Source organism: Medicago truncatula, chromosome 7, assembly GCF_003473485.1.
Source record: "Medicago truncatula cultivar Jemalong A17 chromosome 7, MtrunA17r5.0-ANR, whole genome shotgun sequence".
Lineage (NCBI taxonomy): Eukaryota > Viridiplantae > Streptophyta > Magnoliopsida > Fabales > Fabaceae > Medicago > Medicago truncatula.
The window spans coordinates 46,844,220-46,903,756 of NC_053048.1; the positions used below are offsets into that span (position 1 = coordinate 46,844,220).

The 59,537-nt window shown below is 32.0% G+C and overlaps 2 protein-coding genes and 1 pseudogene across 2 annotated transcripts; 2 read left to right on the plus strand and 1 right to left on the minus strand.

The window, feature by feature from the left end:
• Window positions 1-322: 322 nt before the first annotated feature.
• Window positions 323-5,179, plus strand: LOC11437957 (uncharacterized). Its single transcript, XM_003625442.3, has 3 exons — window positions 323-908; window positions 3,004-3,171; window positions 3,289-5,179. The coding sequence occupies exons 1-3, from the start codon at window positions 354-356 to the stop codon at window positions 5,005-5,007; spliced, it is 2,442 nt and encodes an 813-aa protein (XP_003625490.1). The 5' UTR covers window positions 323-353; the 3' UTR covers window positions 5,008-5,179.
• Window positions 5,180-5,892: 713 nt separating this feature from the next.
• LOC11419486 (dolichyl-diphosphooligosaccharide--protein glycosyltransferase subunit 4A) lies at window positions 5,893-7,272 on the minus strand. The gene is made up of 2 exons (XM_024769653.2): window positions 7,129-7,272; window positions 5,893-6,141 (listed from the first exon to the last, which is right to left on the minus strand). Exon 2 carries the CDS (start codon window positions 6,139-6,141, stop codon window positions 6,028-6,030), a length of 114 nt encoding a protein of 37 aa, XP_024625421.1. The 5' UTR covers window positions 7,129-7,272; the 3' UTR covers window positions 5,893-6,027.
• Window positions 7,273-21,302: 14,030 nt separating this feature from the next.
• On the plus strand, window positions 21,303-29,738 carry LOC11446479 (cation/H(+) antiporter 20-like; annotated as a pseudogene).
• Window positions 29,739-59,537: the final 29,799 nt, after the last annotated feature.

The following is a 59,537-nucleotide window of genomic DNA, read 5'->3' on the forward strand; positions in this document are numbered from 1 at the left end:
ATGCTTGGACTCAATGACTATTGGCCAATCTCGGGCACTTTTTTTTTTAATTCTTTTGCAACATAAGTATCAGTAGTAGTACTTTTCTACTAAGAATTATTTTTTTTCCCACTAGATAACTATGTCTAACCTACCATGCCCTAAAGTAACCTCACAAGGCCGGACTCATAAAATGTTTTTTTAAGGGGAATATTGAAAAAATGTTAAATGATAATTGTTGCTGTCTATCATTTATTAGAAAAATACAAAAATAAAACAATAAACACAAACAGTTACTAATATCTATATATAGCTCCAAACTTGAAGTCATAATTATTAATTCTGTTGTGCCTAAAATCACCACCTTCTTTAAAATGTCAGGAACAACAACAATTGCAAAAACAAGGACAGAGTTGTTTCGAACTCGTCTTGGTTCTGCTCTAAGAACAACCTTAGCATGCAGCATAGTTGGTTGCACTGCCCTATATAGCCCTCAACCTATAAAGGGTTACATTAAATTTCCATCTATTTCTTATGTGACAACAATTCTCATAGTGTTGTCTGATGGAACACTTGGTGACGCCGTTAGAGGTTGTTGGCATGTTCTATTGGCAACCATTCAGGTTATGATTTTTTCTCTACTTAGCTTGCAAGTTATAAGACCCGATAACTTCAGCAACTGTATGGCTGCGCTAGCCGTGGCTACCGGTGCATTTGTGGTGGCGCTGCCCAAATCGACACACTTGTTGACTAAAAGGATTGCATATGGACAGCTTGTGATAGTATATGTGAGCACAGTTATACATGGTGCTCAAGAAGGAGTGGCTACGCATTCAATTCATGTGGCTTGTTCCACTGCACTTGGAGCTATAGCTTCTGTTCTGGCCATGTTGCTGCCCCTGCCCTATCCTCGGTTTGCTTACAATGAGGTAATTTAAACTTTTTTTAAAATATTACAATCATGCTAAATTTTTTTTTTTTTTTTTTTTGTTAAAAAGTTGCTTCTTTTGTTTTCAAATATGATGAATAATGCTTCACAATTCAGAATAAACAGGATATTCATTTCTCTTTAGAAAAGCAGTGCAGATGCAAATTAAGTGATTTTAGGCTTATTTGTTACAATTTTTTCGTAAAAAAAATATTATTTTTAACAAAATAATCACTTTAAAAAAATTTCATCTGTTTGTACAAACTATTTAAATGAGAAGCTATTTATAGTAACTTTTTCATACGATCATTTTTTTATTCAATAAACAAACACAAAATAACTTCAATTATTTTTTAAATTATTGAGTATCAAAACTTTTTTTTTTTTTTGTGTTTTGAAATTGTTAGAAGTACAAGGGATTTACAAAAACAATTAACACAAATAATGAATACGCAATAATTCTTGTTAAAAACAATAAATACTCGATAATTTTTTTTTGAAGGAAATAAAAACTCGATAATTGTTTACAAAGTTCAGCTAAATGTCTCTTTAGCGAAACAACTCTTTTTTTTTTTTTTGACGTGATTTCGGGAAACAAGTCTACCTGCATGTTGGTAACTATGAGCCGTACCCAATCGAAATAATTGATAGTCAGATTTAACAATTAAATATTTTTCAAATTATTGCTATTGTTATGATATATATATATATATATATATATATATGTCTACCAAATAATTTATATATATAATTAATATTTTTTATTTTGACGATATATAATTAATCTTTATGGCACTTTCAAAATGTGGGTATAATACCTTTAAAAGAAAAGTGGGAATAATAATATATTTGGTATAATATAGTTCCAAACCTCCAGGAATCGATTGGGGATCCAATCAACATCTTTATGATTGAGAAGAGAATACACGATGAAAGTTGCAAGCTGTATAGTGTTCTGATGTCACTATGCATTTGTCACTTGGCTCAATTTAACGTACATATACACCTTCAATAATTTTTGTAAAATATAAAATTAACCAATTTAATCATTAAAATGAATGTCTGAATACATATAATCATTAACAAAATACATAATCCAACGTTTGAATTGACATATTTTATAAAAAAATAAAATAAAATATATATTTAAAAACGGTAAATCTGGAATTTGGATGGATCCAGTCCAAACTCATATGTCTGCGTAACCAATAAAGCATTTTCATTTTCATAAGATAGACAGCGCAAGCCAATCTGTCTCCAAGTGTTTGTGTATATTTGCATGAAGAGAAAGACATTTGGTTCATTCTCCCATCATTTAGCATAATAATTCGTAATAAGAAACAAAAAATTCATGAACGGATGAAACCAACTAATGTCAATTTGTTTCTCTGATCTCATCGATGCACCATGTATAATTTGATGCAAGTAAGAAAAATCTTTGTTTTTTTGACTGGAAAGTAAGAAAAAATCTTAACATGTTACTATCACAACCAAATTATTATATTTGGCATTGACACTTGACAAGTGAATTTTTTCTTAATATAATTTCTGATATTTGTAAATAATCACATATATTACAGAAGTTCTCTTTCAACAATAATATTTTAAGCATATTTCAATAAAATAAAATAAAAACTATTTTAAGCAACTTTCCAAAATCATGACTTTATCATATTTCATTTATGGATTTAATTTGAGAAAATAGGATACATCTTAAAATAATTGTACGTTGTCATCCAATAACAAACAACTATGTATTGCATCCCTCTCAAAACAAAAAGACTATGCATTGCGTCAAATTACCTCACTACCCCTCACTTCAATGATATGACGTGGAAAAAAATAGTTGATTCTTATTGAATGTTAGTGTTGTAACAATTGTGTTTTGCGTGAAATTAGTTTACACTTGCAAAACATATCCATTAAACTCATTTAATTTATATTCAATGTTAGTGTAAAGTTTAACATATGCATTCAATAACGTGTTCTTACGTCGTTTAATTTGTTCAAACACATGGATTGTCATAATTATTAATTGATTTGAAAACTAAAGCGAAGATATTAAAAACACACTTTGCACATTGTTTTGCTTTCAGGCAAGGAAGTTCAACCAACTATACATTGAGAATACATCTGAGAGATTAAATTGCAATATAGAGGCCATCTCAGCCTCAGACAACTCAACTGCTGTTGGTTTTATAACTAAAGCCAAGTACCTCTCCACAACAGGAGCCAAGCTTCTCCATAGTATCACAACTACACTGGTAACTTAAACAAAGCCTAAATCATTGCATTCAAGTTCAACATTGAAGTAGCTTCAGTATTAAATTTCCTAGCAGTTGCAAATAAACTAATAAATTATGTTTTTTTTAAACAAACAGGATGGCATGCATTGGGAGAGACCTCAGACACTAATTTCCAACTCTTGTTGCATTGACCCGGAAGAGAAACTGCAAGATTTGGAAATACCAATAAGAGGGATGGACATTGCTCTATCGAGCGGCATGTCTTTTCCTGTTGGTGTTATTGATGAGGAGCTAAGAGGTGTTCTGCTCAATTGCAGAGAACAAATCAGCCAAAAATTAGACCAGCAAGCGAAATGCTTTGTTCCTTTTGATACAACCACAACTCAAGAAATGAAACAAGACATTTTCAACAAAAACCCTTCCATAGCCTACAAAAATCTCCCAACATCATTCTTTTTATACTGTGTGCAACTACTCCGAGATGACTTGTCTATTTCAAAGAAAACTGACCATGTGCAGAAAAAAGCTCAGAAAAATGATGATTCCCAATGTAGCTCCAACAAGCTCAGAGAGCGTTTGATGAACTTGATTCCCAGCAACCAAAGCTTGATCTTTGCATTTAAGTCCTCTCTGTCATTAGGCTTTGCTGTGTTCTTTGGTTTGATATATGATAGGGATAATGCATATTGGTCAGGACTCACAATTGCAATTAGTTTCGTGACTGGACGACAACCAACATTCTCAGTTGCAAATGCGAGAGGTACAGGAACAGCTATGGGATCAATCTACGGGATCATATGTAGCTTCATTTTCCAAAGATTTGTGGACTTAAGGTTCTTAGCTCTCATACCATGGGTCATTTTCTCTTCTTTTCTTCGGCAAAGTAGAATGTATGGCGAATCTGGGGCAATTTCGACAGTTATAGGGGCCTTGTTGATCCTTGGTAGGAAGAACTATAGTACCCCGACTCAATTTGGTGTTGCTAGAATGGCAGAGGCTACAATAGGACTCACTTGCTTCATCATCATGGAGATTATATTAAGCCCGTCAAGAGCTGCAACCCTAGCAAAATCAGAACTTTCTCAAACCTTGAGAACGCTTCAAGATTGCATTAAGCAGATTGCCATGATTACCCCTAACGAAAGAGATACGTCGCCTTCAAGTTATCAAGCACTGAGAGAAGAGCAAAAGAAGCTTAAGTCTCTTGTGTGTCGATTAAGAGAATTTACAGCAGAAGCTGAAATGGAGCCAAATTTCTGGTTCGTACCATTTCATACTACCTGCTACAGCAATATGCTGGGTTCTCTATCAAGGATGGTAGATCTCTTGCTTTTTGTGGCATACTCAATGGAGCATGTTTCACAATTGACACAAAAAGATGGAGTAATTTGGATGGACATTCAAGGTCAAGGGAATGAGAATGTGAAGATTTTTAAGAACAGAGTTGCCCCAATATTGAAAAGCTTGGAAGAAATAACAAGGACGAAGTCTATTAAGAAACTTGAAAATGAGTTGGAGAGCAAAAATGTTCCTCGCGATCTCGAGTCACAAGAATATCTCAATGCAGATGCATTTGGGATCTTGAACAGAGATGAAGAGGTTGATAGCATTACAAACTCTTTCCTCCAACATCTAGAGGAAATTGCTGACAAAACTCTTACCAACAAAGATGAGGAGATGCTTAAGATTCAGATTCTTTTTCATTACAGCTGCTTCGGATTCTGCACCGGTAGCTTGATGAGAGAAATAACCAAGATTGAGGGTGAAATAAAAGAACTGCTTATATGGGAGAACCCCGCAAGTCAAACAAACTTCAAAGAAATTCACTCTAAGATCAACGCTCTGCATTCATAGTAAATCTAGCACTAGACTCAAAAATGACCGAAACAAGTGGCTTAGATTTACGAGTTGACCAATTACATGTACATTGTATCTTATAATTTTTTTTTTATCAGAGGTAGTATCGTATATAAAATCATCCAATTGAAAAGACAAAGTGATCCAATTCCAAAAACTAACTTTTGAAGCATCCAAAAATGAAATTACCTTATTCTTCAATGCACGTCAAGTAGCATCCATGGCAAAGGCAAACGTATTAATGATATCTTAGTCTGAACTCACAAAGAAAAAAGACACTACAATACTATATTGCTCACATCATGATTGCACCAAGATATTATAACACTTCATCTAGTAAACTTACTAACCTTGATTCATTCTTTACATTAGCTTATTTATGAAAGTTCCATGACCACAAGTCTTATCTCACGCATACAACAAAAACAACAACAACAACAACCAAGTCTTATCTCATTAAGTGAGGTCAGCTACATGGATCAAACAACGACATAATGTTCTATCATATATCATGTCTCTATCCAACTCATTAATCTATAAATTTCTCTTGTAGTGTTTTTAAGTCTTCCTCTACCTCTAATGATTTAACTATCCTCCATCTAATCTACTCTCCTTTCAACAAAATCAATAGGTTTATCTCTACATGCCCAAACCACCTAATCCGAGTTTCCACCATCTTTTCTTTGATAGGTGTTTATCCCCAACTCTCTCTAATGTTGTCATTTCTAATTCTTTTTTGTCTAGTTTTACCACACATCCTACGCAACATCTTCATCTCCGCTACACCTATTCTTTACCGCCTAATAATTCATTTCATACAACATCGCCGGTCTTAAGCACACATAAGCATAACAAAAATAAAAATGTTGTGCTCTTTTGATGTTAATAAAAGTTTTAGTACCAAGCTAAAATTAATATTCCCAAAATGAGGTTCATAATTATATCACTTAAAATTCCATTTGTAAAGCATATCAGTCTACAACATAAAAAAATTACATCTTGAACTTCAAAACTCTCCTAGTTTCCTTCATACTTTGGGTCAGCCACGACATAGTGATATGCTATCACCAGGACGAAGATGAAGACGCCGAGAAAATTGGCAAAGAAACCCAGATCATTATCATCAATCATCTGTAACATCACAGTAAATAAAACATTCGTGAGTAACCTGGTTTGTGAAATCACAAAATGGATTTATATCATGAAAATCAATCTAATTTTTTTTAACCATACCATCAAGACCACAAATTCAGATGAGCAACAAAAAGGTTAAAGAAACCAACTAGCTAAACCTCTAATCATAATCTAAAATTGTAGTTCCTGATCGCAATTGTGATAGTAATATAGGCCCTGTTTGAATAAACAACTTAATTTTCAGCTTACACATAAGTACTTATCATGATTAGCGCTTATGTATAAGCTGTTTTTATAACAAAAGACAAAATAAAGTTAAATTGTTTTTCCATAATCTATAAGTTGTTTCTATGAACTACCTTAGAGAGTTTCTGAAAGTAAGATGAAAACAGCTTATAAACATCTTGATCTCATAAGCTATTTTCATAAATTCTACCAAACAGTTTCACAAGTGCTTATGCAGCAAATAGCAAATTACTCAAACACGTCAATCCAATCAGGCTCACAATGTATTAAAGGATTTTAAAATCTCTGCGACCAAATCAGGATTGCATTTACAGTTGCATATCCATTTGTCCACAATTTTTAACCTGGCTTACCAATTGTAACATTTATTTTCTCACAATCATATATACAAAAGTTCTTTTTCCTAATCAAATCTTAAATCCTTTACAACTCAAAATCAGAACAGATCGTTAAGAAGAATAATCAAAATCATCAATTTCATTACGATCCCAATTATCTGAAAAATTAAGGAATTAATATATAAAAAACACACAGTAGAAACGAAAATCCCCGATCTGAAAACTCATAAACCATATCAAGTAAAAAAAGTGTCGCATCTGTAAGAATAAGAGTCGGCATAGTGAATTTGACATGTAGAACAAAGCGATAGCGATAACTGAAAACGGAAATTGAGGAACGATCTGGTACGTGAGAGAAAGGTAAGCATCAGAATCAAAAATCGAGAAGAAGCGACTATACCTTGAAAACGCGGTGGAAATCGGTGTTTCTTCTCCGGTGAATGTTGCTGTTATGTTTCGTTCTGTATAACTTACAAAACTCTGATGCAAATAACTAAGCACAAGAGTCTAGTCTTCATTTCGTTTGACCATTTTACCCATCACAAATTCATAATTTCCAAACACATGGAAATATTTAACGAATTGACAAATTGATCCCTTAAATTGTAAACATCCTTAGATTTGACAACAAAACTCTTACCCGCCCGAACCAATTCGATCTAACGGGTTTTCTTTTCATTAATTAGGTTAGGGTATAGGTTTTCTTCAATTTTAAAATATGAGTACATGGTGGGTAACAAAGATATATGTACACATCTTAAATTCGTTATGAATGTAAAAAATTATTAATATACAACATACAAACCTTTAAATATCATCCATAATTTTTTAGATATTTTTGAATTTTTAGTTAATGTGAATATTTCTTTGGTTTATAATTGATAAATACACATGATGTTAGGTGTTTTCTTACCCGAACGAATTAGATTAATAAAAAAATGGTGGAAATTGTTTTATGACAATATATTCAGTTTTGAGAAAGCATTTGGGTTTGAGATAAATTCAGATTTGAGGTTGAAAGAAGTTATTTACTTTAATTAAAAAATGATTTAACTATTGAGATGAAGATGAGACATAGATACCCAAATTCATCGAAGATGGGGATGAAATTCTATTTCTCATCCCCGTCGAAAATCTGATAGAATAACAAATAAATATATGGTATTCAACGATGATGACATATAAGTTTGACCTTATTATTAACCAACAAATTTCACTTTTCCCATAAAAAATAACTTACCACCGTTAAATATGGTAAAAGTTATAAAAGTTACCATATATCATCATATACTTAAGGTGAAATACTTACCTTCCCCCACCCCAAAATATAATATACTCCTCCTGTTCTTTTTATAAGCGACAAAAGGAGTCCTCGTTTTGGTCCTTTTTTTTTATTATAAGAAATGATCTTCAAATTTCAAATCCAATTCCATTTATACCCTTTTAAGTACTTCCTCTGTCTGAAATTATATGATGTTTTAGTTATTTCACATGTATTAAAAAATGTAATTAATTTTATATGAGAAAATATATTAGAAGTTGTTTTAGAAAATTGTCCTTAATAAATGGTACGAGAATGACAAATTAAAGAATTTGAAAGAAGATAGTAATAAATATTTAAAGATATAATAGAAAAAGTTACATTAATACTTCAATGGTATTGTAAAACGACATATAATTTGAGACAATTTTTTTCTCTAAAATGACATATAATTTAAGACGGAGGAAATATAAATTTATTAAAACAAGATTAATTATAAGTTGACACTCTTTTTTTTTTTTCTACCATCCATGTACACTCCCATATGACACTAGGAAGAAGAGAGAGTGTGTGTGGAGACCACGTCCCTAAGTATCACTTTTGTATGTGGAGGTACAAGATATGTACGCCACATGAGGTGGTCAACTTATCATTGCTCTTAAAACAACAAATACCCACTTCGAACACATGTTCTCTATCAACATGCTATTAATTACTGGAGTAGTTGTCCATGTGACCTTAACTTAGTTGAAAAGGGATAATACATATTATATGCAGGGGTCGAGGTTCGAACCCCGAACATCCCACTTATTTACTTTTAAAGTGAATTTCTCTATCCCTTAGACCACTTGACAAAAAAAAATTACCGAATTAATTCAATTCACAATTAATGATGAAAGGGTGGTTTCGAAAAATGTTCAATTCACAATTAATGAAAGGGTCGTTTCGAAAAAAAAAAAAAAAGAAGTAAATTTTTAGAATCATTAATACAAAAAACTGATTTCTTTTTGGTAGATAGACGAAATGGCAAAGCCATTATAAACTCACACACACAAGTGGAGGTACCGGGGTTCGAACCCCGGTCATGGCACCCCGGTCTTTGTAATTTTTTACATTTGTATTTTATGAAAAGGACGGGAGGGATTACTCATCTTTACCGTCGAATATGCTATTATTAAATCATTTCTAAGCTTGCAAATTTTAAAAGTTTTCGTATCAAAAATATTAACCAAACATATAAATTTATACATAAAAATATGTATATTTTTTTTTATGGAGCAAAATATATGGATAAATTTTATACTTAGAAACATTGGAAATTTTATAACAAACATTGGAATGCATACTTCTACGTATAATTTTTTCAAACTTATAACAAACACTTGAATATTTCTACCATTTTATTCTAAAAAATATAGAAACATAACTTGAAACAAAACACCCTCAAAACTTTCCACCAATAATCGACGATGGTGATAATTTTCTTTTTTTGGTGAAAAAAAACTAGTGTATTTTTTTAATGCATGTATCAATTATGTGTAAGGAATTTTTCTAAATTGAATTATTCAACCAAGTTGATAATAAGTAACAATGCATATCCTCTAAATAAAATGTAAAAATGCTTATATAATTCAATTATTGTACTTGTTTACATTTTGTCAATGAACGAGAGTGGGACTTAAACTTTGGATGATGAAATATATACACACATTCACTTGTTTACATTTTGTCTATGAACGAGAGTGGGAGTAATATACAAGAGGAGTTTCTTTCTACGGTACATTGATACATTGATTAGTTTTCGTACATTCACTTTATATCCACGATTATTTTTATGAATCAAAGAGTTGATAGTCAACTTTTGTATTTTATGAAATATAATTTCATAAGAATATAATTTCATATTTGTTATACTTATAAACAATATACTAATTTTTTTATCATAAAAATATTTAATATTCACTTTTACGAGAAATAAAAATTCAGAAAAAAACTACAAGAATTACTAAAAAATAGTTTGTTTTCTTGTATTTTAAACTCTTGTTTTTTTTCCTTACATTCTACCTCTTATGTTTAGATGACTTTATAATATATTCCTTTGGTTTCTTTAAGAATAAAATAAAAAAATTTAGCTCTTAATTTAATATGATTTAAGAACATTTAGAAGAGATGGTAAAGAATCTCTTCCAACTTGATCAAGGGATCCTGGATTCAAACTTAACTCAAAAATTGATTTTCACAGTTGCACATATCATATCCGATTTGCAAAATAAAGTAATTAATATCCAGAAGTCCTAGCTCAACTGACAAAAATGCCGAAATTGTTAGGCCGGATGCCATGACCGAGGTTCGAACCCCGGTACCTCCACTTGTGTGTGTGAGTTTATAATGGCTTTGCCATTTCGTCTATCTACAAAAAAAAAAAAGTAATTAATATAGGGTAACACTTGAGTGACATAACATTTGATGACATTGACTAAATATAATGTCATAAGTGGTTTTCTTCTCTCTCTCACAAGTTTTATTTTTGTTTTTTGTACACATGTAACATTATAGTTGACCAATGTCACCAAATGCAATGTCACCAAGTGTTACCCTGCCATTAATATACATGTTGAATTATTACCTGGAGCTATAAATTTGATTTTTTCTAGATTACCCTCTCTTATTTAGAGGGTATTTTACTCTCTCATGATATCAACCAATCAAAATGTAATATATATTGACAACATTAAATGTCATAAATGAGTCAATTTTTTTTTTCTAAAAAAAGAATCAATTATAATCATAAGGTAACTTTTAATACTTTTAATTTTTATTTAATTATAGACATGATTACATTAGATATTCATTATCTTATTTATTTGTTACACTTGGGTCCTTTATCTTTATTTTTTTCCGCTCAGGTCTTTTATCTCTTATAAAAGCACATATACATCTTTTTTCTCATTTTTTTATTAAAAAAATGCATAATTTTATTTTTTAAAATATCTTTTTATTAAAAATGAAACAAATCCAGAAATATGATGAAGATGTTCATCCTCTTCATCTTCTTCCTTTAAATCTTCATCATCTTCATTGAATCAAAAAAATTTCTACACAAATATATCTCCAAATATCATGAATTAATGTTATATTCACCTCAAATCTTCTTTTAAACACAAAAATCAAACCCCTATATAGAAAGAGATTTAGTTTCATCACAAAAAAAAAAAAAAAATAGTTATATAAATTGTCACATTGTATATTATTATTATTATTATTTTCTAACTCAATATTCAAGCCCGACATAAAAATAACTCAAAAATTGATAGCAACTTTGCATATCAATTTTGTTGTTTCCAGAACAATCTTAACTTTCGTAAAGCCTAACCCTTCCGTCAGTGACTAAGCCTCCATCATCCGCCTTGCAACATTTGTGAAATTAAGGTTTTGATTTTTGTGTTTAAAATAAGATTTGAGGTGAATATAACATTAATTCACGATATTTTGAGATATATTTTAGTAGAATTTTTTTTTATTTAAAGAAAATGATGAAGATTCAAAGGAAGAAGATGAAGATGATGAACATCTTCATCATATTTTTGGATTTTTTTTTCAGTTTTAATAAAAATATTTTTCAAAAATAAAATTATGTATTTTTTAATTAAAAAAATGCGAAAAAGATGTATATGTGTTTTTAAGAGAGATAAAGGACCTAAACAGAAAAAAATAAAGACAAAGGACCAAAGTGTTACAAATAAATAAGATAAAAGACTCATAATGTAATATTGCCTTAATTATATTTAGGTGTTCAATCTTAATTAATTTACACTACAGGACTGGCTTAGAACAATTAAAATTTCACATCAAATTTCTTTCATCTGAATGTCCTTAAATTTATCAGTTATATTCATAAAATTTATTTCTCTCATTTTGATTGTTCAATTTTGTCGTTCCCAACTGCCGCATTTTTCAATTTTCGTGAGAATCGTCATGATTTCAAATATCGTGAGAATTGTTGTTATTTCCAGTACAACGTCGAGTATAATGACTTGATTTTTCTTTTTGATTTGATTTTTCTTGGTTGTGAGGTAGTTAATTATAACAATTGAGTAAATCATCCGTTGTACTTTGAGGGCTGCTAGCAGATGTTGCCGTTGTGATGTTGTGGGAGTTTGCTAGCATTTTTTTGGTTGTTGCTGAAATGGTTATGTGATGAGGCTTTTGTTCTTTTATTTGGACTTAAAGACTTTTGTTGATAGTGAGACAGGTCTATGCGTGTTAACAGATTTTATTAGGTTGGCTGCTTAAATAAATAAAAAAAGTCACGATACTTGACGCGGTTCTAGAAACAACGACAATTCTCACGATAATTGGAAATTGCAGCAATTTGGAACGACAAAATTGAACAATCAAAATGGAAAGAAGAATGAAAAAGAAACAAAAATTGATCAATATAGAAGAATAAAGAAGAAGAAATTTGAAAGAAGGAGATGTTTTTGTTCTCACGTTTAGGGTTCTGGAATGGAAGAAATTTTATGAATGTAAATGATAAATTTAAGGACATCCAGATGAAAGAAATTTGATGTAAAATTTTATTTGTTATAAGTCTTGTAGTGTAAATTAATTAAGATTGAGCACCTTAATATAAAAAAAATTAAATCATTTGTTGTTTCAAAAAAAAATTAAATAAAAATTAAAAGTATTAAAAGTTACCTTATGATTAAGATTAACTCTCCTTAAAAAAAAAATTAAGATTAACTCTTTTATTTTTAGAAAAAATCTACTCATTTATTTGACATTTAATGTTACCTATATATATTACATTTTGATTGATTGATATCATGAGAGGGTAAATTACCCTCTAAACAAAAGAAGGTAACCTAGGCTTCACCTATAAATTTTCATATTATCTCCTTTTTTATATAATTTTTTTATCTACCTAAAATGTACGATACATCTCCGTATGACGAAAGCATTATTATCGTTGGTTGGTCTTTCGCGTCATCTTCACGTAAGTGAGGTAGGTTATCGTCACACAATTGGGTGTGAAATTGAATTATTTTGGAAAATGAGTTATATAACTAGGGTGTTGTTTGTGAGTGAATTTGGACTTTTTTACTTTGAAAAATGTTAACGAGTGTCTCAGACACATTTTATACATTTTAAATAGTATATTATTTGATCATTATCATAAGCAAAATTTTACTTTTTAAACTTATTCATTAAATAATGTATGTGATCTATTAAATAAAAACATGTTGAGACATGCTTCACTTTTCGACCATAGAAGACATCTATTTTCCGTCCATGTCTTATTTAGGTTTGCTTATATGATTGACCTAAGAGGAAGTGAAACTTTTAAACTTTCTTAGTTCTCTCATTCATAATGTGCTCTACTAAAATAATAAAATACCCAGCAACCGTAAAAAAAAAAAAAAAGGGTATTTTCCCGCAACATTGGTTAGCAACACCCAAAATGCTAACCGGAATTTCAAGAGCACCGCTTAGCATTTTCTAAAAACTATCTATGCATGCATCATAAAAAACTGATCTATTATTTTCGTTTAGTAATTTGTTTTTGACAAAATTAAATGATTTTGTTTATTTTAAATTGATAAAGTATATCGATATAATACAAATTCAAAGTTGTTAAAGAAAAATGATGAATCTGCGAATAAACTCACAATTCCCATGTTAATAGTATAAAACGGCAGCGTAGCAATATGAATATATTCAAGTCTCAAGAATACTCATGTATCCAAATTTACAACGTTGACGACATCATTGATTGAATATGCATTTGTTCAAAACTAATATTTCAACTTAATCAAATAAACATCACAATATGACGGAGAATTAAAAATGTACAAAAAAACAAAATAAATAGAGTCATGCAAAGACGACAAAATCACGAAAACAAAAAACCAAAATTACTGCTCCCTTCGATCCTTATTTTAAGAAGAAAAACAAAAAAACATACAAATCAATGCAATCATTAATTACTGTAACTTTTTGAAGCAATAACTACACTTTAAAAGTTGTTATATTTTCTTATAATTAAGACTATTTATTTTTGAAATTTTTATTCTATATAGGAGGGTACTTTTTTTTTTTAAAAAAAAAAAAATCAAAATGAAATTATATACCATACTAAGCAGCAGTTCCCAAGCACAAGCTGCGCCAAGGGTACCACTAAAAGTTACAAGAGTTCAGTATCACAACAAACAGAGATTACACAAGTTAGTCAATGCCCAAACACTCTAAAGAGCTTGACCACCACCTCTGCGTACCATAAACAAACACATATAATACTTACTTTATGAGTTTATCCCAAAGTTAAATTCATGAATTGTTCTGTTGACGTGTGGGAACAAAACAGTTAGAACATTGACATTATTCAACAAGAAAAAAGAGCATTCGCAATTAAAGTACAAAATGCAGTTGGTAAAAGATGGGTGCAAAATCGTTAAAAAAAAAGAAGTGGTGTAAAATCACACAATTAATAAAAGATAGGGGGAAAAGTACAATTAAACCAAAAACATATCCAGATTTTTAATTGGGAGCGCTCATTTGAATATTACTAGTATGGGTATTTTAATACTAGTATTTGTTCTTAGTAAGTTCTCTTTATTCCAACTATTTTTGGAGGATCAACATTCCAACTTAACATCTCAAAATAATTTATTATATGAAATCCACCAATAATTTATTTACCATTCATTATATTTTAACAATACTCAGTCATTTTAAACAAATTTATCATGTAACAAAGAAATTATTCAACAAGAGAAAAAGAGCATTCACAATTAAAGTACATCTATCTAGATCTTTCAGTGGGAGCTCTCATTTGAATATTACTACCACCGTTTTTTAATATTTGTTCTTAGAAAGTTCTCTTTATTCCAACTATTTTTCGAGAGGATCCTTAAAAGTTTGTTGGTGGGTGTGAATGTAGCTGATTCATGGTTAGCGGAAGTAACAAGTGTTTGAATTATAAAAAAGGGCGATTACCTTTCTTGTATTTGGATTTGCCTATTGGTGATAATGCACGTCAGTTGAACTTTTAGGCTCATTTGCTGGATTGTTTGAAGGCTAGATTGTCAAGTTGAAAGAGCATAATTTTATCTTTGGGGGACCATTTAATTCTTGTGGAGTCTATCTTCTTCTCTCTACCGGTCTACTTTCTTTACTTCTTCAAGGCTCCCAAATGTATAATTTCCTCGGTTGAATTTATTTTAAAATGTTTTTTTTTGGATGGGGATGTGAGAAAAATCTTTTGAGTTGACTGGAACTCTATTTGTTTGGATAAATATGTTGGAGGTTTGGGGTTAGGAGGATGAAGGGATTTAATTTTGCTTTATTAAGAAAATGATGTTGGAGGATGTTAGTAGATAAGGAAGGGTTGCGGTATAGAGTGTTGTTAGCAATTTATGGGGAGGAGGGAAGGAGATTAAAGGAGAGTGTTAGGGATGGATTTGATTGATGGAAGGAGGTGGTGAAGATTTGAGATGGAGTCAGTTCAGATGTAGGAAGCGGGTTTGAAGATAATATTGGCAAGGAGGTTAGGAATGGGGTCTCTACATTTTTTTGGACGGACCATTGGTTAGGTGGGGTGGTGTTTAAGAATAGGTTTAGGAGGTTGTTTTATTTGGCGTTAAATCATACGATATTAGTACCATATGTGTTGAGTTTGGAGCGGGGGAGAAGGTGGTGAGACGTGGAAGTGGCGAAGGAGGTTGTTTGCCTGGGAGAATGAGATGGTGGAACAGTGTTGGGTGTTACTTGTGGATATTTTTGTGTAGGGTAATTTGCCAGATCAGAGGATTTGGAGGTTGGATCTGGTTGATGGCTATTCCGTTCGTGGTGTGTATCAACATTTGACATCTGCCGAAGATATTGTGCGTCCTATTGTTTCTGATTTTCTTTGACAAAAGCGGTTCCTTTGAAGGTATCTTTGTTGGCTTGGCGTCTTTTTCGTAATCGGCGTTCAACAAAATATAATTTCATTAGAAGAGGCATCAGTCAACTTAACTCTTAGTCTTGTATGCTTGGTTGCGGTCAACTTGAATCAGCTTACCATCTATTTTTTGGCTATAACTTTTCTGGTTTGTTGTGGAATTTAGTTCAACCGTGGATCGATTTTGAGTTTAAAGCTCCCTCTCAAGTTTGGAATCATTTCATTCAGTTTGGTCACGCAGTAGACTTTTCTAAAGTGCGGCGTTCTTTTTTGTTCTTAGTTTGGTTTGTTGTTACTTGAGTTATATGAAAAGAGAGAAATGACATGATATTTAATAAGAAGGAGGAATTGATTCACCAACATCTTGATAGTGTTAAGCGTCTTTTCTACTTGCGTTTTTTTTTTTTTTTTTTTATTGAAAATAATTTTTTGACCTTTAAAAAGCTAAATACTCATTTTTTCACAATTTTCAACACAATCTTTTTAATTTGGTTACGATTCCCTACTATTTTTATTTAGGGGCTTGTTAACCAATGTCTTAAATGCAATGGTTAAGGATTCCATTAATAAAAACTTTGTCTTGGAAATACAAGTCTTTACTTTTTTCTTAGCAATAATACATCACTTTTCAATGCAAACTTATTTATTTTAATACTTTAACCAATGCCCCAAAGGCGAGTCAAGATCCTCTCCTTTACAATTGTCTCAATTTCCTCCATTTGGAGAGATAAAAACACAAAAAATCTTGAAAAAAGTATAAAGTAATTAATGATGGTGGGACTCATTTAGTTAAAATATCAACTATTTCTTTTTGGGTAGTGTTAACTTGTGCCTTTATGGCACATGTTAAGAAACCTAAAAGAAGAAGCATTCTCTAAACTTTTGTGTATTTAAATGATTAAAAAGTTAAATATTAAATGCAATGCACACATTTCAATAAGTTTTTTCTATATTTGATCATTAACTTGTGCTTTTGAGGGCACAAGTTAACATTTACTTTTTTTTATGTGCCTATCTTTCTTTAATTTGTTTTGACAAATGAAGAAGATCTTAACTCTCCAAACTAATGGTTAGCATTCTCCTTTTATTTATAATCCACAATGAGATGAATAGGACCTGAATTATGAATTTTTGGTAATAGTTGACTTTTTTCAAGTAGGGGATCATGGCGTCCTTTAAAAAAAAGTAGGGATCATGACATTGCGTGTAATTGCAATTTTTTTTATATTAGTGTCACATTTAAAAGATTTTCAAAAGTCATAGTCTGATCATATCATGGCATAGTTGCAATTTTTTTTATTAAAGTTCAATTTTTACGGAGGATTATATTTTTCTTAATAAAATGCCTAAAAAATAATATTTAAATGCGTAAAATTAATACTCCTTCCGTCTCAAATTGTATGTCGCTTTAGGAGAAAAAATTTGTCCCAAATTATATCTCGTTTTACAATACCCATGCAACATTAATGTTACTTTTCCAATTATAACCTTAATTAATTATTACTCCCTCTTCTTTTAATCCTTCATTTATCTTTCCCATATTATTTATTAAGGACAATTTTGTAAAACAACTCATAATATCTATTTTCTACACAATATTAATTGCATTTCTTAATATGTGCGAAATGCCCAAAACGTCATACAATTTGAGACGGAGGGAGTATGTTTAAAATACAACCTAAAAATGTTGTAAAATTTTGAAAACTAATTTGAATACTATTTTCTTCAAAAATATTTTGGAATATGAATAGAATCCGTACTGAATATTCTGATTTGAATATTTTTTTCTTCGAAAACATTTTGGAATCTGAATAGAATCCTAATGAATATTTAATTATGTTAATTTATTTACTCCCCTCTCACAAATCAATTAATTGGGTTAGAATTAGGGTGTTCAGAACCGAACCGATCCAAAAAAAAAACCGTCAACTGATTCAAAAAAAATCAAAAAACGCAAAAAACTGATTTTTTTTGGATGTGTTTAGGCCATATAGATAAAAATCCGACTGGTTCGGTTCGGTTTATAACTTAATGACCAAACCGAACCGAACCACACTTATTATAATGTTACTAGACTCTTCTAGTTCTCTAGACCGGTCCATTACAATTTGTTAACTTAAACTCTTCAATAACTCATCAAATTACCAACGCAACTAGCCAACTACCAAGCAGGCAAGCCTTTTTTTCATTCATATTTCTACTTTGATGTCAATAGCAGGGTCTCGTCTGTTCTTTACAGGGTTCGTATATTTTGTATTACAACTCTGATTCTAATCAGGTGTTTTACCACTAATTCATGTTCATCATAAGCATAAAAAATAGTCAACATTGTGCCGAAAAAAATAATCAGATTTTCAATCATTGTATCTTGATTGAAAGTTTCAGTGCCTCATTTAATTTTGTTGGTTACATATTTGGCTTCGACGAAGACTTTTGATTTTGATTAGTTTACTAAGACGTGAGTGAGAATTAAGGAATTGTAAAAGGAACGAGTGGTACCTATTAAGTGAACAAGCAAATTTGAGGTGTTTAATTCATTCAGTCACCAACTTTTGCTGTTTAATTCATGGCTAAAATATGCATTTCATCCCTGTAAATATAGGTCATTTGAAATTTCATCCATAAACTTGCTAATTCTTCTATTTTGCCACTGCAAATATTAAACATTTGAAAATTCGTCCTAATCTCGTTTGATTACTGACGTGGCATGTCATTAGTGACATAGAAGTGACGTGGCATAAGCTGATTGGTAGAAGACCATGATTAGTCAACAAATAACACTTGAATTGACCTTTTTACCCTTAATGAACAAAGACAAAATTGAAATGTCAAAATTACCAATGCCTTCTTCCCTCATTCTCCTTCTCTTCTTCTTCCTCTCCCTCTCCTTCCATTTTGATCTGCACCTCCCTCTCTCTCTCTCTGAAGACCGTACTCATCTTCTTCCTCTCCCTCTCCTTTCATTTCGATCCACATCTCTCTTTCCATCTCTCCATGTTCGATCTACACCTCCCCCTCTCTCTCTGTTGCACTATTTCCTTGAATCTCTCTCTGTTTGAACTGTTCCTCAAATCTGGAAACGTAATTCATTTGCGTAATAACAATCAATTTGTACAAAAAAATTGTTCCACAACAATCGATTTGTGCAAATACCCAGATGCAAAAAAATTGTTCCATACAAATCGTAATTCAGTTTGGAAGTAGGGAGGATTAACACATTGAAAATATCCAGATGCAAAGTTTGAAACTTTTGGGAAAATTAAAATGAAAGAGAAAGAGGGAAATTGGAATTGTGAAGCTTAAAGTGAGGATTTTTGAGAAATTGAATTATGGGAGAAAGGTTTACGATGTGGAAATAGGAATCTGATAGCTTTGCAGGCTTGTTGAATCTCCGACGCGGCCGTGGGATAAACGGAGGGAGAAGGAGTGCGTGGGTGGTGGTTGTTAAACAGAATGAGAGTGAGAGGGAGGGGGGAGCGGGAAGAAGAAGAGAAGGAGAATGAGGGTAGAAGATAGGGGTAAGTTGGTAATTTTGCATGATATTTGATGACACATCCACTAATGACATGCCACGTAAGTAATCAAACGAGATAAGGACGAATTCTCAAATGCTTAATATTTGCAGTGACAAAATGGAAGGATTAGTAAGATCAGGGATGAAATTTCAAATGACTATATTTGCAGGGATGAAATACATATTTTAGCCTTAATTCATTCACGCGTGTTTAAGAATTAGATAGTTCATTTCTTAATCTGCCAACACTCCAAACACTAGTCAAAAATTTCTTTAATAGTTGCAATTTGTTTTTATTATTACAGGTTACAAAAGTTTCTTTATAATTACATGATATTTGCTTAATCAATTGCTATAGGCTATACAATTATATGAAAGAAAAAGTTGTTGCATATGTATACCAAATGTTTGCAGCAACTTATATATACACAATGTGTAATATATGAAAAAAAATCCCACAACTTATAGGATTAGGAAATAATTTTCTACAACCTAATATATGAAAGAAAAAAGAAATTACTATAAATCGTACTTATACTTTATATGTGTACAGCAGAGGAAAAAGCTTCTCTCAAAATTTATTTTTAATAAGAGCATTGCTATCACTTGTTTACAATTTGGATAACCGAAAACCGATTCAAATTAAACCGTGTTAAATTGGATCCGATCGGTTCGGATATATTTTTTAGCACCAACCGAACCGTACATATTTTATTTTTTTTGGATCGGTTCAATTTTTGCCTCATAATCGAGCCGAACCGCACCGCGAAGACCCCCAGTTAGAATCCTCTCTATTTGAAAAAATAAAACGAGTATACAATTTGGAGAAAGATAGACATATAAAATAGTTAATGGATCTTACCATTAAGTGGGTCCCACCACCATTAATTATTTTTTCTTTTTTCATTTTTTTTTGAGTTTATATCTCTCTAAATGGAAGAAATGAAGAGGGTACAAAATGGAAAGGATCTTGACTCAAATTAATTACCATGCTTGGTCATTTCCGAGGACTCCTTAGGAAAATTGTATAAATGAAATAGAAAATATTATTTTTACTAAAATACCCTTATCAATTATTGATGTACTTATAATCATCATAAATATTATGTAAAATATGTTGAGAGTGATAAAAGTGATATTACGATAAAATTGAAAAAAAAGTAACTAATGTTATATTGAAGCTTGAAAAGTTGAATTATTTAGGACAATTTCCCTCCATCCCACTTTAAGTGAGCTTTTTGTTAATTTCACATGTATTAAGAAAAAATATATAATTGAAAAAGAGAGAAAAATTGTTTTGAGTGTCTTGTCAAATATTAGAGCATTTCTCCTTACCATAAATGCAAAGTAAAATATATTGAATTATGAATGATGAAATTACTATTAATTAGAGTTATAATTAAAAAAAGTAATTAATATTGTATTGAAAAGTGAAATGAGTCAATTTTTTTTTTTTTTTTTGCAAATGACTCACTTATCATGGACAGAGGGAGTAGTTTTTCTAGAGACAGAGGGAAAATATTTTTGGTGTGAACGTAATATATATCACCTTAGCGTAATTGTAGAAACTAATCATTCGAGTGATCGGGCCGAATAAAATCCTATCCGATGACTATACATTTCTAATGATTGTCATGACTTGTTTAACTAGAAGAGATCTTTTTAATATTCATTAAATGTTTGAGTTAAAGATTTTAGTAATTTATCAAGAGTTTTGCTAACTAGTGCTCTAAGGACAATGATTAAGGAATGCAATAGTATAAATTATGTTTTGCAAATGCAAGTTTTTACTTTTATTTTAGCAATAATTACACAACTTTTTATTGCAAAGTTACTTATGTTAGTACTTTTTTTTTTGTGGTGGCCGGGGTTCAAACGCTGGACTTTGCATATTTTATGTATTGTCCTTACAAACTAAGCTAAACTCAGGAGGACTTATGTTAGTACTTTAACCAATGCACCAAGGGCATTATTTAACATTCTCCATTTATTAATAATAAAAAATCAGTAATTAAGCGGAGCCAAAGGCGCATTTATTAATTCCAAAAGCAGCACCCAAGTCAAAGCCTCGTCTTTGTCTCTCGACTATAAATAAGCCTCATGCATCATTCATTCGTTCAAAAGCCCCGCGAGCTCCATTAAATTGAGATCCAACATCATCTTCTTGCACTTTTCCATGTGAGTGTGACTTCCCCCAGCAAAAACTAAACATCTCGCACCAAAACCATGCCGGTTAACATAACCTCAATCAAAACTTCCTCCGATGGAATCTGGCAAGGCGATAATCCCCTCAATTTTGCTTTTCCCCTCCTCATTATTCAAACCACCTTAGTCCTCGTCGTTAGCCGCTCCCTTGCTTTCCTCTTCAAACCTCTCCGCCAACCTAAAGTCATAGCCGAGATCGTTGTATGTACATCTGCATTCATTTAATCACATTAAAAGTTATACTAACAAATGTCTACAAAATATCCCTTAAGATTTCATAGAAAAAAACTTTATCTTAAAAATAGAAGTTGATAACTAATCAAAGTTGTAAATTCATACATCATGTTCTAACGGTTGAAAATGCTAACAAATGTCATTTCCTTAAATTAATTATGCATGTAGAGTTATTTATAATCCATACTCCCTTTGTTTTTCACTTTCCCCTTGTTCCTTAATATAAGACCCTACCTCTTGCAATTATGTATTTTTTGCATTACTCCCTCTGTTTTTTATTTATACATATCAAACAATAGCTATGAATAATTTTGACAAAACAATATTTATTACTGAAATTAAACTTTTAAAACGACAATTGAAAATGAAGACTTTTAATATCGTGATTTTTTTTTGGATTAGATAGTCTAGTGGTGAGGAATTCATTTTTAAAGTGAATAAGTGGGGAGTCTGAGTTCGAACCCAACCCTTGTTCCTATCAATTGAGTTATGCTCACGGGTACTACCGTGATTTTATTATAGGTTGAGAGTGATTTTTTTTTTTTTGTTTTCTTTTTGAACTGCACGTTTGTAGGGTGGAATTCTTTTAGGACCATCAGCTCTAGGAAGAAACAAAGATTACCTGCAACGTATTTTCCCTCGATGGAGCATGCCAACGCTGGAATCCGTCGCAAGCATAGGTCTTCTATTCTTTCTCTTCCTTGTTGGACTCGAGTTAGATCTAAACTCAATTCGCCGCAGCGGTAAAAGAGCATTCAGCATAGCAGCTTGTGGAATCTCACTTCCTTTCGTATCCGGCATTGGCGTCGCCATTGTTTTCCGCAAAACCATAGACGGAGCAGACAAAGCTGGATTCAGCACATTCCTAGTTTTCATGGGAGTAGCGCTTTCAATAACAGCATTCCCCGTCTTAGGACGAATCCTCGCTGAACTCAAACTTCTCACAACACGCGTAGGCGAAACTGCAATGGCGGCAGCAGCATTCGACGACTTAACCGCGTGGATTCTTCTCGCTTTAGCAATAGCGTTAGCGGGAAAAGAATCCGATGACGGAGACGGTAAAAGCCCTCTCGTTGCCGTTTGGGTACTTCTCTGCGGCGCCGGTTTCGTTGCTTTCATGATGATTTTTATATATAAGTCCTGTGATGAAGCGTGTAGCTCAAAGATGCTCAGTGGAAAATGAAGCCGTAAACGAAGTTTATATTTCTTTAACCCTAGCGGGTGTAATGGTGTCAGGATTCATAATTGATTTCATTGGGATCCATGCGATTTTTGGTGCGTTTGTTTTTGGATTGACAATTCCAAAAAATGGTAATTTTTCGAAGAAGTTGATAGAGAGAATTGAGGATTTTGTAATGGGTTTGCTTCTTCCACTTTATTTTGCTTCGAGTGGGTTGAAAACTGATGTGACTAAGATTAGTGGTGGAAAAGCTTGGGGGCTATTGGTTTTAGTGATTTCAGTTGCCTGTGCTGGGAAGATTATAGGGATTTTTGTTGTTGCTTTGATGTGGAGGATTCCAGCTAGAGAATCAATTACACTTGGAGTACTCATGAACACCAAAGGACTCGTTGAACTCATTCTACTCAACATTGGAAAAGAGAAAAAGGTCAGCTGCTTCTTGAATCTTTTCCCCCTCTTTTTTGTTTTCAACTAAGCATAATTCATTTTAGCATCATACTAACAAGTGTCTGATGTATTTTAAGTAGTCTTGTCTATACAAAGTTTTTTCTTTTGATTTCATAAACTGCTCTAAAGACATTTCATATCATTTTCCTTCATTTTATTAGTTTCGTTTCATGAGTTATTAGGGTCAAGATAGGTACTAAGTTAACGTTAAGACAAGCGTTAACGTATCGATCTTTTCGCTTTTATTAATAAAAATGATTGAGGTTATCAATTTTATCCAATGATTTAAAGAATGATATAATGAAACAAAAAATTAAATGAAGGGTATAATTGTAAGAAAAACGAAACGATATTAGTTTTAACATATATTTTAGTACTAACAATTATTGATAAATAAAATATAAATAAACTCTTGTTATAATGTTAGTCCTAATATTTGATTTTTACTTGCCAAAAGAACACATAAGCAAAACATTAGGTCTGATCCGTAAAAAAATATAAAAAAGTCTTATAAAAATAGAAATGGAGTGAATATATATCTTTTGGCCCCTAAAAATAATAATGTTTCATGGACTTCATTTTCTTCATATATACATTATACCATCCTTTGTGAGAGTGTGTGAGACACAATGAATGCAAGTTTTTTGTATATGTGGGAACCACATGTTCACATCTCACAATTGTATGTAGGTGTACAAGTATTACATATCAGTGGTCTATGCATCACTACTAAAAAAACTTTTAGTTGTGGTCTCACACTACTTGAGCATGAATTTGGTTCTAGGTTTTGTGATAAAAAATAGGAGGCAAGGAAGACTTCATTAAAGATAGTCAAAAAGGTTATTTTCTAAAAACACAATTGGGACGTACGTGTAACGTGTTCACATGAAAAGTTGAAGTTGAACAAAGTCTGCAAAGTTAACATTTGTTTTCATACGCAGTGCAAAGTTAAAATTTGTTTTCATACGCAACTTCTTTGACTTGGTATATTTTGGTGTTAGTTTCAATAGTTTAAGTGTATATGATCGGAAAAATAAATGTCGCAGTGAATTTGTGACTGACCGACTAAATTGTGAGAATATTTTATTTATTCAAATTTTTAATGATATAAGCTATTGATTGGGGGGAATATAATATGATGATTCTTTAACCAAAAATGTTTTTGTTTTCGTCACTGTCTGATTCTGTTTGATTCAATATTGTTCAAACTCGGCAGCCGTGTTGAATAAGGTTAACTGGGTTAAGTCATATACTTAGATGGAAATATATGACTAATTTTTAAGGACAAAAGTATAACTTTTTTATTATCTTTATATCTTTATTTGCAACAAAATATTAAATCATTTTGCTTATATTTGAAACACCATACATAACTTTTTTATTGTTTATATTTGTGACCGGAGAAAGAATTAATTATAAGAGCGAATATGGTCCCGTAATATAAAATGGAAGATGTGATCTCTAATTTTGTTTTAAAAAGACTTTCTTTGGACAAGTTTTAAGAAAAAAACACTTAAGTGCTTCTAAAATAATTTTTTATTGAGAGATTACGAATTAACTAAATTAATATTAACTACCATAAGGTGAAGACCGTAGAGTTATCCTTATTTTTAGGCTGTGCCACGAGCTCTTCCAATTTCCTACCACTTTCCTAGCCTTAGTATTAACATGTGCAATTAAATGCTTTTTTAAAAAAAACATGTGCAATGAAATGTCATTTGATCGACCTAGCTTCTAGACTTGGCATCAATTGATTATATTCTTGTTTCCCATATTCATAAACTAAATTTTTTTGATGGTTCACTGTCATAAGAAGTTCAATTAGCAAGAGATATTTAAAGAGAACAAAATGTGAAGTTAATCATTTTTTGGTGGTGGTCGGGATTTGAATCCTGAACTTTGTATATATTATGTATTGTCCCTTAAACTCACGAGAACAATGTAAAGTTAAGGTTTAAATATGTAAATCGTCCCTGTAATTTGGCGTGTTTTTGGTTTTCGTCCCTGTATCTTTTTTTGTTCTAAAACAACCCCTATAAGTTAATAACTTTTTTATTTTCGTCCCTCCCGTCAACTTCCGTTACAAAAACGCACATGTGGCAAACAGAAGATGACGTGGCAGTGTCTGGCGTGGCAGACGATGCCGACGTGGCAAACTTATTGATGAGTCACACAGTGAGAGGGCCCAAAACCAAAAAATGAAATTTGTAGAGGGACCAAAGCCAAAAATACAAAATTCGTAAAGGCACCAAAACCAAAAAGCGAGAAAAAAATAGCTTTCTTCATCTTCTTCCTTCCACCTCTTTTACATCTTCATCATTGTCTTCATAAATTCATCAAAAAACTCAGGAAAAAATACTCATAAAAGAGATAAAAAAAACTCAAAATCATCATCTCACTCTCAATAGACAACTTCTCACAAAACCAAACAAAATCCTCATTGACAATGGTCAGATTGACATCTCAACACTAAAATCCACAATGTTCATATTGATAATATCAAAATCAAATTATAACAACAAAATCCTCATTATGAATGCTCGAATTTCCAATATTGAAAAATTCACAAAATTCTCAAATTGAAAAACCTAAAGAATGATTTTTTTTTTTCATTACCAACTCTCGTCTCATCATTGATCTCACATCTCTGTTGTTTCTTGGTCACTCCAAATGCTTTCTTCGTCAATTCTTTGAACTCTAATCTCATCATTTTTGTTTCGAACATTTGGGTCGTGTTCTTTTTTTCCGGTTGATTTGGAAGTTTGTTGTGTGAAATTGGATTATAAGAGAAAGGTTTAAGTTTGATATGAATATTCTTTTCATTTGAAGATCTAGATGGATAATAAATAGAATTGAAAAATATGTTGGAATGTTGAATTGAGATAAGTTTTATTTTAAACGATTTTAAAGTGTGTGAAATTGAATTGCACGTTGAACAGTGAGTATACTGATTTAATTTGATTTTGTTGTTTGTGAGAAGAAATAAAAGAGAAGTTATCACATGAATGTATAATTGAAGGTGTTGGATTGAGTTTGTTCTTGTTTTGAGTTGATGGATTTTTGGATTTTGAAGTGATGAATTTATGTGTTTGTTTGATGATGATGATGAAGTTTATGAAGACAATGATAGTAATGAAGAAGAAGAAGATGTGGGAAGAAGATGAAGAAATGTAATTAAATTTGAATTTTTCGTCTTCTCGTTTTTTGGTTTTGGTCCCTCTACAAATTTCGTTTTTTGGTTTTGGTCCTGGAAATAGTCAAGTCCATCTATAAATTTCGAATTTTGGTTTTGGTTTTGGTTTTGGTCCCTTTACGAATTTTATTTCTTTGGCTTTGGTCCTTCTACAAATTTCGTTTTTGATTTAGGTCCCTCTCACTGTGTGACTCATCAATAAGTTTGCCACGTCAGGCACTACCACGTCATCCTTCGTTTGCCACATGTGCGTTTTTGTAACGGAAGTTGACGGGAGGGACGAAAATCAAAAAGTTACTAACTTATAGAGGTTGTTTTAGAACAAAAAAATATACAGGGATGAAAACAAAAAACACGCCAAATTACAGGGACGATTTACATATTTAAGCCTAAAGTTAATCTATAATACTGCGTTATATTTTGTGACGACAAAAGCAAATAGATTTTTTTTTCCATTACCAAGTATATTTTTATGATATATAACAATTTTTTTTTTTTTTGGAATGGGAAATTAAGATTACTGATTCTATTATGTGTCATAGGTTATTATGCGTTATACATTTCATAATTGTTTTTTCAAATAATTTATTTAATGTAGAAAAAAAACAGTATGAAAATCCTATAAAAAATTAATTAGGCTATACCTATATTTGGCTATCCTTCAATACAATACATGTATTCTTTTTTTTTTTTTTTTGGTGTGCGGGGTTTTAACCCCGACCTTTGCATATATTATTTGTTCTTATCAATTGAGCTAAGCTCACGGGGACAAAAGTAAAATCTTTAATCTAAGAAGTATATGCAAATCAAGATTTAAACAAATAAGTCATTTATTCATTCTCTTTAAATGGAACATGTTCCCGTACATCCTGAGGTGGTAGTGACATTTTCATCTACAAAAAATTTCATCTACATGTTTTTTAACTAAATTTAATTACAGGTTTTGAATGACGAAATATTTGCAATCATGGTACTTATGGCTCTGTTCACCACCTTCATCACAACCCCATTAGTAATGGCAATCTACAAACCAGCCGTGGCATCACAACCAAGACAATTCGCAAGCTAGGTGACATGTCCTCAAACTCTAAGGACAAAAATGCCGTTGATGACCTACAAATCCTTGCTTGCATCCACGGTTCAACCAACATTCCATCTATCATCAACCTCATTGAATCAACTCGTAGCACAAAAAATTCCCTCCTCAAACTCTTCATCATGCAGCTTGTTGAGCTCACGGAACGTTCATCTTCTATCGTCATGGTTCAACGTGCTCGTAAAAATGGTTTTCCTTTCTTCAACCAGTTCAATCGTGAAGAATGGCATAGCCGTATTGTTGGGGCTTTTCATCAGGCCTCTAGCCAATCGGGCAAGGTCATAGTCCAGTCCACCACGGCGATATCTTCTCTTTCCACAATGCATGAGGATATATGCCACATAGCAGACGAAAAGAGAGTGACATTGATCATATTACCCTTCCACAAACATTGGAGGATGGAAGAAGTTGATGATGAAGATGACAATGAGTCCCATGCAGTGTCGGAGAATGCTGGAAATGAGTGGATAGGTGTGAACAAAAGGGTACTAAAGAATGCTCCTTGCTCCGTGGGTGTGCTTGTGGATAGAGGGTATGGGCTTGGATCGAAGAATTTGGGCTTAGACGGAAGTATAGCCCAAAGAATATGCATTGTGTTTTTTGGTGGGCCTGATGATCGCGAGGCTCTAGAGTTGGGAAAGATAATGGCTGAACATCCGGCTATTGCAGTGACCGTTGTAAGGTTCGTTAAGCAAAATGAGATGATCGGTAATAATATAGTTTTACTCCAATCACCTTACCAAAATACCGACGAAAGTTATAGCTTCTCAGTCGCAAAAATGAACAGACAAATAGAACAGGTAATGCTCCAAATAAATTTAGTGTTAAGTATGTTTTTAGCACTAATTGAGGAAATTATAGCTTATCAGTCCAAAGTTGGCTGGAGGACTACTTTTGACACATTTTCAGAAATTAGAATAAAAACAAATCACTGCCTTAGTAAACATGTTTATGATTTTATAAATATTTTTTACACAATCAAATGATCAAAGTAGTTTGATCATTGAAAATATTTGACTTTATTCGGAATTAATTCTAAAGTACATACATGAGTGATTGATACTTTGATAGACATCTTGTAAAATTTGTTACACTTTCAATGTATTAACATTACACTCATATATGTTTAAGTGAACTTTAATTTATTCTTGAGCATATTTATATACTTACCAACTATTTTCAGAGTTTTTTCATTTCAAAGGAATCAGCTTGCTTACTTATGTCTAGTCATCATGTATGTGTACAATTTGAATATTTTCATGTAGACACTGTTGTTAATTAATTGCAGGAGTTGGATGAAAAGGCAATGGAGGGTCGAAGAAAGTGTGGTGAAACAGTGAAGTATATCGAGAAGGGTGGTGCCAACATTGTGGAGGAGGTGATAACATTAGGGGAAAACACAGATTACGATCTCATAGTTGTTGGGAAGGGTCGGTTTCCGTCGATTATGGTGGCAGAATTAGCAGAGAGGAGAGCTGAACATGCAGAGTTAGGTCCCATAGGAGACATTTTAACATCCTCAACAGGACGCAAAATGGTGTCATCAATACTTGTTATTCAACAACATGATGTGACATTAACAGAAGATGCACCAATGTACACGGTCAAGGTGCATGATGAGAATGTTGTAGAGGTTTCATCTGGAAGACATGAAATCACTATAGTAAATGCAATGTAATTACTTATTATTTTTAAGCATTCTAGCTGTTGTTTGTTACATAGGTCATTGGAGACGAGACAAATCCAAGGTAGCAACGTTATTTCTCGCAAATGAGAGAAACTCCAAACCAAATAAATTTCCTCTCTATAGTGAAATCACATCACTTGTAAGTAAATATGTAATTGTCCTTTCATTTTGGCGGGTTAGTATTAGAACCACTGGGTGCATCAATCTTAACGATTAAATTCAATAAAAGTTACAAATATTTTCTTTATGAAGGGTTGTACATTGTATGAACTAGTTTCTCTAAAAAAAATTACAATTGCAACCTAATTTTCTTTTACTTTTTTGGTTCATATGAACCTAACGACAAAATTCACATACACTAAGTGCTAAGAAATGAGAAATTACATATTTAAACCTGCGCCTCAACAAGTAAAATATTTTTGCATTTTTTTTATTACTATCTAAGTTTTACTTACCAAAAAAAAAAAACTTCAACAAAAAAAAAGTTTTACCTACCAAATATACGACCTAATTTTCCGTGGACTATAAACTGAACTCACTCACGAGTCAAAATCATTATCTATTAAGATCTTGATACCTTAAATTCACCATTTTGAATTCACCTTTTACGGTATTTTATTCGCGGTTAAGAGTGTACGTCGAAAATAAAGTACTTTAAAATGGATGACTAAAGTGTACCGTTCATTCATGTTTTTAATTAGTATAATTAATGCTCAATTATGTACTCATCATATATTAATTACTAAGTGAGTCGCATAAATAGCTACACGTTGTTATGTCAATGCTAAATGAAACCCACATAATAATTACTAAGTGCTAAGTATATTGTGACACCCTCTACCCGAAAATATTTAAAAGCATAATATTAGTAAAATTGGGTTTTTTTAACCTATGCAACATTACATAAGATAAGATGTAGTTAATGTCCCACTATCTTTAACATAAACAATCACATTGATTATCCTTTTCTTAAAAAAGGATAATTTTCTCTATCCTATTAATCATTCAATTTTTTCTTATAGTATTAAATGCATGGAAAAAATGCAAATGGAACGGCATTTGTAAAAGTATATGAGCACACAAAAGAAGAAAATTGTTACATATATTAACCTAGAAGAAGATAAGACTTTTTTTTTTGTTGGTACAAGAAGAAGATAAGACTTTAATTTCATGATGATTTCTTTTTGGAGTTCTATATTAACGCAGAAGAAGAAAATTGTTACATATACTTTCACACAAATTTTCAAATGGAACCATGACTATTCAATTTTTGTCCAATTGCCATATCTTTGAAGAAAAAAAATTAAAGCAGAAGAAGAAAATTGTGTTACAATTGTCGTTTCAAATGGATGAGTTTTATCACCTAATATAGAGAATCATGTTCCAATTTTTTGTTGTTACAAATGCTGTTCCATAGATATTTTTTTTGTTAAAAATAAAAAATAGAATGATTAATAAGATTGAGAAAATTGTAATTTTTTTTATAAGAAAATTATCATTTTTTATGAAAAGGATAATCAATATGATAGTTTATGTTAAAAATAGTGAGACATTTTTTTTCATGTGAGAGAGAGCTTTCATTAAACTACATCTGACATCAAATCAAAAGCTGAGACGCAATATAAGGTGGTGATTCTTCAATCCATACACAATCATCATTTTGAGTTGCAAACTTTGTTAAATAGTGAGCAGTTTGGTTTGCTACCCTTCTTATATGTACTAATTCTAATGAATTAAAATTAGGTACCAGCCTCATACAATCAGCGACAATGACCTCTATATATGGAGAATTTATTTTCTTGACAGCAATTGTTTCAATTGCATTAAGAGAAAATTGAATGATTAATACTAGCTATAAGTAGACTTTATTTTTGTAGTATGAAGTTATAAAAAATAAAAAATTGAATGATTAGGATAGAGAAAATTATTATTTTTCAAGAAAAGGATAATTAATATGATTGTTTATGTTGAAGATAATAGGACATTATCCTATGCAATGTTGCATAGGTTAAAAAAATCCAGTAAAATTATAGGATTATTTTTCATTTTAAAAACATTCACATTGTAAACTTGCGAAATAACATAAATCAAATTACGGAATGTCATAAAATCTTAAAGAGTAGTACAAGCTAAAATAGTCAGTCACATTATACAAAGTTGACTATTACATAAATCCAAATGTAGGTCACAAAATCAACAACTCAACTAAAATCCCAACCTCGCGAAGCTTTGTAGCATTGGCCAACTTGTCTAAAGACTTTTCATTACCGGAGTCAACCGTTGATTTTCATCTAACAGAGTCAAAGATTTTTCATTTATTGCCACTTTTCTTCAATTAAGAAACAAGCAAGTGTTAACTTCATCTAATTATATTGCTATTAAAGGTTAGGATTTTTGAGTTGTTGATCAATTAGAATATGAATGTTAATTAAGTTTAAATTTTTTGTAGTTGTTGATCAGTTTGAATGTGGATGTAGCTTGAGTGTAAGTATTAATGATTTTTTTTTTTATCTTAATCCTCACAATTATGTTTATTTGTTCAAAGGTTGCAATTATGTTTTTTGTTTTTCTGCTAGCTTCTCTATATTCAAAAGTCACCAAACAGACGTGAACACAAGAACTGTCAACATTATTTGCAAATTTTTTTATAAGGAAAAAGATTCTGTTCATCCTTATTAAATTTGACGTACGACTCTCATGGTAAAAATAACATCATAAACACAAATAATAGTCATAATTGTAAATATCATCTATATTTCCAGCAACAACATCAATTCAACAAGTAAAAATGTGTATAATATTCAACAAGTGAATGTCAGACACAAAATTAGGCGATTGAATTACAAACAGTAGTAACCTTGACATAAACTGTCAGAAAATCATACTTCCTCCATCCCACAAAAAGTGACATTGTTAAGTATTTTACACATACCAAAACATATATTTGATCTTTAATATCTTTAATTATGTATTATTAAAAATTGTAAAAATTTAATATTTTAAAAATATCCATCGAGACAAATCCAAAACATTTTATATACTACCATTTATTTTTATATAATAATAGAAAAATATAATTAAAGTATATTACTATGAATATTGTACAAGTCAAACAACATCATTTATTTGAAACGGAGGGAAGAAATCAGATGGTTGACTTTACTAACTATTAAACCTTTCAAAAATCCTTCATTGGTCAACCTTTCCGGAACAAAGTGGTTTAATACTAGGTATTAAAATACTTCCAAACTAAGAGTTTCACAAATTGATCATCCTATTTGTGATTCAATTCAACCATAAGGAGGTTTAGAACAACTCACAAAGATAATGCTGGACCACCAAGTTGATAAAAGAATTGATAACAATGTGATGTGATGCATGTCTTGCGGCAAAAAACAATATGATGCATGTTTTATGTCAATTTTTTTTCATATTAGGTACCGATTCGCCATACTTTTTTTCGGTCTAAAAGCTACTTTAAAATAAAGTTAAAATAAAACTCTTTAAGAAAAAAGGTAAAGCTGTTTGATTTCTTTATTTTTATAGTTTTAAAGTTATTTTTAAGTTAAAAGTTTTTTGGCAAAATATTGTACAAAACTTTAATTTTTTTTTTTGGTGTTCGGGGTTCGAACCCGCGACCTTGCATATATTTATACATTGTCTATATCAACTGAGCTAAGCTAGAGAATAGTTTATTTTTTATTTTCCAATTGTACTGTATAACATATTTTGTTATAAGAATATCATATTTTTGGTGTCATTTAAAAAGATAAGAATTTATATTATATGATATTATATTTGTTACATTGTTGGTGTCATTGAAAAAAATATGTTTAGTTTTTTTAATAAGAAAAATATATGCATAGTTTGTTACAATATAAATGTGTAAAATATATATAAGTATAATTTTTTTAGGCATCTATACTAGTACTTTTAATTAAAATCAAAATTTTATAAAAATAATAATTGTACGCATTACACAACACTGAAAAAATTATACGCATTAGCGTAACAAAAAAACAGACATACAGACATAAAATATTACTCTAAACGCTAATGTGTGTGTGTATATTTTTGAGATTGAAGAAAGAGAATAAAAATATTTGGTGTCATTCAATGACAACATGAATAAAAATATTTGTGAGATTGTGATAATTAAACGATATTAAAATTAAATATATAAGTGATAAAAAGATAATAAAATTCCTTCAAAACTAGATAATAAAATTAAATTGATCCTCCTTTAAAAAAATTATATGGACCGGTTCAAAAAAAAATTAAATGGAAGAAACAAACAAATTGAAATATAATATTAAAAAATAAAAGATAAGGTTGCCTGCGTGAGTTGAAGAGAAATGTTTGTGAAATAGATTACAGAGAAGTAGTTTTTTGAAGTAGCATTCAACAACTTTTGGTTAAAATTCTTTCCATTCAATTTTATGCATTCTAAAAAAAATATTTTTTTCGAAGGTACTTTATTGATATTGTGTTTGGCCTAACTTCTTCTTAAAAATGTAAAAAAGTTGAAAAAAAAACCAGATCAAACGGTACCTTAGTCTCGTTATTTTTTTATTTTTATTGAAGAAGCAGTTTCGTTATATTGAATCTAAATATCCACACAAAATTGATAGTTTTTTTTAACAATAAAAAATTTACCTTTGAAGTTTCCTTTTTTTTTTTTGGATTGCGATATATTTGGACTTACAATTTTTAAGGTTTAATTCAAGATTAAAATCTCTATTTAAATTGAAAGAGATTCGAACCATTTCAATCAAGTGTTTTTGGGACAAATTGCAACTAAGTTGGTTGATTTTTAATTGATTGAGGTGTGTCTAAAATGTTATTTACAATGTGAATTTATAAACAATGCTAATTATAAAGTTCCTTAAAATTCTTTCAAAAAAAAAAGTTCCTTAAATAAAAACCAGTTATAAGTTAAATCCTACCTGACACGTTAACGGATAACATAGATTTATACACAAATTCATTCAATTTTATCTGCTTTCAACTTGTACATTTAATCATTGTTTTTGTTTGCATTGAATAATTATAAGCATATTTTTTTTGGTACAACAAAATTTCAATTTTATATTCTTCAAATGATGTATCTAGTTTATAATAAAAATAGATAGTATATTTTTATGTAAAAAAATTTATATATCCATTATTCAATGCATTTAAAAAGTAAAGTTTTATTTATAATAAGAGGAATGCTAACAAGTATCATAAAGGTACTTATTAGTAAGACTAAAAAAGAAATTTTATCTTAAAAATGATATATTCAATGCATTGAAACTTTAAAATAATACTTTTCTATTTAAAATTTATCAATTATTTTTATTTTTTTATTCTTAGGACATTTGTTAATAAAACTTTATGATAATGATCAGATTGAATAGTTTTCAACAACGCACAATCTTACTTAACTAGCTAACGGTCTTTAGAGTTGTTAAGAAATATACAACTAAGGAACATGATTTCTTCATTGACGTGTAATCATTTGAAACTTGGGGGAGAATTTTTTAAAAAAAAAGTTTGGATAATAAACCCTCCGTCCCAGATTAATTGAATCATTTACTTAAATCACATATATTAAGATAAATGTATAAATGAAGGAAAGAGAAAAATAATTTTAAATGATCTTGTTAAGTATTGTGTATTCTTCACTATCATAAATACAAAGTAAAATATACTATTAAATTTGAAGTGATGAAAGTAGTATTAATTAGAGTTATAAAGGAAAAAAATAATTAATGATATATTGAAAAGTGAAATGACTCACTTATTTCGGAACATTTTTTTAATGAAAATGACTCAGTTATTATAGGACGAAGAAGGAACATTTCTGATGACTAACGTGCTCTCGATTTCGTCTCTTTGTTCTTTTTTTGTTTTGTTTTGTCCTGCTATTGCACTACTGTGTACATATATTTTAATATTTTTCTGTGTAATTTTGATTATGATACTTATCATATGAAGGCAATGTATACAGTGTCTCCTCAATTCCGAGGTTCAAAGCTAATGCAAGATAATTTCTTCACTGCATCATTCCTTTCACATTCCCTGCATTTTTTTTGTCCAAAAAAGGAAACTTTTAAGCCGTGGATCAATTATGTTTAACTAACTTTGTGATTTTCTAACTCCAAAGACTTGATCTAGTGGTAAAAAGACAGGTCTTGAATCTGAGAGAACCTGAATTCAAGTCCCGTTAGTGCCTTTGAAGAGAGGTAAGCGTTCTTTGAGTCCGAAGGTCTTTTCTGCCTTGAATTGGGGCACCAGTATGTATTTGTTTATAGCTAAAGTAATATGTATTTTTCTATAATATAAAATTTAAAATGAAAATATGAAATAAAAATTGTTAGAACAATATTTAAAAAATAGTTCAAAAAGATTTTTCAGCAACTGAAAAGATTATTAGAATAGGTCTAAGTCGTTCTCTTTAAGACTTTTCGTGACACCATTCAAAATTATGACCATGAACTATCAATCATGACGTCCCTAAATATAACAACACAACTGCAATTATATTGGAGTCTTACTGCACTATAGAATCCGTTCTAGAATACAACCTCAAATATGATGTTAAAATCACTTTAATATGATTATGACCACTCTAGTATGGTACTAAGATGATTATAATATGGTACTAAAAACACTACAATATGATATTATGATAACTCCTTAACCAAAGGTGATAATGATATTATGTCCACTCCTATATCTAAGAGACAATAATATTATGACCACTTTAATATGGTATTGGGGCCGCTCGTGATCTGAACGGACAACATTTCTTTGGAGAGACTAAATTTTTTAAAAAGGACAGTTATTTTGAAGAGACTAAATTTCTTATAAGGGAAAAATTATTGAACGAACAAAAAAAAAAAAGAAGTAATTCAAAAGTGCGTCGAATCAAAAGAGGGAGAAGAGAGAAAGTTTTCTATAACAGAATAAAACTCTTGGTGTATAGAAAAGGGAGGATGAAAGACCACTTATATGATGTTGAAAAGTAATAAGGTGTGTAAACTAAAAGATACGAGACATTAACTTTTTTCTACTTCAAATTACACTCATAATACACTCTGCTATCCTTAATAGGACTCTAGAGTTTTTATTTACAATTCAGAGGTCTATGTTACAAAATAAACACAATTAAAAGTTTGGATAATGAGTACCCTTTCTGATGATGTAGTCTTATATTTTTCCCTTAGCGGATATATTTTCTTCCAAACCACTTATATATACGAACTTCGCTGTCTTCACAAACTTTCCACCAATAACCGACCATATATGGTGATAAGAACTATATTTCAAAATGTTTATTCTTAATAATTGGTAAAACAATACGTAAGAAATTATCCAAAATTGAATTATTCAACCAATTGGTTTTTTTTACACGTATTCAACCAATGATTAATTAGTAATACTGCATATTGCATATATAATTCTATTATTGTACTTGTTTACTTTTAGTCAATGATGATTGAGCGTGGCCTAAACTTTGGATAATGAAGATTATATATTGTCTCTTTTTTTAATAAAATAAAATAAAATTTGAGGCAAAAAGTAAAAAAATATTGTCTTCAACGTACTCTTATGTGATGAAATAATTATTTTTATTGGTTGGTCTTTCGTGTCGTCGTCACCCAATTGGGTGTGGAATTAAATTATTGCAGGAAATGAGTAAATGTAACTAGGGTATTGTTGTGAGTGAATTATTTTAGATATAATGAGTGATGTGAACTTTTTTAAGGTCCGATCGATTCAACGGAGGAAGGGAACGAAAGGGGTTTTAATAGAGGGAAGGTGAAATATATTAATTAGATACATATTTGGTTTAAAAGAGAGGAGGCAAGGGAAGATACGAAATTTTAATTAAATATATGTTTGGTTTATAAGGAAAGGAAATGAAAGAGATTCAAAAATCAAATTACTTTTATTACTCTCAATCTTAAAACAATCTCATGATTTTAAAATTATTCACTTCATCGAACCTAGTAGAATAAAAATTAAACATAAAAATCCAAACCTAGTAAAATATTAGGTATTCATAAATATTAAAGCAGTTCTAAACAAACCTAGTACAATATTAAAATATTTATAAAATAAATATTGATAGTGTTTTAATCATTCAAAAAAAATGAAAAAAAATACATTCAGTTTAATCATTCAGGATTGCCAACATCTGTTGTGCACAAATCTTACAAACTCTAATGTAAAGTTCATCAAGAGACAAATAAATGAAGCTGTTCATAATTTATTTAAAAGGCTCCATCTTTAACTAGTTTCCGTATTTTCTCTAGCACTCCTGTAAAAAGTATATTAAAAGAAAAAAGAAACAAAATAATATGTTAATAGAAAAATAATCTCATTAAAAAAATGAAGGAAAAGAATACGTAATAGAAAAAAAACCTGGAAAAAGGATAGCAAGTTAGAAACAAAAGTCCATGCAATAGGCAATACATTGAAACCGGAAAACGTAATTCTTAAGTTTTTAGTAGGGACGATTTGACATTTTAAAATAAATATAAGGATAATTATGTAAATTTTATTAAAATTTTATTAACTCTTCTATCCTTCCCTCCATCCCCTCCAAGAAATGCTTTCCTCTATGTTCAGAGCTTGATGTATTAGAACTAAAACTTGATTTCGAAGTCATAATACCCAATTATGCTTTCATATATTGTTATCATTAAAGTCTTAGAGACATTATTCTAAAACTCATTTTAATTCAACACACGGTACGTGCATCTGGGTGAGTTTCATGCCGTTCACCAAGGGTTGTTCTTGGCTAAGGAGATAATTTTCCAAGAAGTTATTTGCCACAAATCCTCTCCATTGTGTTTGTATCCTAGATAATTGAAACATCAATGATCTTTTGAAGTTTGACCTATGAAGCTCTGATATTTCAAAATAGATGATGTATCGTATCTCCTACGTATCCTGTACTGATACATGTCTGATACTTCTTGATACGTATCAGGAGAGTATCCGAAGATTAAATTTTATTTTAAAAAAAATAATTATCCGATATTTCCCGATACGTATCAGGAGAGTATCCGATAATTATCCTGCACTGATACCTGCCCCGATATTTCCCAATTAATGTTAACTAAAATAATTTAACTATTGAGTACTGATGTGTTCTTTTTTAGATATAATGCTTCTTTTTTTGGATCGATAAATTATAGCATATAGTGCCGATAATGTATAACACTGATTTGAGTACTGGTTTGTTGCACATATTAGCTCTTGAGTACTGATGTGTGTTGGAACAAAATGTGTTTCACAATGAACCTTATTAAGTTTTGATGATAACAAGGTATTAAAAATTGTCAATTGGTTATTACTAATAATTGTTCAAGTGTACAGGACCAAAGGCTACTCAAGTTATTTCAATAGGTCTTGGAAGAACAATGGAAAGAAAAAGAAATTCTGAGCATCTGAAGAAAACTGCTCCTGAAGCTAAACTGCTCCTGAAGAGATGACGTCATCAGAAGCAGAAAGTCATCAGAAGCAAAAGTTTTCATCAGAAGCAATATCTTCACCAGAAGCTACATTTGATCCTTTAATCAAACTGAAGATTCAAAGTAGCTGATTTTCAATTCAGTCTTATCAAAGAAGAACGAAGAATTGAAAGGGAGGTATCAACGGATATATGGATAGCACTGAGCTCTTGTCTCTCGTTAATAGAGTTGACAAAGTACAAGTGTACAACCACTACCTCCACTACTCTGTTTTCTGTCTACGCTACAAGACAAAACAACAGCCATGCCTGCAGAATTGTACACTCAAGATGGGAAGGAATTTGAAGTTTATTCTTCAAAGGACTACACCCAAATCAGGCAAAGGATCACTGGTGGATAATCAAAGGATTTCAAACGACTCTTTAGACGTGCTGATTATCTCAACGTCTCTTTCACGCCTCTATAAAAAGGAGTGAAGACTTGAAGATAATATAGAGAAATACATAAGTTCAAAAGCGCCAAAACTCTGTCAATTTGATTCTACAAAGCACACTGAATTTCTGCACTGATTTGATACATCTTAGAAATTCAAAGTCTAGAGTCTTTTCTGTATTGTATTGTGAACACCACTGATTGTATATCAAGTGTTCAATTCAAACTCAATTCTCTGTATTTTTGTTTGATTAGAAGTCTCTCGCCTGCGTGCTTGAGCATTAGAAGTCTCTTGCTTAGTGCTTGAGCATTGGAAGACTCTTGCGTGTGTGCTTGAGCATAGTTTTGTGAAGTCTCATACTTAGAAAGTATTGAGCAGTTGTAATCTTTGTGATTATAGTGAAATCTCCTTGGAAGTGCAAGGGGGACTGGACTACTTCCGTGTTGTGGAAGGAACCAGGATAACTGCTTGTGTCTTTGTCTTTCTTTTCTCTGCTCTGTTCTTTTCCGCTGCAATCTGACTCTGATCATTTCATCAGAAGCAATCAAACTGCTTCTGAAGTTTTATCAGAAGAAGTATTTTTTAAGAGAAAAAGAAAACACAATTCAACCCCCCCTTCTTGTGTTTTTCACCTTCAATTGGTATCAGAGCTTGCTCTGTTATCACAGCACTTAACCGTGTTACAGTTCAAGATCTATTAGAAAAACATGTCTGGAGATGAGGAATCAGTTACTACAAAATACACAAGTGTCAAGCATGACTATGATACTGCTGACAAGAAAACAGACTCTGGAAAAGCTCCAAAGTTTAATGGAGATCCAGAAGAGTTTTCATGGTGGAAAACTAATATGTACAGCTTTATCATGGGATTGGATGAAGAGCTATGGGATATACTGGAAGATGGAGTTGATGATCTGGATTTGGATGAAGAAGGAGCTGCTATAGACAGAAGAATACATACTCCTGCTCAGAAGAAGCTTTATAAGAAACATCACAAGATAAGAGGAATCATTGTGGCTTCTATACCTCGCACCGAATACATGAAAATGAGTGACAAATCTACTGCGAAGGCTATGTTTGCTTCTCTATGTGCAAACTTTGAAGGCAGCAAGAAAGTAAAAGAGGCTAAAGCTTTGATGCTAGTTCATCAGTATGAACTTTTCAGAATGAAGGATGATGAGAGTATAGAAGAAATGTACTCAAGATTTCAAACTTTAGTTTCTGGATTGCAGATACTGAAGAAAAGCTATGTTGCTTCTGATCATGTTAGTAAGATTTTGAGAAGCTTACCTTCAAGATGGAGACCCAAAGTAACTGCTATTGAGGAAGCTAAGGATCTAAATACTTTAAGTGTTGAAGATCTTGTTAGCTCACTCAAAGTGCATGAAATGAGTTTAAATGAGCATGAAACCTCTAAGAAGAGTAAATCCATTGCTTTACCATCTAAAGGAAAGACCTCAAAGTCTTCCAAAGCCTACAAAGCCAGTGAATCTGAAGAAGAATCACCTGATGGAGATTCTGATGAAGATCAATCTGTAAAGATGGCTATGCTGTCCAACAAGCTTGAGTATCTGGCAAGGAAGCAGAAGAAATTTTTGAGCAAGAGAGGTAGCTACAAGAACTTCAAGAAAGAAGATCAGAAGGGATGCTTCAATTGTAAGAAGCCTGGTCATTTCATTGCTGATTGCCCTGATCTTCAGAAGGAGAAGTTTAAAGGCAAATCCAAGAAATCAAGCTTCAACTCCAGTAAATTCAGAAAGCAAATCAAAAAGAGCTTGATGGCGACCTGGGAAGATTTGGATAGTGAACCTGGTTCTGATAAAGAAGAAGCTGATGATGATGCTAAGGCAGCCGTTGGGTTAGTGGCAACAGTATCATCAGAAGCAGTATCAGAAGCTGAATCAGATTCAGAAGATGAAAATGAGGTATATTCCAAAATCCCTAGACAAGAACTTGTTGATTCTCTAAAAGAACTTTTATCACTGTTTGAACACAGAACCAATGAGTTGACAGATTTAAAAGAAAAATATGTTGATTTGATGAAACAACAAAAATCAACTCTATTGGAACTGAAAGCTTCTGAAGAAGAACTCAAAGGGTTTAACCTCATATCCAACATATGAAGATAGACTCAAGAGTCTTTGTCAGAAGCTACAAGAAAAATGTGATAAAGGTTCAGGCAATAAACATGAGATTGCCTTGGATGATTTTATTATGGCTGGAATAGACAGAAGCAAAGTTGCTTCTATGATCTACAGCACATACAAGAACAAAGGCAAAGGGATTGGATATTCTGAGGAGAAATCCAAAGAATACAGTCTCAAGAGCTACTGTGATTGTATCAAGGATGGATTGAAATCCACCTTTGTGCCTGAAGGTACAAATGCTATAACTGCTGTTCAGTCAAAACCTGAAGCTTCAGGTTCACAGGCTAAGATCACATCAAAGCCAGAGAATCTTAAGATCAAGGTAATGACAAAATCTGATCCTAAGAGTCAAAAGATTAATATTCTGAAAAGATCAGAACCTGTTCATCAGAATCTGATTAAACCAGAATCTAAAATTCCAAAACAAAAGGATCAGAAGAACAAAGCAGCTACTGCTTCTGAGAAAACAATACCAAAAGGTGTCAAACCTAAAGTATTGAATGATCAGAAGCCACTCAGCATTCACCCTAAGGTACAAGGGAGGAAAAGTAAAACCTCCAAAACTAACCCAAAAGGACCCATGAAGATATGGGTACCTAAATCTGAATTGGCCAAAAATGCAGGTGTGCTTAAGGGCAAGAGAGAAACAAAGGTCATGGTACCTAGACAGCGGATGTTCAAGGCACATGACTGGAGAGAAAGCTTTGTTCCTTACCCTTACAATGAAAGATGGAGGAGAAGTGAAGTTTGGTGGCAACCAAACTGGAAAGATCATTGGTACAGGTACTATTGGTAATTCCTCCATCTCAATTAATAATGTGTGGCTAGTAGATGGTCTGAAGCATAACCTATTGAGCATTAGTCAATTTTGTGACAATGGGTATGATGTAACGTTCAGTAAGACCAACTGCACACTAGTCAACAAGGATGACAAATCCATTACATTCAAGGGAAAGAGAGTTGAGAATGTCTATAAAATAAATTTCTCTGATCTGGCTGATCAGAAGGTAGTTTGCCTTCTGTCAATGAATGATAAAAAATGGGTATGGCATAAAAGGTTGGGACATGCTAATTGGAGATTAATTTCTAAAATTAGCAAGTTACAACTGGTCAAAGGATTGCCTAACATTGATTATCATTCAGATGCACTTTGTGGTGCATGTCAGAAAGGGAAAATTGTGAAAAGTTCTTTCAAATCTAAAGACATTGTATCAACCTCCAGACCCTTAGAATTACTCCATATTGATCTTTTTGGTCCAGTTAACACTGCATCTTTATATGGAAGTAAATACGGATTAGTCATTGTTGATGATTACAGCAGATGGACTTGGGTAAAATTCATTAAAAGTAAAGACTATGCATGTGAAGTGTTTAGCAGCTTCTGCACTCAAATACAATCTGAAAAAGAATTGAAAATTTTGAAAGTCAGAAGTGATCATGGTGGAGAATTTGAAAATGAGCCATTTGAACTTTTTTGTGAAAAACATGGGATTCTCCATGAGTTCTCTTCTCCTAGAACTCCACAACAAAATGGGGTTGTAGAAAGAAAGAACAGAACCTTACAAGAAATGGCCAGAACCATGATCCATGAAAACAACTTAGCTAAACATTTTTGGGCAGAAGCAGTCAATACTTCATGTTATATTCAAAATAGGATCTATATCAGACCTATGTTGGAGAAAACAGCATATGAACTCTTTAAAGGAAGAAGACCCAATATCTCTTACTTTCATCAGTTTGGATGTATTTGTTACATCTTAAACACTAAAGACTATCTGAAGAAATTTGATGCCAAGGCTCAAAGAGGAATCTTTTTAGGTTACTCTGAAAGGTCAAAGGCATACAGAGTGTATAATTCAGAAACACAATGTGTTGAAGAATCTATGCATGTAAAATTTGATGATAGAGAGCCTGGAAGTAAAACTTCAGAGCAAAGTGAAAGTAATGCAGGTACAACTGATTCTGAAGATGCATCAGAATCTGATCAACCTTCTGATTCTGAAAAGTATACAGAAGTTGAATCTTGTCCAGAAGCTGAAATCACTCCAGAAGCTGAGTCTAATTCAGAAGCAGAACCTAGCCCAAAAGTACAGAATGAAAGTGCTTCTGAGGACTTTCAAGATAACACTCAGCAGGTTATTCAACCTAAATTCAAGCACAAATCTTCACATCCTGAGGAGTTAATCATTGGAAGCAAAGATAGTCCTAGAAGAACAAGATCACATTTTAGACAAGAATAGTCTTTAATAGGACTGCTTTCAATAATTGAGCCTAAAACTGTTGAAGAAGCTCTCTCAGATGATGGATGGATATTAGCTATGCAAGAAGAGCTAAATCAATTCCAAAGGAATGATGTGTGGGATCTGGTACCCAAACCTTCTCAGAAGAACATTATTGGAACAAAATGGGTATTCAGAAACAAGCTGAATGAACAAGGAGAAGTAACCAGAAACAAAGCCAGACTTGTTGCTCAAGGCTACAGTCAACAAGAAGGCATTGATTACACTGAAACATTTGCTCCAGTTGCAAGATTGGAAGCAATCAGGTTACTTCTATCCTACGCAATTAATCATGGCATAATATTATATCAAATGGATGTCAAAAGTGCTTTTCTTAATGGTGTCATTGAAGAAGAAGTGTATGTTAAACAACCTCCTGGGTTTGAGGATCTTAAGCATCCTGACCATGTTTATAAACTTAAGAAATCACTATATGGCTTGAAACAAGCTCCCAGAGCTTGGTATGATAGACTAAGTAATTTCTTAATTAAAAATGATTTTGAAAGAGGACAAGTTGACACAACACTCTTCAGAAGGACTCTTAAGAAAGATATTTTGATTGTGCAAATATATGTTGATGATATAATATTTGGTTCTACTAATGCATCTCTTTGCAAAGAATTTTCTAAGTTAATGCAGGATGAATTTGAAATGAGTATGATGGGAGAATTGAAATTCTTTCTGGGAATTCAAATCAACCAAAGTAAAGAAGGAGTATATGTTCATCAAACAAAATATACAAAGGAGCTTCTGAAGAAGTTCAAGCTAGAAGATTGTAAAGTGATGAACACTCCAATGCATCCAACCTGCACCTTAAGCAAAGAAGATACTGGAACAGTAGTAGACCAGAAGCTATACAGAGGTATGATTGGTTCTCTGTTATACCTCACTGCATCTAGACCTGATATTTTATTCAGTGTATGCTTGTGTGCAAGATTTCAATCAGATCCTAGAGAATCTCATTTAACTGCAGTTAAGAGAATCTTCAGGTATCTGAAAGGAACAACTAATCTTGGACTCCTGTATAGGAAATCCCTAGATTATAAGTTGATTGGATTCTGTGATGCTGATTATGCTGGTGATAGGATTGAAAGAAAATCAACCAGTGGAAATTGTCAATTCCTGGGAGAGAATCTGATATCCTGGGCAAGCAAAAGACAAGCAACTATTGCTATGTCTACAGCAGAAGCAGAGTACATTTCAGCTGCAAGTTGTTGCACACAACTACTTTGGATGAAACATCAGTTGGAAGACTATCAGATTAATGCTAACAGTATTCCCATTTACTGTGATAATACTGCTGCTATTTGTTTGTCAAAGAATCCAATTCTACATTCAAGAGCCAAGCATATTGAAATCAAACACCATTTTATCAGAGACTATGTTCAAAAAGGGATTTTAGATATACAATTCATTGATACTGAACATCAATGGGCTGATATATTTACAAAACCTTTGTCTGTTGAAAGATTTGATTTTATTAAGAAAAATTTGAACATGCATTTTGTGTCTGATTGAAAAATTGCTTGCCTCTGAATAAGAAGTTTGGTTCTGAAGTTTATTCAGAAGCATTTTGGTTAATCAGAAGCTCTTAACTGAGGTTCTGAGGAAAATGTGCTTCTGAAGATGACGTCAGCACTAAAACTTCAGAAGTGTTATTCTTTGCTTCTGAATAGCTTGGCTAGTGGGAACGTTGGCAGTTACTTTATGTAACAGCTGTCCCATTACCCAAAAGGTAGTTTTCTGAAGAGTCTCTGACGTGGTCTATTTGTATTGGAGTATAACAAAAAAGGGCAATGATGTTTTTATTCGCTTTTTAACATACTTACACGCGCCCCCAATTTGTCATTAATGCTGTGTTTGTTTGTCCCCTCTGAATTACAAACGTTTTAATAAAAACACTAAGTCATTTCACACACTTCTCACTTCACAACAAACACTTTCTAATTTCTTCTCAACCCTCTGTGTAAGTAAGCACATTCTCTCAACCTCTCAAAACACCTTAGAACCCTAATTCTACTTAAAATCAATGGCATCTTCAAGTTCTGCCGGTGGTTCTTCATCGAATATGGATATAGATACTCCTGCTTATGAAATCAAAGGAAGAACTATGTCGATTGAGGAATGGGATCTAATCATTCAAGCGGAAAATCCAGTGGATTTCACTTCTCTAACTCATCATGGATGCGACTTGGTAAGATTCTACAAAAAGCAGAAGCTGATGAGTTACTTCAGTCTTCTCAACGGTCCTACTTATGAAGTGCTTGTCAGACAATTCTGGGTAAGAGCTTCAGTGTTTGACAAAGTTGCTGCTAAACAGGAAGAAGCTCAGATGATTCTGGTTGATCCTACTTTGGAGGGAAAAACCAGAGAAGAAATGGGTCTACTCGCCTTCACTGGGACTGAGATTAGATCAAACGTCATGGGGATTCCTGTAACAATCAATGAGCAAGTGATTGCTCAAGCTATGAGAAGGGATGCTTCTGGGACATACGATGGAGAAGAGATTCCTAACCCCAGAACAAGCCCATGGAAGGAGATAGTAAACAACACTATCTACGGATCAAAGGATGCTAAGCCTTACAGCACCTTAAGCATGGAAAAGAAAATGCTGCTGAAGATCCAAAATGAAAACATTTTTCCCAAAGGTGGAGGAAATGATCAACCTTCACTTGGTCACAAAGTCTTTCTGCATCACACCATCTCTCAGGAAACAACAATGAATGTTCCCAAGTATATGTTTAAATACATGATCAAGGAACTCAAGAAGAGCCAGATGGAGAACAGGAAGTTTGTTCCCTATGGAAGGCTGCTCTCCATAATCTTTCAAGAAGGAGGACTCCTAAGTGCCCTGAAAGACGTGGGTATTTATGATAATCAGAAGCTGGGAGCAGTCACAGGAAAAATAATCAATGGGGCAACTCTAGTCAAGATGAGGCTGATTTTAACTTGCAAGAAACTAGATACAGATATGCATGAATCTGATGTCATATCTGATCTAGTCACTCATCACATCCCTATCTGCAAGAAAGATCCCCTGGATGTGCAGAGGGCCTACATCTTGGACTACTACAAGAGCTACAACAAGAAAATCAGCCTGAAAGATATCCCAGAAGAAATGTATGGTGGTGATCTGCCTGTGGCCAAAGGCAGAAAATCTAAAAAGAAGCAGATCACCAAGGAAGAATACCTTGCTGAAGATGCTACTGAGGTGGGTGCTCAGAAGCATAAGAAAGCTAAGAAGGAAAAATCTGCTATGTCCACCATTCTTGAGGAAGTGGAGGATTTGGATGATGTCCCTCTTATCAGAAAAAGGACAAGGAGTACTCAAGAAACAGCAGAACAGCCTGCTTCTGAACAAGCTGGTTCTGAACAAGCTGCTTCTGATCAAGCTGCTTCTGAAAAGCCTTCAAGTCCCAAAAATAAAAGAGAAGCTGCTCTTCAGACCATCCAAAGGAAGAGGTCTAATTTAACAAGAAATCTGAAGACAGCTGAAGGAAGAAGGGAAGAAATGTTGAAAGAACTGGAAGAGAACTGGGATGAAGACTCAAGCCCCAAGAAGGCAAAAAGGACTGCAACTTCTGAGCCCATAGTCATGCCCAGTTTTGAAATGACTGAAGAAATGAGGCAGTATACTAGGGAGGTTTCTGCATCCAAGATAGCAGAAAAGAAAAGGATGAAGATTTTGTATGAAAAAGAAAGGGATGAGCGTCTCAAGGCTGCAGGGTATGTGCCTACTCCTGACATTGCTGCTTTAGCTTCTGAGTTAGAGCAAGAAACAGTTCAGTATGGAGCAACTCTGCTTTCTCAAGCCTTGAAGAATAAGCAAGCTTCAGGAACAACTTCATCAGAACCAGTTTCAAAGGCTCCAGAAGCAATTCCTCCAGAAGCTCAGTCCTCAGGTAATCCATCTAAAGCTCCAACTAATACTCAGTCTCCATCTCTACCCTCTTCACCCTCTTCATCATCCACAGAATCAGATGACCAACCCCTTAGCCAACATATAGACAAGCTTCTAAAAACCAAACCTACCAAACTAACAGAATTTGGAACACTTGACTATGAGAGTACTCAAATAGAATTTTCAAAAAATAGGATAAAACTTTGTGAGAAATTCAATTTGCCTACTACTCATCCACTATATCCAGATATTCCAGAGCCTGTTAGTATACAACAACCTGAACCCAACCAAGAACCTAACCAAACTCCACAAAGAGCCTCTGAAGTAGTTTCAGATGCAACTACTTCAGAAACCCCCCAACACCAAGAATCCTCAACCCTTCACAACTTAGAAAAACATCTAGGTGGTGAAATGCAACCAACACCCACTAAGGCCTCTAAGACAGTTTCTGAAAAGACTGTCTTGGAAACCCAAACAGAAACCCAAACAGAAACCCAAACCATCCCTGAGCAAACTGTTCAGGAGCAAACTGCTTCTGAACAAGTTGCTCCTGACCAAACAACTTCTGACCAAACAACAGAACAACAACAACAACCAGATTCACCCACTATAATAGACTTAACCTCTGACCAACCTTCCACATCAAATACAACTCAAACTGAACCTTCACCCATCCCTGACCATATCCTGGAGTCTGAGTATATAGAGGAACAACTGATCAGACTTAGTGATGAGATTCAGGCACTGATTCTTCGCAGAACAGTTCCTGCACCTCCTATTCACTATTATGATCAGTGGATGGATCTACAGAAGAGCTTTGATGAGCTGCTGGATCAGCTTAGAACTAAATGTGTGTCATCTCACTCTGCTATGCTGAAGAAGCTTTTGGATGATATGCATGAAGCAGCTAAGGAGAAAGAGCTGAATTTTGTGCCTCTGCTGGACATCACTCCTTTCTATCCAGAAGAAGAGTACATCACTAGGGCTGCTAGAATTCAGGCTGGATATAAAAGAATAATGAGGGAAAAGGATGAGCTACTTCAGAAGAAGGATGATCAGATCAAGTATCTCTTAGAACAGTTGTATAAGCAAGCCCAACCTTAGTTGCACACCCAACTCTAGCTTGTTTTTTACTTTTGTTCTTCGTAGCTGTGTCCTTGTATCTTAATCTTCTTTATATATATTATCATTGTTTCTGGATCTTGTGCTTTTTCACCTTCAATATGTTTTACAAGCTTTAACTCTGATGATATTTACTGTTTAATGCTGCTTGCTCTGATACTCTTTCTTTTGTTTCTATTCTTTTTGTTGATGACAAAAGGGGGAGTAAATGTATAGTATTTTTTAAGGCACTGAGCCCTACTCTAAATTTCTTTTAAATACTTCTGATTTGATTTTATAAGTATTTTATTGAAATTTAATTAATAAGAATAGAACTTAGGGGGAGCTTACAAACCTCACCTTAAAGATCTATTAGACTCAGGGGGAGCTTACAAACCTCTGTCCCAGTAGTCAACTTATTAATTAGATCAACAACAATTGAACATTTTAAATACTATTGTTTGTCATCATCAAAAAGGGAGAGATTGTTGGAACAAAATGTGTTTCACAATGAACCTTATTAAGTTTTGATGATAACAAGGTATTAAAAATTGTCAATTGGTTATTACTAATAATTGTTCAAGTGTACAGGACCAAAGGCTACTCAAGTTATTTCAATAGGTCTTGGAAGAACAATGGAAAGAAAAAGAAATTCTGAGCATCTGAAGAAAACTGCTCCTGAAGCTAAACTGCTCCTGAAGAGATGACGTCATCAGAAGCAGAAAGTCATCAGAAGCAAAAGTTTTCATCAGAAGCAATATCTTCACCAGAAGCTACATTTGATCCTTTAATCAAACTGAAGATTCAAAGTAGCTGATTTTCAATTCAGTCTTATCAAAGAAGAACGAAGAATTGAAAGGGAGGTATCAACGGATATATGGATAGCACTGAGCTCTTGTCTCTCGTTAATAGAGTTGACAAAGTACAAGTGTACAACCACTACCTCCACTACTCTGTTTTCTGTCTACGCTACAAGACAAAACAACAGCCATGCCTGCAGAATTGTACACTCAAGATGGGAAGGAATTTGAAGTTTATTCTTCAAAGGACTACACCCAAATCAGGCAAAGGATCACTGGTGGATAATCAAAGGATTTCAAACGACTCTTTAGACGTGCTGATTATCTCAACGTCTCTTTCACGCCTCTATAAAAAGGAGTGAAGACTTGAAGATAATATAGAGAAATACATAAGTTCAAAAGCGCCAAAACTCTGTCAATTTGATTCTACAAAGCACACTGAATTTCTGCACTGATTTGATACATCTTAGAAATTCAAAGTCTAGAGTCTTTTCTGTATTGTATTGTGAACACCACTGATTGTATATCAAGTGTTCAATTCAAACTCAATTCTCTGTATTTTTGTTTGATTAGAAGTCTCTCGCCTGCGTGCTTGAGCATTAGAAGTCTCTTGCTTAGTGCTTGAGCATTGGAAGACTCTTGCGTGTGTGCTTGAGCATAGTTTTGTGAAGTCTCATACTTAGAAAGTATTGAGCAGTTGTAATCTTTGTGATTATAGTGAAATCTCCTTGGAAGTGCAAGGGGGACTGGACTACTTCCGTGTTGTGGAAGGAACCAGGATAACTGCTTGTGTCTTTGTCTTTCTTTTCTCTGCTCTGTTCTTTTCCGCTGCAATCTGACTCTGATCATTTCATCAGAAGCAATCAAACTGCTTCTGAAGTTTTATCAGAAGAAGTATTTTTTAAGAGAAAAAGAAAACACAATTCAACCCCCCCCTTCTTGTGTTTTTCACCTTCAATGTGTTCCTTTTGGATATAGTATAACACTGATGGTGCTCTTTTTGAGGTATATTGCATATGTAATTGACTAATCATCACTCTCTTAGTCATCAATATTATTTATATTTATGTTGATGTGATCGTACAAATTTACAAAAAAATCATGCATCGAAATTTATCTCATATTATATTGGGTTTTTTTGAACAAATCAAAATGAGATTAATAACACCCTTCAGTGTTTCCCCCGCACAATGTGTGCAAAAGGAGGGACACTGAAAATATTTAAAGAGTCACAAAGTTACTTATTATAAAGAGCACCAATAAAAAACAAAAGAATGCAATCCCATATAAAGAGAGGGATGTGTCCACCAGTCGTGGTATCCATAAACAAAAGGCATCTGCTTAAATTTCAACCATAAAAAAGAATTTAACTGAACCTTTTCTAAAAGATGGTAAGGAGTAGAAACTATATGTTTGAAAACTCCATTGTTCCGTTCTTTCCAAATCACCAAAATAGTTGCAAAACAAATAATCCTGAAGTATAAATGTGAATGTCTTGGCAAGCCCTCCATCTTGGTAAATTGAATAAAACGTGGATGAAGCTCACCAACATGGACTGAAGAAATTCCCAACCACTTCCACACCTGATACCAAAGGGCACTCGAAAAAGTGCAATGAAGGAAGAGGTGTTCAGCAGTTTCAGGTATCTCACACCCAACCACGCAAGCTATGTCAGTTGCAAGCAACAGTGGCGGAACCCTCCATGGGCTGGGGTGGGCCACGGCTCACTCGGAAAGATTAAAAAATCAACGATTCTAGGTTTATTTGTTGGAACAAAATGTGTTTCACAATAAACCTTAATAAGTTTTGATGATAACAAGGTATTAAAAATTGTCAATTGGTTATTGCTAATAATTGTTCAAGTATACAGGACCATAGGCAAGTCAATCAATTTCAATAGGTCTTGGAAGAACAATGGAAAGCAAAGGAATCCGAAGCATCTGAAGAAAATTGCGTCTGAAGCTAAAGTGCTTCTGAAGCTGGAGTGCTTCTAAAGTAAATGACGTCATCATAAGCAGAAGCCCATCAGAAGCAAGGTTTCATCAGAAGCGAAATCATCACCAGAAGCTACAATTAATCAGTAAATTTAAACTGGAGATTCAAAGTAGCTGTTTCTCGTTTCAACCTCGTCTAACAAGAACGAAGATTTGAAAGGGAGGTATCAACGGTCATTTGAAGAGCACTGAGTACTTGTCCTTCTTTAACAGAGTTGACAAAAGTACAAGTGTACAACCACTACCTCCACTACTCTGTTTTTGTCTACGCTACAAGACAAGACAACAACCATGCCTGCATAAATGTTCCTTCAAGATAGGAATGAATTTGAAGCTAATTCTTCAAAGGACTACACCCAAATCAGGCAAAGGATTACTGGTGGATGATCAAAGGAACTCAACGACTCTTTAGACGTGCTAATCATCTCAACGTCTCTTTCACACCTCTATATAAGGGAGTGAAGACTTGAAGATTGTAGATAGAGATATACAAGTTAAAAAGCGCCAAAACTCTGTCAATTTGATTCTACATAGCACATTGAATTTCTGCACTGATTTGATACATCTTAGAAATTCACAAGTCTAGAGTCTTTATTGCATTGTATTTGTGAACACCACTGATTGTATATCAAGTGTTCAAGGTCAAACTTTTTCTGTGTATTTTTGTTTGAACAGAAGTCTCTTGCCTGCGTGCTTGAGCATTAGAAGACTATTGCTTAGTGCTTGAGCATTGGAAGACTCTTGCCTGCGTGCTTGAGCATTTTTGAGAAGTCTCATACTTAGAGAGTATTGAGCATTTGTAATCTTTGTGATTATAGTGAAATCTCCTTGGAAGTGCAAGGGGGACTGGACTACTTCCGATTTGTGGAAGGAACCAGGATAACTGCTTGTGTCTCGCTTTTCTTTTCTCTGCTTTGATCTTTTCCGCTGCATATCTGATTCTGGTTATTACATCAGAAGCATTCCCAAACTGCTTCTGAAGTATTATCAGAAGAATTATTTTTAGAGAAAAAGAAAACACAATTCAACCCCCCCTTCTTGTGTTTTTCTCACCTTCATTATTTTGCGAGATTTTATGCAATTTTGTATCGGTTGTATGTTTTGGTTGATCCAAATTCTTGATAAGTGGTGTAGTGGCCCATCCGAAAATTTAAATAATTCAATTATAGGTCTATTTTGCGAGATTTTATACAATTTTATGTCAGTTTTAGGTTTCGGTTGATCCAAATTCCCGCAAATTGGTGCAGTGGCCCACCCAAAAAATTTAAATAATTCAATTATAGGTCTAATTTGCGAGACTTTAAACAATTTTTTAATAGTTAATTTTAGTGGCGCACCCTGACATTTTTTTCTGGCTCCGCCACTGGTAGGCAAAATTCCACGATGCACCAAATTGTCTTTCGTAGGGACTCTATTATGGAGCAAGCGACACACCAACAAGGACACCTTTGACAAAATTGACTTATATTGGGTTAAATATGCTTTTGCTTTGTATAAATATACAAACTTTTTATTTTAGTCTAAAAAAATTTCCTTCGACTTTTAGTCTCCATAAAATATTAGTCCGTATTTTTTTATTCAATTCATGTGTAACAATTTTATTTTTTAACGAAATTGTATAGAATATTGTAAAAATCTCTCCCATAAAAAATGAAATTTTCAACAAAACATGAATTAAATATGAATTTTTAACCTCAAAAAATATAAAAATTTATATTTAATTCATGTTTTGTTAAAAAAAAATATTTATTTTTTTGGAGAGATTCTTATAATATTATAAATCTTTATGCAAAATTTTATTAAAAATCGAAGAAATTTTTTAAAAGGACTAAAACGAAAAGTTGTTATATTTATAAGGAGCGAAAACATATTTAACCCTTATTAAAATTTGAATATTAAAATAAAGTTATTGTTAAATAGTAGGATTTGAATAATTAATTTATCGAAATTTGAATATTAAAATAAAGTTATTCAAAAGTATGAACATCAATTTATTTTTTTAAATATTTAAATAAAATATTCTTCCAATATATTAATTTTGTCTTTTTATATATCTTGTATCATTTCTTTATTTAGCTTTTATTTTTTGTGGTAAAGTAGCCTAATGGCTAATTTTACCGACCATTACATATATAACGCAATGTCCATACCAACTGAATTATCTTCACTGAGACTTGTATTTTTTAAAAAATAAAATAAAATTGTTTATTTATTAGTATCAATGGATTTTTTTTAAAGTTATCTAAAATTATTTAACTACTTATTAAATTTTAATTATTTTTTTAATTTATTACATTTAAAAATATTGAAAATAAATTTCAGTTAAATATATGTAATTATTTCATAAGGGTAATTTTGAAATTTGAATATATATTAATTTATCATGTCACTATTAAATGGTGTATCAAATGCATGTAGCGATATAATAATTGTAATGTACGATATTAAAAGGTGTGAGCCAATTAGCATATGGGTCGTCCAAGAGCAAAGTCCATAAGAATATGACATGAAGACCTAATGAATGAGCTAGACCCAAGTCCACCATGATGATCATCACACTTCACAACATGCTACAGAACATGATCCTGCCTTCTGAACCACCTTAAGAGACAATATGTTTCGGAACGACATGCAACACATGATAAGAACCACCTCGTTCCTACCTCGGAAATAAATGGAACGCCTACGCTCCATCGTCTTAAGTAAAACCAACTTTTTGGATAGCTATCAACTTATTCCTACTTATAAGGACCACATTTGAAATTAGAAAGGCGCCCTTCGTCTATCTCAAATGCAGATACCTTAAACAAATTGAAATATCTTATAACAAACTACACCTAATCACATGAGGAAAGATAAAAACACGCGTAGCATATCACCATAATACACCCCTATAAATAAGTAAATAATAGTCTCAACCCTAGTATGATCACACATAACATATCTTAGTTACTCACTTTATTACTTGCTAGAACTTACTAGAGAATCAACGTAAGTACGTAACACACCCCGCCGCTTTGAGAAGGAGCATATATCAATATAGTCACATAGGTGTTTGATTCGTGCATAATGAATATGTAAAAGGTGTAAGTTTCAAATAAGGGTTTCAAAGAAGGGTTATAATCTTCTTTTTTGAGGGAAGAGTTATAATCTTGTTGTTTCTAATGTCCACCAAGCGAAAAATATGGAAATAAATTACCGACATAAAATGAAAGAGCTCTAATATATGTATCCACCAACCGTAAACTATGGAAATAATCGACTGCCACGAACGAACCAAATTTGTAATCAAAGAGGGGTTTGATTTTTTTTTATTTTTTATTTTTGTGTTGATAAAAGATGGGTTTGAATTTGATTTATATATATATATAGTGTGTGTGTGTGTGTGTGTTTTTGTGTAGGGTTGTAGTCCTCTAGTTGACATTGCCAATTTCCCACCAACCGCAAAATAGGGAAATATTGTAAAAGGAACTATTTAGAACCCAAATATGGCAGGCACATATTCATTTTCGTCATTGAATTTTTTTTATGATCCAAGTCAGTCGTAGATAAAATTACAACTCAAATTAGTCTTTATCATTTTCATACAGGAGACAAATAATGCCTTCTATTATAATAAACCAGTGATTAAGTCTAGAAGTCCTAACTCAACTGGCAAATGCCAAAATTGCAAGGCCGGACGTTGTGACCCGGGTTCGAACCCGGGACCTCACAGTTGTGTATGAGTTTATTTTCAGTGGATTACCACTTCATCTAAGACCAAAAAAAAAAAAAAACCAGTGATTAATTTATCTTAAGTATGATAATGTCACAAATTAATTTGGATTTAAAATGGGTCTTCTCTCCTTTTTCTTTTACTAGAAGAAAAAGATATGTAATTGATCGAAGTTGATCCATCAATCTTAATTAAGCAAACAAACACTACAATAAAACAAGAAATCAATAACTTGTAACACCAACACGACGAATAAAATAAAGTAACACTCAGATGACAAAATCAACAAATAAAAGATTGAAAAAAATATGATTTATATAAAAATCACTTATTTAAATTTAAATATGGTGGAAATGAAGCAAACCATTAGTTAATGACCTTCATAGTTCACCATGAATGCTTGTCAAGTTGATGAATGTTTTTTTTGCTAATTTTTTTATATGAAATTATGAGTAAATTGATGCTTTACATAATCTTTTAAAGAAACAACTTTATCCTTTGCATGGTATTTTGTAAGACATAGTTCAATTGACAATACTGATATTGTTATGTTAAACATCATAATTAGGATTCGACGTGGGACCAAACAGTTATATGTGTTAGCTTATGTTGATGTTTGTCTGTGCGTCTACAAACCAAATAAATTAAGATGGGATGTTAATAATTGTCCTTGAAACATTTGCTAAAGTAATAAATAAAGTAAATTTATATTAAAAAGTTGTGTAATTATTAAATTTATAAAAGTATCAATTTATATTTTAAAGACAAAAATTCTTGAAAAATCCATAAAAGTGGATAGAATGAGTCACAATTTTATGGATTTTATTATTAATTAGTAAAAGTAAGACAGACTATTTAACAAGTGATTTTCTTTTTTATAAATAAAATAAAAAATTAACAAGTCATTTATCATGTAAATGTCAACTAGTTTCTTATCTCTGAAACTATAGATATGCATGTTTCTTTCCTACATTTTGTGGATACAAATATGAGCATTTTCTCTATTTTTTATTTTTTAACCCTCAGATAAATTACAAGAGAACGAGGTCATTGTAATATGAAGTTCGATCAGAAGTAAGTGAATTTTAACCAATAATCATCTCATATTCAAAATTTAAACTCAAATTCTCTTAAATACGATTTTTTTTTTTAAATAAAGTACATTAACCACTTGAATTAAATATTTCGGTTAACTCTTTCACTACTTCCGCCCATCAAACTATACACACCCATCCATTTGAAAATCACATTCCACACAACATTATTGATAAAAACCCCCAAAAAAACATTACTGATGAAAAAAATGAAAATCCTTAATGAATAACTCTCGTCCACAATTCTACTCTTGTTGGAAGTACTTGTCTTGAAACAAATTCGATCAGTTATGCACGGTTCCTGGTTGACGAGAAGTCACGGATGTCATTATTTGATTTCTGATTTCCAAGTGCAAATTTTGGCTATAAATAAATATAATCGAACACTTTATAGGAAAAGTCGGTTAAATTCATGTATGCATAGTTTAAGGTGCACACAAAGGGCATGTGTCACAAGCATAATGTTTGACTTTTATGCTTTGATATGTCGCTATTTCCGCATTGGGCAATGATTTTGAACACAAAAAGGAACATCAAATACATTAATTTGTTTTTGTGAGTTTTTTTAAAGCATGGTGGTGTCACTTACTAGTGTTAAAAAAAAGCCATGCTATATAGCACGATACATGTCACACACGAATACACATCAGGGATAAAACAACAAATAATTTGCCCAATTAAAACAAATCTAACACTTCCAATATAAATACTTAATTCCCATAACACTTTAACAACACCAAATATTTGAATGTTGATACTTATCCTGAACCAATTACTAAAATGTAACACTTAATAAGACAAAAAAGATATAAGACAAAATAAAATCTAGACTTGGAGATGTGTGGAAAAGTGGCAAAAATGAGTTGTAATGTAACTTCTCATAAACAAATAAATTGCCTAGAAACTAAATTGATCATTTTATGTCATACAAAAATTAAAATGAAAGTATTTTGTACTATCGTACATTTGGCACGAAACAAATTGTCATGCATTTAAGTATTTCCCTTAAAATAATCCCATCAAAAGAATAGTTACTGCATGAGTATCAAATTTGTTTTAAAGAAACGTTTAAAACTAGATTATTTAGGGTGATTTTTTTTTTTTAGATTTTTTTAAATATTTTTTTTTTATTTTTTATTTTTTTTTATTATAAAAAACCACTTTTGTCACTTTTAAATGTTTGTTTAGGATTTTTTTTTAAAAAAAATCATTTTTGATTCTAAAATGAAAAGCTATTAGGGATAGTTTTCCCAAAACATTTTTTTCAAGAACAAGAAGTTAATACATGAACTATTTAAAAATTATATTTTAAACAATTTTTTTTTTTATGGATAGTAAACAAACAAAAATAGCTTCAAGGTTTTTTTTTTAAAATATCTTTAACCTTATCTTATCGCATAAAAGAAAAATTTAAAAATAATTATGACAACTTATTTAAGAAGTCTAAATCTTTTATCATTTGAATCAATCCTTTGGAGATAATTAGAACATATTTATCTATAAATTAATTTTTAACTTATTTTAATAAGCTTTCCATGTCCTTGTGTTTGTTGTGTGGATCAGGACCAAAAAATTAATAAGAAAGAAATAAAGAGTCGTCTAATTTGTGAAAGGGATTTGTCAAAGTTATACACAAGGGATATGGCATGGTGAAGTAGTAATAATGTCAAGTGTGTCCCAAAGAAGGAAAGTTAATTTTTTTTGAAAGAAAGAAAGTTAATGTCAAGTGTGGATCAGCACTATGGCTGTGTTTGGTAACACAAAAAAGCTAGCTTATAGCTTGTTGGACTAGCTTATAAGCTTGTTTTAATAAAATGAGATGTGTTTGGTAAAAAGCTTTTCTCACTAGCTTATAGTGTTTTTTAAGAAGCTAATCCAAGTAGCTTTTTAGCTTATAGCTTGTAGCTTTTTATACTTTCTTCCCATTTTAACCTTTTCTTAATTTTATTTTATTTTATTATAATAAAAAAAACTACCCACTATCTCTTAAACTAACCATGTTTACCATGTATGACTTTTTAAATTTTCTTGTCCACTTTTTTTGTTTTTTTTTACTTTGATCATAATTCATATAATATATAATTTTATATAGAATTTATAATAGTGAAGCAAGTAAAATAAAATTCATAAAAATAAAATAAAATTGTTAAATAAAAAGTTCGATTGAATTCATAAATACATTTATTATTTTGGAGATGAAAATAATTTGAAATATATTTAAATATTTAAAAATAAATGTGTTAAGTAATAAAAATTATATATATGATATTAGAAAAAATTAAACAAGCATGTCCTTTTATGTCATTTTATATTTATAGTCACTTCAACAGCTAATTTTACCAAACACTTTTAATTTTAATCAGCTAACTTTTCAGCTATAAGCTATCAGCTATCAGCCATCAGCTATAAGCTAGCTTTTCAGCTATCAGCTAGCTTATCAGCTATCAGCTAACTTATACCGGAAGACATGATCTGTGAAATTGGAGAAGATTCTTTTAAAAGACTGCATGCATGCATATGATACTTTATAACTATTTTTTATGAAAACATAAATTATTGAGTTAATATGTAAATAATTGAGTATCATTTTTTTTAATCTCTTGAAGTTTATGTCTAAATTGTTTATGTTTTTTTTTTTTTAAATCTCTTGAAGTTAATTTCTAAATTATTGAGTTTTTTTTCTTCTTCATAATCCATAAAAAAACAAGCTCCAAAAAGAGAGAGTGCAGGTATTATAGACTTATAGTAGACTAGTTGTTTAGAAATTGTGGTTCACAAACGATATGGAAAGTGCGATCAGTTGATAACTTTTGCAGGTATCATGTGACTGCATATGTTCATCCATTCAGACCGTCGCTTCTATGAGACAGCATCTTATGGTGATTATGTGTATACGGAATGAACAAGCAAAAACCAGTCGTAAGAAGGTTAAAGAGAAAAGTCTATAAGCGAAAGGTCTACAACCTTTGGGCAAAAAAATCAAACTCATTCAAGAGCATCACAAAATTCCATACGTTAACTATTAAAATTTGATAAACATAGTGCTTTAACGTGTAAACTTTTTTTAACTATTTTGATGCTTTCCTTAAATCACCATGTGAAATTGAGAGGAAATTATG

Bases quoted from the DNA above. Each gene is read 5' to 3' on its own strand.
- LOC11437957 (XM_003625442.3), top strand. From the start codon at position 354: ATGTCAGGAACAACAACAATTGCAAAAACAAGGACAGAGTTGTTTCGA. The intron at 909-3,003 runs GTAATTTAAACT...TTTTGCTTTCAG, and splicing joins CTCGGTTTGCTTACAATGAG to GCAAGGAAGTTCAACCAACT. The intron at 3,172-3,288 runs GTAACTTAAACA...TTAAACAAACAG, and splicing joins ATAGTATCACAACTACACTG to GATGGCATGCATTGGGAGAG.
- LOC11419486 (XM_024769653.2), bottom strand. From the start codon at position 6,141: ATGATTGATGATAATGATCTGGGTTTCTTTGCCAATTTTCTCGGCGTC.